Genomic DNA, 53,634 nt, shown 5'->3' on the forward strand with positions numbered 1-53,634 from the left:
ACCAGAACCTACGAACAGATTAGTCATTAGCTTCTGGGTCCCTTAGACCTCCCAAGGCCCTGGAAAGGGCACTAAGAGCTTTGTTACTTGTAATTTATATTTTGTTACTCGTAATTTATATTTTATTAGTTGTAATTTATATTTTTCTCAAAGAGATACCCCTAAATATCCAAAGTTGGATCCACTTGATAAAACAATGCATAAAGAAACAGTCTGGCTTTGAGATGTGAATTGAACAAATGAATGAGAGCATCTGTGCTTGAGAACAAAGTAGAGTTCAATACTTTTAAGTTTTAAATGGGAAGACTTTATTTTCTAATTCCTTATTCTTAGACAATAAAATAAAATATGGCTTTTGCATGTCACTAAACTTCTATTTTTAACCAATGGACAGTCTGAAACAGGTGCCTTAAACTGTTGAGGAGTTACAGACTTGGTGAGCATCTGATTAAAGAAAAAGACATAAAGATACAAACAATTCTGTGTAAATTTTAAGTATTCCAGATTAAAACATCTTTGATAGATCCACAGTGGGTAAAGAGAGTTAAGTAGCAGCCTGCTCTCCCAATTGGTAACATCCTAATGTCACAAGTGCTAATCCCAACTTGGGTCTACATTAGTTTTTGACTGTTTTTATCTAAAGAATGACTCTACACATGGACATCATCAGATGGTTACTACTGAAATCAGATTGATTATATTCTTTTCAGCTGAAGATGGAGAAGCTCTTTACAGTCAGCAAAAACAAGACTGGGAGCTGACTGTGGCTCAGATTGTGAACTCTTTATTGCAAAATTCAGGCTTAAATTGCAAAGGGAAAACCACTAGGCCATTCAGGTATAACCTAAATCAAATTCAAATCCTTTATGATTATACAGTGGAGGTGACCAATAGATTCAAGGGATTAGATCTGGTAGACAGAGTGCCTGAACAACTATGGACTAATTGTCATGGATCTGGTACCACCTCTATGAACTGGAGACAGGTTCATAATACTGTACAGGAGGTGGTGACCAAAACCATCCCCAAGAAAAATAAAGAAGGCAAAGTTTCTGGGGTTGTCTGAGGAGGCCTTACAAACAGCTGAGGAAAGAGAAGTGAAAGGCAAAAGAAAAAGGGAAAGATGGACCCAAATGAATGCAGAGTTAAGAGAACAGCAAGAAGAGAGAAAGCCTTAAGTGAACAATACAAAGAAATAGAGGAAAACAATAGAATGGAAATGAATAGAGATCTCTTCAAGAAAATTGGAGATACCAAGGGAACATTTCATGCAAAGATGGGCACAATAAAGGAGAGAAATGGCAAGGACCTAAGAGAAACAGATTAAGAAGAGGTGGCAAGAATACACAGCACTGTGCAAAAACAGTCTTAATGGCCCATGTAACAACAGTGGTGTGGTAATTGACCTAAAGCCAGACATCCTGGACCTTGGGAAGCATTACTATGAATGAAGCCAATGGAGGTGACAGAATTTCAGCTAAACTATTTAAAATCCTAAAAGATGATGCTGCACTCAATATGCCAACAAATTTGGAAAACTCTGCTGTGGCCAGAGAACTGGAAAAGATTAGTTTTCATTCCATTCCATTCCCTAAGAAAGAAAATGCCAAAGAATGTTCAAATTACTGTACAATTGCACTCATTTCACATGCTAGCAAGATTATTCTCAAAATCCTTCAAGCTAGGCTTCAGCAGTATGTGAACCAAGAACTTTCAGATGTACAAGCTAGATTCAGAAAAGGCAGAGGAACCAGAGATCAAATTGCCAACATCCACTGAATCATAGATAAAGCAAGGGAATTCAAAAAAATACCCACTTCATTGACTACACTAAAGCCTTTGACTGTGTGGATCACAACAAACTGGAAGATTCTTCAAGAGTTGGGAATACCAGACCACCTTACCTGTCCCCTGAGAAACCTGTATGCATGTCAAGAAGCAACAGTTAGAACCTGACATGGTTCTAACTAATAATGGACAGGTTCAAAACTGGGAAAGGAGTACGTCAAGACTGTATATTTTCACCCTGCTTATTTAACTTACATGAAGAGTACATCATGCAAAATGTGGGGCTGATTGACTCACAAGCTGGAATCAAGATTGCCTAGAGAAATAACCTCCAATATGCAGATGATACCACTTTAACGGCAGAAAGCAAAGAGACACTAAAGAGCCTCCTGATGGAGTTGAAAGAAAAGAGTGTAAAAGCTGGCTTCAAACTCAACATTCAGACAACTAAGATCATAGCATCCAGTCCCATCACTTCATGGCAAGTAGATGGGGGAAAAATGGAAACTGTAGCAGACATTTTCTTGGGCTCCAAAACTCTGGACGGTGACTGCAACCATGAAATTAAAGGGTGCTTGCTCCTTGGAAGAAAAGCTATGACAAACCTAGACAGGGTATGTTGGCAAAGGTCCATATTGTCGAGGCTATGGTTTTTCCAGTAGTCACATACAGATGTGAGAGTTGGACCATAAAGAAGGCTGAATGCTGAAGAATTGATGCTTTTGAACTGTGGTGCTGGGGAAGATTCTTGAGAGTCCCTTGGACAACAAGGAAATCAGACCAGTCAATCCTTAAGGAAATCAACCCTGAATATTCATTGGAAGGACTGACGCTGAAGTTCCAATACTTTGGCCACTTTATGCAAAGTGCCGACTCCTTGGAAAAGACTCTGATGCTGAGAAAGATTGAGAGCAAGAGAAGGGAGGAGGAGAGGTTGGATGGCATCACGGACTGAATGGACATGAATTTGAGCAAACTCTGGGAGATAGTGAAGGACAGGGAAGTCTGGCATACTGCAGTTCACGGGGTTGCAAAGAGTCAGACATGACTTAAAGATTAAACAACAACAATCTAAAAGAATGACAGGAAACTTCCCTGGGTGTACTGAGGTTTGCTATTTTCACTTAATGATAAATGAGTTTTGTGTGTGTGTGTGTGTGGTTGCTGAAACAGACTGATACTACTTACAAGTTTCTTCAACAGTGTTTGATGTTTGAAGGGTAGCAGTGGAAAGTAGGAAGGCAGAGAATAAAGAGCCAACTTTCAATGAGCCAGATTTGAAAATTAACACTCCTGGTTAAGAGACTGTAATTCTCGTAACTCTAAGAAAAGGTGGGGCATGGGACTATTTTTACAAGGCCTTTTCCTATGGCTGCTAAGTGTAATTATCCTTCCCCCTACTCTACCTTGGCTCAGTGGTAAAGAATCCGCCTGCAATGCAGGAGACACAGGTTTGATCCCTGCATTGGGAAGATCACCTGGAGAAGGAAATGGCATCCCGCTCCAATATTCTTATGAATATTGGGAGAATCCCATAGACAGAGGAGCTCAGCGGGCTGCAGTCCTTGGAGTCACTAAGAGTCAGACACGACTCAGCGACTGAGCGCACACACACACTCTACCTTACCTCCTCCGTTCTCAGCAGATGACTTTACTTTGAGAAAATAAGCAAAGAAAATAAGACTTTGAAACATGCACTTTCATAACCTGCTTCTCTGCCTCTAAACTTTACCTCTGGTAATGCACATCTTCATTGGCCTACCTATCTCAGAGGAAGGGCTGCCTCACTTCCTACTCAAGACCAACTGTTTTTATGCTTTCACTGAAGTGCTTCTGTGTTTTGCTCCAGGATACTTAACATTTCGTATATCTTCCAAACATCCTTCTATTGATTATTTCCTCCTTAGCCTACAACAGGGGTTCTCAAAGTTTTAGTCCACAGACCAACAGCGTTATCATCACTTAAGAACTTGTTGGAAAAGCGAAGTTCTTGAGTTCCACCCCAGACCAACCATTCAGTGTATGGGGGGCCAGGGAGCAATCTGAATTTTAATAAGCCTTCCAGGTGAGGCTGATGCACTAAAGTTTGTGAATCACTGGCTTACAAACATATTCAAGTATCCACCATTCTTAAAAAAAATTTCTCCCACCACCTTGGTCATGTTATGACCTTGTTTTACTCCCTTTATATTCTGCTAAACATCTTTAAAGAAGAGTACAGTCTGTCTCTATTTCTTCTACTTATTACTCATTGGCTTATGTCCCACTGGTCCTCTTGCCAAGGTCATCAGTGACCTCCTATTGCTTAATCAGAAGTTCATTTTCAATCTTCCTTTTACTTGATCTCCTTACAGCATTTGAACCTTGAACACTCCTGGTTGTTAATTTGTTTCTCAAAGATGCCATTCTCTCCTGGTCCCACATTTATCTCACTTAGCTTTCTCATTCTCTGGCTCTTCCTCTACCTGCACACCCCAGAATTTCATTTCCATTTCAACTCACTGAGCTACATGCTCTTCCTGTGTGATTTTATCTACCTCTGTGGCTTCAACCTCTGAATGTTGATGTGCCAGACTGTCTCAAATCGCTCCCAACTGATCAACATGTATTTCCAGCTATTTCTTAAACATCTCATCTTTTGTCACAGACTTGCTCCACTTAATAACTGTCTCCATCTCCCAGGTTAGCAACCATCATGCAACTGATTATTGCTTCCCTCCCTGTACCATATTATTGATTCTACTTGGGTAGTATCTCTAGAACCTGACCTTTGTTTGTGTTCACTTCTACTGTATTCACTGAATGAATAGGAACATTTCATAGTATGCGTATACCAGGCGAAGGAAGTCGGGACTAGCTGTTGGGTTGCTTCTTGGCCTATGTTTGGAAGTAGAATAAATGTTCAGAGTGGTAAGCAGTGGTCAGTAAGATTGTTTGCTTTCAATCCGTGGCATTTCTGGACCACTGGCCTATGTCAAATTTTTCTCTTGAGTTCATATCTCAATGGCTGAGGCCTAAGACACCAGCGGATATGAATTGAGTTATTCCTTTTAGCCTATGGCTGAGGAGCCACCCCAATCTAAAACATAAAAGATTTTCATAATTTAAAAAATTTCCCACATTTTTAGTGCAGTTCCTTGTTCAATGGGGACCCACTGCTTGTAAAATTGAAAGGCTTGGGAGCCACTGTTGAGCAGACCAAACCATCCTCAAAGGTGGAGGAACATGGAACAAGCTCAAAAGTCATTCTTGAGACAAGTAGGATTTCTGTCTTTAAATCACTAAGAATTTCCTAAAATATCTTTTGTATCTTTTTGTTCTAAATTCCAAGATAAATTATATAAAAGTTACTTCTAGGAACTCGCTACTATTCTGCATCTTCCTATTGTAATCATTTTCTTAACTCAAATACATGTCAAATGACAAAAATAAACAATAACAAGTTTGATATCCTTTATTCAAGAGAAAACATGCAGTTGCCATGGATTAGGGGAGTAGAGTGCCTCACAAGCAGTGGACCACTCTTGCTGAGGGATTTGGGGCAAGAGCAAGTTTTACAGAGCTTTAGAAGTGGCAACGTGGAAACCACATGATTGGCTTGGTGGTCAGAGATTTCCTTATAAGGCTATTAGGTCAATCAGGGAATAAGGAAAGAGTATTTGGCTTGAGTTTGTCTGAGGTTGCGTATCTGTTCTTACTTAGAAAAAAGTTATTAAAAATTCTTGCAATTGGGAATTTTCTGGCTTGATATACTCTATTTCTGGGCAAGTGGAGCATTTATAGGGACATGAATATTATATTATTTAAGTTTCAGTTTGCTGATTTGGCACCCAAGGCAGGAGTAGCTTCATACTGGGCTTAGAAAATTGTTTCAACGATGGAGTACAAACATTCCCAAAGGTCTGATGAAGCTTTTGACTCTGTCCTTCCCAGGATTTCACAAAATGTGGGTTATGGGTTATATAAATAAAAAAGATAAGGATTGGTTTTCTATGGCAGCCATAACTAAGTACCACAAACAGAGTGACTTAAAACAACAGAAATGTGTTTTTTCAGAGTTCTGGAGTCTGGAAGTCTGAAATCCAGGTGTTGGCAGAGTTGGCTCTTTCTGTAGGTTCTAAGGGAGAATCTATATTCCTTGCTTCTCTCCCAGCTTCTGGTGGTGGTTGGAACTCCTTGGTGTTTCATTTTTTGGAGGTGAATCACTCCAACCTGCCTCCTCCACATGGCTCTCTCATGTGTGTGTGCCCTCTCTTTTCATAAGGACATCAGTCATTGTATTTAGGACTATGACCTCATCTTTATTACATCTGCAGAAACCATATTTCTGAGTCAAGTCATTCACAGGCAGGATTTGTGGGGGACACTAGCCAACCTAGTACAATGAGTTATTCCAACAGACTAAGTATAATAGAAGTTATTGTTGGGCTGTGCTGGGTCTTCCTTCAGCATGCAGACTCACTTGTTGTGGTGCCTGGGGGCTCGAGAGCACGTGGGCTCAGTAGTGGTGATGCCTGGGCTTAGTTGCCGTATGTGGGATCTTAGTTCCCTGACTAGGGATCTGCACTGGGAGCGCAAAGTCTTAGCCACTGGGCAACTAGGAAAGTCCCAGAAGTTACTTGTTATAGAAGAATTTAATGAGAAGTGAAGAGCAAACCTCCTTGCATTTTGAATCTAACGCTCACATTTTTCTAAACTCTTACATTTTCGTTATTTTCCTCTTTGTTCCCTGCTATGCAACTATTGTTCTAATGTTTCTGAAACTAAATGATACTTCCACAAGAGCACCCTGGGTCTTATGACTATAGTTACGGGTGTTTGCAAAGAGGAAGAGGCCAAAACATTTATTTTATCAAGATTGATAGTATACTTTCCAAGACATAAGTCTCCACCTAACTTTTTGGCTAGGTTAACAACTGTAGTTAACTTAGAATCTAAGATGAGGTACATTTCAAAAGATGTTGCTCTTTATTAGTGACTCTGTGTCTGAACACTGTTATCTACTGTGACAGGAATAACTCAAAAGTTATAAATTCATATATGAAAAAAAAAGCTTTAATCCTCTTTAAACTGAACGTCATTGCTTTCTTTTTTAATTATCAAAAGCTTTATTTGTTGTAAAGCGATTATCCTTCAATAAAAATAAATTTTTTTAAAAAAGCTTTATTTGTGCAGTTAAGGGGTAATGCCCAATAAAAACAAGCCAGGGCCTTGACTCAAAACTGCAGAATGGAATGGATTCACATTGTGCAAGCTGTAGATCAGTCTGTGATTCAGAGGTTCTTACTGTGCCAAAGGCAGCATTGGCGTGAATAGTAACCTGTCCAAAGGTTATGGATCAAGACACAAAGAAAACCAAAGCCCCAGTCTTGAAAATTCTTGTCACTTGCCTTTCCATATTTTATTTTGGCTTCTTTGTTGTTATTTAGTTGCCAAGTCGTGCCCAGCTCTTTGTGATCCCATGGACTATAGAGGAGCCCACCAGGCTCCTCTGTCCATGGGATTTCCCAGGCAAGAATACTGGACTGGGTTGCCATTTCCTTCTCCATTGACTTAATTGTTTTTGTTTAAGCACTTCATTTCTATCTCATGGAAGAAATGTTAATCTAGTCATTTTCACTTAAACTCAGTCAAATTCAGTCATCTTTTAATACATCCTAGGTTAAAGGTTGCTTGGAAGATTGTTTGCTTCACGTCTTCTATCCTGGGTGTTATACCATCCCGGTCTGTCTCATATCCAGCATGGTAATGGCCCCAGACTTGTAGGGCCCAGTTTCCTGTAGTGGAGCCCCTTGAGGGTCACCAGCTCCAGTTCAGCTAACTTCTGTACTCTTCACAGCTATAACAGAAAAATCATCCATTTAGCTCTTTGAGGGGCTTTTGGTGTCCTGAGGACTTTCTGTAAGGCTACCTTAGGTTCCTCATATCCAAACACCCTAAACAACCACCTCAATCTTCCATTTAACCTTGAGTGCTCACGTGGGCTACTTTTTCAGATAAGCTGGTTTGAATCAGGGAACAGATCTTCTCTCCCTCATAATCCTGAATGTATCCTCTGTGTGTGTGTGTGTGTGTGTGTATGTGTGTGTAGAGGGGATGGTTCTGTCACATTCCCCTGTGGCTGGACTTTAGGAGGAGACAAGGATCATGGCCTTTTCTTGGGGATATTCATCAGTAGCTGATCCTCCCTCTGGCTTCCTCTCCAGCTCTAGCCTTTTTCTCCTGAATTCTACTTAACTAGTATTGGGTAGGGGTAGGAAAAATGGATTTTCAAATATTTCTTGTCTTCTACCTGAACTGTGACTTCAGAATTTTGGAATAAAAAATTTAGTATCCTGTGCTCGCTTCAGCAGCACATATACTAAAATTGGAACGATACAGAGAAGATTAGCATGGTCCCTGCGCAAGAATGACACGCAAATTCGTGAAGCGTTCCATAAAAAAAAAGAAAGAAAAATTAGCGTCCTGTTGTCTGTTTTCTTTGGATCTGTATCCCCTCAAGGCGGTTATTGCTTCACATCCAAGGTGTGAATGAGGAATTATCACAGGTGTGTAAAGAAGTGGAGGTGGAGAGTGCAGCATGGCTTAGCTCACAGAGTAATCTGGTTCTCTGACACCTTTCTTTTTATAATTCTTGCTCCATCTACTCTGATAAGTCCTTTTCCTCCACCTAAAAGTAGGTGTTCCCCAAGTTTTTTCTCTGTAGACTCTTTGGATAATTTCATCTACCTAATACCTTCAGTAATTACCTTTCTGCCCTAAGTCCCAATTTTATGCTTTAATCCTGAATTGGTTCCCAGTTAATTTTTTTTGATTAATGTAAATAAAGATCAGAATTAGATTTTATTTACTTAGGTTCTAAGTGTAAAGCACTCAAGTGCTTACACTTGCGTTGCAGTGATTTTCCCTATTTTCTTAAAAAAAATTTGACTTTTCAAAATTCTAGACTCTTAAATGAAATTGTTAACTACATTTTGGCCTTCTGCTCATATTTATGTTGAATATGCTCATATTTTGAAGTTTGAAGGAGTTATCTGCTGTAGTTCAGGAGCATATTTGCTATCCTTCTCTCCCAACTGCCCCTAAGTCTCTTTGAACTGCTCTAGAAGTCATCCTGTCCAACATAGAGGCAATATTTCCTGATAGTGCTTTTGATAACAGAATTGCCAAGTCAAAGTTGACCCCCTGTGCTTCTAAGGGAATTCTCCTAAGGCACAGCTAATTTAGAGATTAAGACCCTAGTCCTGGCAACCAGACAGTCTGGGTTCAGATTGTAGCTCTATCACTAATTACTTGCTCTGTGACCTTGGACAATTTATATAACTTATCTGTTTCTTTATAGAAATGTGAGCAATAAAACTCCCTAATTCATGGAATTTTTGTGAGGATTAAGTTAATTAACTAGTGAAAGAAATGCCCCATACTTAGAAATATGTAAGGAGCTATTAATACAACCAGTCATCTTTTGCTTTTTCCATGTCTAGTTATCAGCCTTGGCCTTTGTTTATTAGGCCAGACTAGCTGTTTAATTTTCTGAGTTCTTTAAAAATTCAACTTTTTCAGATAAAGATAGGATATATCTTGTACATTTCACACAAACACACAAACACAAAAATTAAAGAACTGGTACACATTGTAATGATTTCCTTTCCACAGCTATTATAGCAGTAGGTATGAAAATGTTTGTGCCTGGCCTAGAGTAGGGTCAGCAAGAGAGGAGATTTGAGTGTGACATTCAAAGGAAGGAAGCAGGATTTGATAGCCTATTGATATACAGAGGCATCACACCTCACTCTAAGGGACCAACCTTGGGTGACTAGGGAAGTTAGGAGTGCTGTATTTATCTATTACTATGTAAAAATGATCCCAAAATGTACTGGGTTAAAACAACAGCCATTTATTTTCTATCTTTGTTTCTGTGGATCATTAATTCAGACAGGGCAAAGGGAGGGATGGCTGGTCTCTGCTCCATGATGTCTAGGGTCTCAGCTGGGAAGGTTGGAGTCTGAGGACTGGAATCACTAGACAAACTTCTTTATCCATATTTCTGTCTAGACCTAGCCTGGGAGGACAGAACACAGACCCCCACCTCTACTTGGAGGAGTGAGCATAAGTCATATTGAAAGAACTTGTAGGGTGAACTAATTGTATGATTAGGCCACCCAAGATGGCTGTTCTCTTGCTGGCTGTACATCCCCTTCATAATCAGACCCTGCTTCAGCTACATCCTACTCACCTGACTTATCTTGCCTCTTAATCATAGAGCCTGATCAGTAAATGCCTACATAGTTGCCCCCACCCCAGCTACTGACTGTTGTAATCTTTAAATCAGAACAACTTCACAAAGATGGTTTATCAAAGGGGCAGTGAGGATTGTGCTCTTCTGCTGGTTTTCCTGGTAACCAATGAGCCATCCTGATACCAATTTTCTCTGTAACAATTCCCTCTTCTGACAGGGAAGACTCTTGCCACGGCCAACCTGCCATCTGTCACCCATAAGAGTGTGTCTCTGTAGAACCCTCTTGCTTCTGGTAAGATTCCCTATCCAATAAACCATTGATGTCTCTCTTGCTAACTCTGTGTTCCTTCCATCTTGAGGATGAGCAATTAAAAGGCTTTCAGCCCTGCCGGGTGCAGGTCAACCCTAACTTTAAGTGTGGTCAACTTTGAAAAATACAATCTCCCACTTGTTACAAAACCTAATGAAGGGTGGGGATTTTACTTTAGGAAAAACGTGGGTTTGCCTTGGGGTAAGTGAAGTCCTCGTGACAACCTTATCTTCTGTGTAAAATAAATATAGACAATTCCTTGGTCCGCCCGTGGTTAGGACTCTGTACTTTCCCTACTAAAGGTCTGGCTTCAATCCCTGGTTGGTGAACAAAGATCCCACAAGAGGCACAGACCACGCCCCCAACCCCCCCCCCCGCCCCCGGAAAAAACCCCAGACAACAACGACAACAAAAGAAATATAAAAAAATAAATAAAGAAAAATAATGTTACAAAGTAACAAAGTTTTGCTTTCTCCAGCTGAAGATCCAAAATTAAGCAATGGGTTCCCCAAATGTTAGTTAACAGTATTATCATTCTCTGGAAATATGTGTAAGAAAGCAATTCCACGTAATGATTCCAGTCCAGACCCCACCTCTACAACTTTCCACGCATGCACAAAAAAAATTAACTTCTTTGTACCTGAGCTATCTCATTAAAGAGTAGATGCTGCTGCTGCTAAGTCGCTTCAGTCGTGTCCGACTCTGTGCGACCCCACAGAGGGCAGCCCACCAGGCTCCCCCATCCCTGGGATTCTCCAAGCAGGAACACTGGAGTGGGTTGCCATTTCCTTCTCCAGTGCATGAAAGTGAAAAGTGAAAGTGAATTTGCTCAGTCGTGTCCGACTCTTAGAGACCCAATGGACTGCAGCCCACCAGGCTCCTCCGTCCAAGGAATTTTCCAGGCAAGAGTACTGGAGTGGGGTGCCATTGCCTTCTCCGAAAGAGTAGATAATAACATGTAATTTATGGAATTTTGATGAAGGTTAATATAATCTTGTTAATTGTTCAAAGTCATTAATGTTTTCTATTCCTCTTCGTCCTCCTACTTAAGAAGCAATTGAAAAATTATCATAAGTGAAAAGCTAGACTGGATTGCTTAAAAATATTTTCATAAATTTCCTTTGTGCTTTGCGTGTGTAAATGAGAAAAACAGGCTCAGTTTACACATAAACCAAAGGCCTCAGAACTAGTGGCTTCTGCACTGGCGCTGCGCCAGGCTCCGCCCGACCCCTCCTTGGCTGCTGGCCAATGGCCGCCGACCGTCGCGGTCCGAGGCTGCTATTGGAAGAGGCGGCGCAGCGGGAGGAGCTGAATCGGGGTCGCGCCGCGCCGCGCCGGCCAGCACTTCTATTTCGGAGAGAGAGGTCGGAGATCATGCCTGTGTTAGCGGCCCTTCTGCGGCGCGGCCCCCTGCTTCAGAGGCGGGTGCAGGTGAGAGGGGCTGGGACTCGCCTCGCGAGGCCTTGGCCGCGAGCGTGAGGCCGGAAGGAGCCCTCAATGAGGGCCTCGGGAAGACCCCCGCCCCCGCCCCGAACCCTGCGCTCGCATCCAGAAGCGCAGGCTTCTACGCAGCGTTTCCATTCGCCGCGGCCCTGTCGGAGTGTAGACATCGCTTTCTAGTCTCTAGCGGTCAGGTGTTTTGATGCGCAGAAAGTCCGGGGCTTGGTCTCGACCTTGCCTGACGGGTAGCGAAGTCCGCTAAAACTGCTTCCCAGCTTTTTTTCGAAACATATTTGTGAACGTTACTGTCAAGAGGTTTTAATTTCATGCCGTAGGTGATCATTTTGGGCTTACAGAGTGATAATAAATCGATGTGTCAACTCGGAGCAACTTCAGGCCTATTAGGGAAAATAAATGGCTCCTCGGTTTCTTGATGGCGTGCTGCGATTCATGGGGTCGCAAAGAGTCGGACACGACTGAGCGACTGAACTGAACTGAGCGCTTACGTACCAAGGGCGTCCAGAGCCTTGTTTCTGTTCTGGCTTCTTGTGCCAGAACAGAAACACAGGAGCGACAGCCTTGGAAGAATCTACAGTTTTCCATCCATCAGAGCAAGCTAGCTTGCACCACAGGTTTAGGGTCTGGCAAAAGCCGAGAAGTAGGTCTAGAATTTCAGGGTGTGGTTGTGAGGCGTGACTTTTCTAGTTTGGTTGGAGCAGTAAAGTTTGAAATCTAGTTCTATTGTTAAGAGTTTGAATTTGACTTAAGTCAGTGAGGACCGTTTATATTTTTGTTATTGTCATAGTTAGAGGTGTGGAACGATTTGAAGGGGGGTGGGAATCGCAAGAGGGAAAATCACAAGAGATTGTGAAAGAATAAATGTAGAACTTGTCAAATGCAGAGTGAGAATGGAGAACCAACGGAGAAGGAAAAGTCTAAAATTAATCCTGGGTGACTGAGATAATAGAAGTCAGCACATCCTGAGTTTCAAACTAGAGTTTACTAGGTGAATTAGGTGAAAACTAGGTACGTAAGTTAGTAAAAAACAAAACATAAACGAAATGCAGAACCTTCTTAATTTAGTTTAATTAACAGCTCAAAATCAAACACAAATGTTGCTGATGAGAAAAATGAAGATTATATAGTGTGTGATTTGTGGTGTTCATTTGTTACTTAAATTAAGTGGTCATTTACTGAGGCATGGAGATACAGTTTGTTTTAACAGGGTTTTCAGTATTCCGTGCCATTTTGTGGAATGAAACGTAATCTCTAACCTATTAACTGGCTTTTTCTCGTTTGCCTTCGAAAACACACAGGTCTCCCTTAATCGGCAACAAACTTTTATGGACTTAAACAGAGCTTTTTGCTTTCCAACTGGAATTGCTTTTTTCTTATGGTCAAAAGAGTAGTCCTCCTTGTCACCCTTCTTTACATCCATTTCCCTTTAAACCTCTGCAGTTTGATTTCTATGCTACTCAACTGAAGAATACCAGTGCTTTTCATTTCCTGTGTTTCTTCTTCTTGACCTTTATTTACACTGTATTTGACAGTGTTGATGGGGCCTCCCTGGTAACTCTGTGGGATTCTCTGGTAGTTCAGTCCGTAAAGAATCTGCCTGTAGTGCAGGAGACATGGTGTTCAATCCCTGGGTCAGGAAGATCCCCTGGAGAAGGAAATGGCAACCCACTCCAGTATTCTTGACATTGTTGATTATTCCCTCCTTTAAACTCCTGTCTTGCTGTTTTGAACCAAGTTCATTTTCTTTCTTTTTTTTTTTTTTTAACTTTGAGCTTTTTATTTTGTATTGAGGTATAGCCAGTTAACAATGTTGTGGTAGTTTCAGGTGAAGAGCGAAGGAACTCAGCATTGCATATAGGTGTATCCATTCTCCCCCAAAGCCCACTCCATCCAAGCTGGCACATTACATTGAGCAGAGTTCCATGTACTACACAATAGGTCTTTGTCGGTTATCCATTTTAAATATAGCAGTATGTACATGACCTTCCCAAAGTCCCTATCTTCTCCCGCCCACCCCCCGCAACTAAAAATTCATTTTCTAAGTCTCTGAGTCTTTCTGTTTTGTAAGTAACTTCATTTGTATAGTTTATTTTTAGATTCCATGTATAAGGGATGCCATATGATATTTCTCCTCCTCTGTCTGACTGAGTTTTAGGTCTGTCCATGTTGCTGCAAATGGCATTATTTCATTCTTTTTAATGGCTGAGTAATATTCCATTGTATATCTTTATCCATTTTATCATTTTATCGTATCCACGTCTTCTTTATCCATTCCTTTGTTGACAGACATTTAGGTTTCTTCCATGTCTTGGCTATTGTAAACAGTGCTTCAGTGAACACTGGGATATGTGTATCCTTTTGGATCATTAATTCCAGCAGTGGAATTGGAGGGGCATATGGTAGTTCTATCTTTAGTTGTTTAAGGAACCTCCATACTGTTCTCCATAGTGGCTGTACCAATTTACATTCCCACCAGCAGTGGAAGGAGGGGTGCCTTCTCTCCATACCTTTCCAACATTTGTTGTTTGTGGATTTTTTGACGATAGCCGTTTTGACTGGTGTGAAGTGATATCTCACTGTAGTATTGGTTTGCATTTCGCTAATAACTAGCAACATTAAACATCTTTTCATGTGCCTATTGGCCATCTTTTTGTCCTCTTTGGAGAAATGTTTATTCAGGTTGTCTCCCATTTTTTGAGTGGGTTGTTTTTTTGATGCTATTTTTAAGCATCCTAGGCTGTTTGTAAATTTTGGAGACTAATCCCTTAAAGGTCACATCACTTGCACATGTTTTCGCCCAGTCTGTGGGTTGTATTTTCATTTTGTTTATTGTTTCCTTTGCTGTGCAAAAGCTCTTGAGTTTAAGTAGGTCCTATTTGTTTATTTTTGCTTTTTTCCCCCATTATTATGGGAGATGGATCAAAAAAGATGTTGCTGTGAGTTATGTCAGACAGTGTTCTGCTTATGTTTTCCTCTAGGGGTTTTATAGTGTCCAGTCTCACATTTAGGTCTTTAATCCATTTTGAGCTTATTTTTGTGTATGAAGTTAAGGAATGATCTAATTTCATTTTTTTATATGTGACTGTCCAGTTTTCCCAGCACCCTTTGTTGAAGAGATTCTTTCCAACGTTGTGTAGAATCATCTTTGTCATAGATAAATTGACCATGGGCTTATTTCTGGGTTTTCTATCCTGTTCCATTGATCTATATTTCTATTTTATGCCAGTGCCATACTGTTTTGATGACTGTAGCTTTGTAGTATAGTCTGAAGTTAGGAGTCTGAGTCCTCCAGCTCCCTTTTTCTTTTTCAACATTGCTTTGACTATTTGGAGTCTTTATGTCTCCATACAAATTTTGAGATTTTTTTTTCTAGTTCTGTGAAAAATGTCATTGGTAATTTGTTAGGGATTTCATTGAATCTGTAGATTGCCTTGGGCATTAGTCATTTTGACAGTATTGATTTTTCCAACCCACTACAAGGGTATATATTTCCATCTGTGTATATCTTCTTTAATTTCTTTCATCAGCATCATATAGTTTTCAGAGTACAGGTCTTTTGTCTCCTTAAGTAGCTTTATTCCTAGGTATTTTATTCTTTTTGATGCAATGGTAAATGGAATTGCTTCTTGAGTTTCTCTTTCTGATCTTTTGTTATTAGTGTATAGAGATGCAACAGTTTTCTGTGTATTAATTTTGTAACCTGCAATTACCAAATTCATTGATGAGTTCTAGTAGTTTTCTGATGGCATCTTTAGGATCTTCTATGTATAGTATTCTGTCATCTGTGAGCAGTGACAGGTTAACTTCTTTTCCAGTTTGGATTCCCTTTACCTGTTTTTCTTCTCTGATTGCTTTAGCTAGGATGTCCAAAATTATGTTGAATAAAAGTGGTCCTTTGCCGGGGACCAGCACCGGCTGATCCAGGGTATTCGAAGGAGAGACGGCGTAGGCGAAGATCAGGAAACAGTTGCTTAATTAAATGTTAATTAAGGATATAAAGACTAATAGAATGAGGATAGCTCAGTGAAGAAATTCAGTGGAGAAAAGAGGCTGAGTAATTCAGCCAGAAGGTAAGAGAAAGAACGACATGGTGAGACCAAGTTTCGGTGAACAAGGCCCGCACTTTATTTTCCAAAGTAGTTTTTATACCTTAAGTTATGCATAGAGGATAATGGGGGAAGGGGTAGAGTCAGGCAGCAAGCCAGGCTTTCTTCCTGCAAACTTATCATATGCAAAAGCTTAGGTGATTTGCATCATCTTCTGGCCCGGAGGCCTGTTAACATTTTAAGACCTTCTCTTCAGAAAACTTATTTTTCTCTAAAGGTGATTGGTCAGGAGCCACCCTCCAAAAGCATTAGATAAAGTTGCATTCCTACAGAGCAAAGGTGTGGTGGGCTATAACAAGAAAAAGAATTAACTCAAGGGTCCCAGGTTACAAACATTAAAGCTACTATTTACACCAATTATATTAATCAATACACTGCCAGGGACACAGCAGGTAAGGGATATGGAAACTTAGCAGCAAACATTGGCCCAACAAGTGAAAATCCCTTCACCAATACAATTTCTAATCAATCTTTTAACTACTCAAAAGAATCTGTGTTTAGACAGTTTAGAAGATCTCCTGCCTCTCACAGTTGGGAGGCTCTGAACAATCACATGTGGCCGGAAAAACCTATTCAGGCAGGCTAGAGGATTTCCAAAGGAGTTTGTAGGTTAAACACTGTCACACCCAGGAATTATTAACTGGAGCTGTAAGCTAACTCTTTTTTCAGAGAGGTAGTGGGAGTCAGAGGTGTAGGTGAAAGCACAAAGCAGAAAGTAGGCAGACTCTGGTTTTGGGTGTAAATGCTCGAGAATTTCCAGGGGGACTCCTGAGGCTCGATCCCGCCTTTGCGTGTGCCGAGCCTCCTTCCTCATGACCTTTGTCATGGGCGGAGTTCCTCACGCTGGCTACCGGCAGTGATAGAATTCCAGTTGAGCTATTCCAGATCCTGAAAGATGATGCTGTGGAAAGTGCTGCACTCAATATGCAATATGCACTCAATATGCAATATGCACTCAATATGCAATATGCCGGCTCCCGGCAGTCCTTTTCATGTTTGTCTTGTTCTTGGTCTTAGAGGGAATGTGTTTAGCTTTTCACCACTGAGTTTGATGCTAGCTGTAGATTTGTCATATCTGGCCTGTTGAGGTATATAGCCTCTATGTCCACTTTCTGGAGAGTTTTTATCATAAATGGGTGATGAAATCAAAAACTTTTTCTGCATCTACTGAATGATCATATGGTTTTCATTCTTCAATTTGTTGATGTGGTGTATCACATTTATTGATTTGGGGATGTTGAAAAATCCTTACATCTCTCGGATGGATACCACAGATCATGATCTCTGATCGCAGTGTATGATCTTTTTAATGTATTTTTGGATATGAATTGTTAGTATTTTGTTGAGGATTTTGGAATCTATGTTCATCAGTGATCCTGTCCTGTAAATTTCTTTTTTGTGGTATCTTTGTCTGGTTTTGGTTTTGGGGTGATGGTGACCTCATAAAATGAGTTTGGAAGTTTTCCTTCCTCTGCAACTTTTTGGAACACTTTCAGAAGGGTAGGTGTTAACTCTTCTCTAAATATTTGATAAAAATTCAACTGTGAAGCTGTAGGGTCCTGAACTTTCGTTTGTTGGGAGGTTTTTAATCATCGTTTCAATTTTAGTGCTTCTGATTGGCCTGTTTATATTTTCTGTTTCTTCCTGGTTCATCTGAGGGAGACTGTACCTTTCTAAGAATGTGTCCCTTTCTTCCAAGTGTCTGTTTTATTGGCATACCGTATTTATAGTGGTCTCTTATGACCCTTAGTATTTCTGTGGAGTCAGCTGTAGCTTCATTTTCATTTTTAATTACTCTGATTTGAGTTCTCTCCCTTTTTTTTTTTTTTTTTTTTTGATGAGTCTGGCTAATGGTTTATAAATTTTCTTTACCTTTCCAAGAACCAGCTTTTAGTTTTATTGATCTCTGAGATTGTTTTCTTTGTCTCTATTTCATTTAATTCTGCTCTGATCTTTATGATTTCTTTCTTTCTACTAACTTTATGTTTGTTGTTCTTTCTCTAGCTGTTTTAAATATAAGGTTAGATTGTTTAGTTGAAATTTATCTTGTTTCTTGGGGTAAGATTTTATTGCTCTAAACTTCCCTCTTAGAACTGCTTTAGCTGTATCCCATAAGTTTTGGACCATTGTGCTTTCATTTTCATTTGTCTCTAGGTCTTTTTGTTTTTCTTCTTCTTTGATTTCCTCAGTGATCCAGTGGTTGTTTGGTAGCACACTGTTTAGCTGCCAAGTGTTTGTGTTTCTTTGAGTTTTTTTCCTTGTTTATTTTTAATCTCATAGTGTTGTGATCAGAAAGGATGCTTGATATGATTTCAGTTTTCTTAAATTTACTAAGGCTTGCCTTGTGGCCCAGCATGTGGTCAATCCTTGAGAATGTTCCTGGTGCACTTGAGAAGAATGAGTAGTCTGCTGCTTTTGCATGGAATGCTCTATAAATATCAATTAAGTCTGATTCATCTAAAGTGTCAATTAAGGCCTGAATTTCCTTATTGATTTTCTGTCTGGATCATCTGTCCATTGATGAAATTGGGGTATTAAAGTCCACCCCATTATCATGTTACTGTCAATTTGTGCCTTTATGTTTGTTTGTATTTGCCTTACATATTGAGGTGCCTATATATTTATAATTGTTATATCTTATTCTTAGATTGAACCCTTAATCATTATGTACTGTCCTTCTTTGTCTCTTATAACAGTCTTTGTTTGAAAGTCTGTTTTGTCGGATATGAATATTGCTGCTCTAGCTTTCTTATGATTTCCATTTGCATGAAATACCTTCTCCCATCCCCTTACTTTCAGTCTGAAAGTGTCCATATGTTTGAGGTGGGTCTCTTGTAGACAGCATAGATATGGGTTTTATTTTTTTTTATCCACCCAGCCAGTCTATGTCTTTTGGTTGGTGCATTTAATCCATTTACACTTAAGATAATTATTGATGTGTATGATCCTACATACATAGGACTTCGCAGGTGGCTCAGTAAGTAAAGAATCTGCCTGCAATATGGAAGACCTGGATTCGATCCATGGGTAGGGAAAATTGCCTGGAAGAGGGCATGGCAACGCACTCCAGTATTTTTGCCTGGAGAATCCCCATGGACAGAGGAGCCTGGCGGGCTGCAGCCCATAGGGTCACAGAGTGTCAGATGTGACTGAGCAACTAAGCACACACAGCACATGATCCTGTTCAGTTCAGTCCTGTCTGACTCTTTGCAACCCCATGGACTGCGTACGCCAGGCTTCCCTGTCCATCACCAACTCCCAGAGCCTGCTCAAACTCATGTCCATCGAGTCCGTGATGCCATCCAACCATCTCATCCTCTGCTGTCCCCTTCTCCTCCTGCCTTCAGTCTTTCCTGGAATCAGGGTCTTTTCCAATGAGTCAGTTCTTCACATTAGGTGTCCAGAGTATTGGAGCTTCAGTTTCAGCATCAGTCCTTCCAGTGAGTGTTCAGGACTGAATTCCTTTAGGATTGACAGGATTGATCTCCTTGCAGTTCAAGGGACTCTCAAAAGTCTTTTCAAATACTGCAATTCAAAAGCATCAGTTCTTTGGCGCTCAGCTTTCTTTATGGTCTAACTCTCACATCCATACATGACTACTGGAAAAACCATAGCTTTGACTATATGGACGTTTGTTGGCAAAGTAATGTCTCTGCTTTTTAATATGCTGGCTAGGTTGGTCATAGCTTTTCTTCTAAGGAGCATGTGTCTTTAATTAATTTCATGGCTGCAGTCACCATCTGCAGTGATTTTGCAGCTCAAGAAAATAAAGTCTGTCACTGTTTCCATTGTTTCCCCATCTATTTGCCATGAAGTGATGGGACAGATGCCATGATCTTAGTTTTTTGAATGTTGAGTTTTAAGCCAACTTTTTCACTCTTCTCTTTCACTTTCATCAAGAGGCTCTTTAGTTCTTCTTTGCTTTCTGCCATTACAGTGTTCTCATTTGCATATCTGAGGTTATTGATATTTCTCCTGGAAACCTTCATTCCAGCTTGTGCTTCATCCAGCTCGGCATTTCACACAATGGACTCTGCATATACATTAAAAAAACAGGGTGACAATATACAACCTTGACATAAACCTTTCCCAATTTGGAACCAGTCCATTGTTCCATGTCAAGTTCTAATTTTTGCTTCTTGACCTGCATACAGATTTCTCAGGAGGCAAGTAAGGTGGTCTGGTATTCCCATCTCTTGAAGAATTTTCCACAATTTGATGTGATCCACAAAGTCAAAGGCTTTAACCTCGTCAATAAAGGAGATGTAGTTGTGTTTCTGGAACTCCCTTGCTTTTTCTGTGATTCAGTGGATGTTGGCAATTTGATCTCTGGTTCTTCTGCCTTTTCTAAATCCAGCTTGAACATCTGGCATTTTTTGGATCATGTACTGTTGAAGTCTATCTTGGATAATTTTGAGCATGACTTTGCTATCATGTGAGATGAGTGCAATTGTGCTGTAGTTTTAACATTCTTTGGCATTCCCCTTCTTTGGGACTGGAATGAAAAGTGACTTTCCAGTCCTGTTGCCACTGCTGAGTTTTCCAAATTTACTGGCACATTGAGTGCAGCACTTTAACAGCATCATCTTTTAGGACTTGAAATAGCTCAGGTGGAATTCCATGACTTCCACTAGCTTTGTTCGTAGTGATGCTTCCTAAGGCCCACTTGACTTTGCACTCTAGCTTGACTAGCTCTTGGTGAGTGATCATACAATTGTGGTTATCTGGGTCATTAAGATCTTTCTTGTATAGTTCTTCTGTGTATTATTGCCACCTTTTTTTTTTTTATTATCTTCTCCTTCTGTTAGGTCTATATACCATTTCTATCTTCTATGTGCCCATCTTTGCATAAAATTTTTTCTTGGTGTCTCTAATTTTCTTGATGAGATCTCTGGTCTTTCCCATTCTATTGTTTCCCTCTATTTCTTTGCATTGTTCACTTAGGAATGCTTACTTGTCTCCCCTTGCTATTCTTTGGAACTCTGCAATCAGGTGGATATATCTTTACTTTTCTCCATTTCCTTTCACTTCTCTTTTTTTCTCAGCTATTTGTAAAGCCTCCTCAGACAACTATTTTGCCTTTTTGCATTTCTTTTTTTGGGGTGGGTTTTGATCACTGCCTCTTGTACAGTGTCGGGAGCCTTGTCCGTAGTTCTTCAGGCACTCTGTCTATCAGATCTAATCCCTTGAATCTCCCTTCTGCTGTATAATCATAAGGGATTTGATTTAGGTCAGACCTTAATGACCTAGTGGTTTTCCCTACTTTCTTCAATTTAAGTCTGAATTTTGCAATAAGGAATTCATGATCTAAGCCACAGTCAAGCTCCCAGTCTTGTTTTTGCTGACTGTATAGAGCTTCTCCATCTTTGACTACAAAAAATATAATCAATCTGAATTTGGTACTGGCCATCTGGTGATGTCCATGTATAGAGTCTGCTCTTGTGTTGTTGGAAGAGGGTGTTTGCTATGACCAGCACATTCTCTTGGCAACACTTTGTTAGCCTTTGCCCTACTTCATTTTGTACTCCAAGGCCAAATTTGCCTGTTACCTTAGATATCTTTTGACTTTGTACTTTTGTATCCAGTCCCTATGATGAAAAGGACATCTTTTTTTGCTGTTGTTATTTCTAGAAAACCTTGTAGGTTTTCATCAAAGACCTTCAGCTTCTTCAGCATTAGTGGTTGGGGCATAGACCTGGATTACTGTGATATTGAATGGTTTGCCTTGGAAATAAACAGAGATGGTTCTGTCATATTTGAGATTGCACCCAAATACTGCATTTATGACTCTTGTTGAGAGCTACTCCATTTCTTCTAATGGATTCTTGCCCACAGTAGTAGATATAATGGTCATCTAAATTAAATTCTCCCATTCTGGTCCATTTTAGTTCACTGATTGCTAAAATGCTGATGTTCAGTGTTGCCATCTCCTGTTTGACCACTTCCAATTTACACTGATTCATGGACCCAGCATTCCAGGTTCCTATGCAATATTGTTCTTATAGCATCACATTTTACTTTCACCATTAGACACATCCACAACTGGGTGTTGTTTCTGCTTTGGCTCAGCCTCTTCATTCTTTCTGGGGCTATTTCTCTGCTCTTTTCCAGTAGCATATTGGACACCTAGTGACCTGGGGAGTTCATCTTTCAGTGTCCTATCTTTTTGCCTTTTCATACTGTTCATGGGGTTCTCAAGGCAAGAATGCTGTGGTGGTTTGCCATTCCCTTTTGCAGTGGACCGTTATATCATATGTATGTATATGTAAACCATATATATCCATAATAGGGTGATACTGCTTGGGTTTGAAATCCCATGTCTGCACCTTGTTGGCTCTGTGACTCTAGGCAGGTTACTTGACCTGCCAGTGCTTACATTTCTTTACCTGTAAAATAAGAATAATGATACCCACCCATTAGCTTGTTCTGTATATAAAACATGCTCCATATCCATCTGTTTGTATCCACCCCACTTGTGACCTCCCTAGCGTTTGCCACGTGAGCTCTTGCCCAGTCTCCTTCCCCTTTTCACTCCTGCTCCTACAGTTATTCTGTACACTTCAGCCAGAGTGGTCTTTTTATAATAGTAAAGCCTTCAGTGGCTTCTTGTTATACAGACTAGAGTCCAGACTCCTTCTCAGGCCCTGTTTGGTCACTGCTTGCTTCTTTAGTCTCAGCCAGACTGTCTGTTCTCTTGAGTATGTGGCTCCCACTACACGAGTCCACTTTTTCTACTTATGCATGTGTCACGTTTGTTCCTAAGTCAAGGCCTTTGTCCTAGTTCTTCCTAATGCCTCAGATGCTCTTTCCCTAGACTTTTCCCAGGCCGATTCTCTTAATATTCATTTTCTCAGCTCCAGTGACACCTCCAGAGAGCCCTTTTCTGACCATCCTATGTAAAACAGGCCCTCATTCTGTAACTCATTATCCCATTTTGTTGACTTCAAAATGTACTTACCCTACCTGAAATGTTTTTCAGAGGTACTAGTAAGACCAGACTTTGTTTATTTGTTAAGTGTTTCTTGTCATCATTGGGATAAAAAAATAAAATTAGTCTCTTCTTGAAACTCACAGGCTGATAGGGAGACAGTCAGGCTAGTGAGGGAATTATATGTTCGGGAAAATAGAGCATGCTTATAGGTGTGCTGCAGAAGCTAAGATTGAAGTGCCTGCCTGCATTGTCAGGGGTGGTCTCTAGAGTGCTTGGAGCAGATGAGCTGTCCTTGAAAGATGATTGTGACATGCAAATAAAATTTAAGTGGCCATGTTCATTCATCATGTGTCTTGATCCTACTATAATTTTGCCATTCCTGGGATACTTAATGAGCTCTAGGCATTATGCCAAGTGACAAGGATATAACAGTGAGCCAGGAAGGTGGAAGAGAGGATTCTTGTATTATGTGCAGAGAAAATAAATATATACACCTTGTATTTACACAGTATGAGAAGTGCTTTAGAGGAAATAATCATGTTGAAATAGAAGCTGACTTAAAAGTAGTCAGGGAGAGGTACTGTGTGGTTGTGTTGTTTGAGCTGAATCTGAAGAACAAAAATGAACCAGGCAAGGCAAGCTGGAGAAGGATTGTTAAGTGGTAGAGACACACTGTAAAGAGCTTGAGGTGGAAATTTGTTCAGAACAAAGAGGAGCCTGGTGTGGCTGGCACAGAATAAGAGTGGTATGGATGGAAAGAAAGTCAGGAGCCAGATCATACCATCCAGGTCATTAGGAGCTCCAGTTCCAAGAGCCAGGAATTTGTAGAGTAAGGGATAAACTTTGGATATCATTCCAAGGGCAGTGGAAAGCCATCACAGGATTTTAACCAGGAGAATGATACAAACTGATTTATGTTTTGCATGCACGTGTGTGTGTGTGTGTATGTTGATTTTGCTTTTTGGTCCATACCATGCAGCTTATGGGATCTTAATTCCCTTGGGATCTCAATTCCCTGATCAAGGATTGAACCTGAGCCACAGCAGTGAAAGTGCCAAGTTCTAACCATTGGACCTCTAGGAAACTCCCTGATTTACGTTCTAAAAACTAGATGCACTGAAGAAGGGAAATCGGGGATGCAGGAAATGAAGTAGAGGCTGTAATAGTGGCAAGAAATGGAGGCTGTGTAGATGAAGTAAAGTGGAAGAATTTAGGTATATTTTAGACACAATATTGACAGTACCTGTGATAGAATATCTCTGACTATTAGGCTTAGATGGAGGGTGAGTCCTTAGATTTTTGGCTTAGCTCCTGGGCAGATTGTGATGTGATGTCCTCAGGTGGGAAATACTGGAAAGAAACTAGTGTTCTAGCGTGGCAATTGAGAGCCATGTGCTGGACAGTAAAATCAGGCTAATCAAGTTGGCACTTGGATATATGAGTCTGGAGGTCAATTGAGTGGTCAAGACTAGAGATAGAAATTTGGAAATCATCAGGACATAATTGCTGTTTAAAGCCGTGAGGCTAGATATGATTATGGAGACAGTTAAGTTTGAAAATGAAAAGGGGCCTGTAACAAAGCCCTGGGACATTCCAGCAGTTAAAGGTTGGAAAGGGAATGATAGGGAGGCTGAAGAAAATAACTAGAGAAATAAGAGGTGGACCACAAGATTGTGTTAAGATGGAAGCCAAGAAAAAGGGTTTGGGTAATGGTTTATACATATTACCTCATTTCATTCTCACAACTACTTGTGCAGAGTATTTTAGAAAACCAAGGTTAACACTAAAGAATACTCAGTTTCTCAGTCTGTCGAAGGATGGGATAAGGGGAGGGGAGGGAGACTCAAGGGAGGGAGCATCATTACAAACAAAGCTAATGGAAATGATAGAATTCCAGCTGAGCTATTTCAAATCCTAAAGGATGATGCTGTTAAAGTGCTGCACTCAATGTGGCAGCAAATTTGGAAAACTTAGCAGTGGCCACAGGACTGGAAAAGGTCAGTTTTCATTCCAGTCCCAAAGAAGGGGAATGCCAAAGAAAGTTAAAACTACAGCACAATTGCACTCATCTCACATGATAGCAAAGTCATGCTCAAAATTATCCAAGATAGACTTCAACAGTATGTGAACTGAAAAATTCCAGATGTTCAAGCTGGATTTAGAAAAGGAGAGGAACCAGAGATCAAATTGCCAACATCCATTGGATCATAGAAAAAGCAAGAGAATTCCAGAAACACATCTACTTCTGCTTTATTGATTATGCCAAAGCCTTTGATTGTGTAAATCACAACAAACTGCAGAAAATTCTTCAAGAGATGGAAATACCAGACCACCTTACCTGTCTCCTGAGAAATCTGTATGGAGGTCAAGAAGCAACAGTTATAACTGGACATGGAACAATGGACTGGTTCCAAATTGGGAAAGGAGTATGTCAAGGCTGTATATTGTCACCCTGCTCTTTTAACTTATATGTAGAGTACATCATGTGAAATGCCAGGCTGGATGAAGCACAAGTTGGAATCAAGATTGCCGGGAGAAATATCAGTAACCTCAAATACGCAGATGGCACCACCCTTGTGGCAGAAAGTGAAGAGGAACTGAAGAGCCTTTTGATGAAAGTGAAAGAGAAGAGTGAAAAAGCTAGCTTAAAACTCAACATTCAAAAAACTAAGATCATGGCATCCTGTCCCATCACTTCATGGCAAATAGATGGGGAAACAATGGAAACAGTCACAGACTTTATTTTTTGGGGCTCCAAAATCACTGCAGATGGTGACTGCAGCCATGAAACTAAAACACTCTTGCTCCTTGGAAGAAAAGCTATGACAAATCTAGCCAGCATATTAAAAAGCAGAGACATTACTTTGCTGACAAAGATCTGTCTAGTCAAAGCTACAGTTTTTCCAGTAGTCATGTATGGATATGAGAGTTGGAGTATAAAGATGGCTGAACATTGAATAATTGATGCTTTTGAGCTGTGATGTTGGAGAAGACTCTTGAGAGTCCCTTGGACTGCAAGGAGATCCAACCAGCCCATCCTAAAGGAGATCAGTCCTGAATATTCATTGGAAAGACTGATCCTGAAGCCAAAACTTCATTACTTTGGCCACCTGAAGCGAAGAACTAACTCATTGGAAAAGACCCTGACGCTGGAAAAGATTGAAGGTAGGAGGAGAAGGGGACGACAGAGGATGAGATGGTTGCATGGCATCACCGACTCGATGGACACGAGTTTGAGCAAGCTCCAGGAGTTAGTGATGGACAGGGAAGCCTGGTGTGCTATAGTCCGTGGGGTCTCAAAGAGTCAGACATAACTGAGTGACTGAAGTGAGGCAGACTCAAGAGACTCACTCATATATATGTAATTGTGACAGATTTGCATGGTTATATGACAGTAACCAACACATATCTTTAACTAATTTTCTACCAATTAGAAAAAAAAGAAAAGGGAAAACTTAGCTGGTAAACCCAGGCTCTTAACCACTGTGGGTGTTTCCCAAGAAAGAAAAGTGAGTCCCAGGTTGCCATGAGGATGAGATGAACATACCGAGGTCTTTATTGGATTTTGCTATCCAGATATTGTTAATCTTGCTCAAAGCCAACAGTAGGATAGATAAAAGCCAGACTGAGTGGACTGAATAGTAAATAGGAGGTGATGACAGGAGACATATTCTAGATAACTTGGAGGAGCTAAGAAATGGGGTGAACGCTCAGTGGAACTCTGGGTTAAGAGATGTTTGTTTGTCTTTAATTCTTTTAGTTGGGAGGAGCCAGAGACTATTACTGTGCTTGCAGAATAGTCGAGGAGTAAAGGGGATGAATGATGGAAGAGGGAATGGTTAACTGAAGATGTGGCACCTTTGAAAAAGCAACTGAAATGGGATCCTGGGCAAAGTGGAGAGGCCCAGGGAACTTAGTTAAAGAGAACCAGAAACTTTAAAGTGGTTTAGAAAAGGCTCTTTGATTGCAAGGAAAAATATCCACACTAGCTAAGTAGAAAGTGGTTTATTTGAAGATACACGCTAGGTAAGCTCTTGGACATCCAAAGTTAGGAAATAAAGTGAAGCTGGCCTTGGTGTGGAAGCCTATCTAGAAAATCATTAACTAGGTTACCTTGTTTTGTCTCTTGTAGTATGCCATGGTCTTTCCTTCCTTTCCGAGTGTATATGTTACATTCCCTTGCTTCTCTGGTTACTCATGGCTTTTCTCTTTACTGTAACCTCTGCTTTTACATGGCATTGGCCCTTTCACTTCCAGTGCCCATCCTCCAGATGATCAGGTTTCTCAGAGTGCTAGCTTAGTTCATTCCATTTGTGAAATGGGGCATAGTTCATTCCGTTTTTGGTCCATCAGCTCTGGCCAGTGGGAGGAGGATGGGAATCACCTTGTAGGTACTTAGGGCTGTCCCTCCCAGACTCTCTGAGTAAAGGGTGTAGTTGGAAAGACAATGACTGGCATGTTTACTACAAGTAGAAACTTAATTCAAAGTTTGGTCACAGATAATATGCTCAAATCTTTTAGTATAAGTAGGTTATATAAGCAGCAGCCCAATTTGGGCTTACTTAATTTAGAACTCAGATTTAATTTAAAATTACATTTTATAAAGTTTATACTTAAAGGATTAGAAACTTTAATATGATAAACTTATCAGAAGTTAAAACATACATTTCCAATGAATAGTTAATCAGGTAAGAGTATTGCAAAAGTAGTAATATTTAAATTTCAACAGTAATATATGCTAACTGGAAAATTTAGAAATAAAGGTATAATGCATAAAAAAGAAATTACCATAATCCCATTACTGAGTAATATAAAGTGATATAGATTAATACTTTTTACATCATAACAGATATTTATATTACAGGAAATAAGGTATGCGGAGCGAAGTTATGTATCAAAACCCACTTTGAATGTAAGTATAAATTTAAATGTGCTTTAAAGGAAATGTAGTCAATTAAAAACTGCATATTCTTACTGCATGTATAGGTGAGTGTCAACTTGATAGTTAATTACTGAAACATTAAGTCAAACTCCCTTATTACCATAAAATTTTTTAGATCTAGTGCCCTGCATAATTTCTGCTTCTTCCCCAATCACTGTCTACTGTAAACAGCCTTCTCTAAAATTAGGCAGTGTTCTTCCTTTACTCTCGGGGACCCCTGGTATATTGTACTGGTACATTGCAGAGGCCACATGGAAGATACTAGAAGAAAGATGCTGAATGAGCTGGAGATTAGACAAGAAGAACCATTACTTGGTCACCTAATGCTTTCTGAAGGGTTCTCTCTTTGTTTCATAGGGATTCCTAAAAAGACTTAGTAATAAGCTCCAACCAGAATGTAGAAAATGGTTCTCTTATTATCTATGATAAATTATGTATGTATGTATTTAAGAGAAAGTAGAAAGCAAGTGTAAGGAGAGAATTGTTAAAATAGTGTTTTGCAGTGTTTAAGAGAGTTTTTATCTATTTTTTCTTCAATTTTATGTTGTCTTATTAATAGTTTAAGAAGTTATGCCTGTGCGACTTCCCTGGTGGTCCACTGGTTAAGAATCCACCTGCCAATGCAGGGGACAAGGGTTTGATCCCTGGTCTGGGAAGATTCCACATGCCGTGGGGCAAGTCAGCCCCTGTGCCAGAACTACTGAAGCTCGCACGCACTAGAGTGCATGTTCTGCAACAAGAGAAGCCACTGCAGTGGGAAACCCAGCACTGCAACCCGAGGGTATCCCCCATTCACCACAATTAGAGCAAGCCTGTGTGCAGCAGCAGAGACCCAGTGCAGCCAAGTAACAGATAAAATACAAAGAAATTATGGCTCTGGCTGTGTCCCAGTTAAGCGGTGTTGCCCCTACTAGCATGCAGGTTCTTAATTCCTAGCCTAGAGTTTCCTTTCAGTGAGGAAGCCCATTAATTAGGATTGTTTATTACGCAGTTCACAAGGGTAAAGTATTCATTTCTTAAATTTTGACTAAGTAATAGAATTGAAACTTATGCTTATGGTCCATGCCTATTTTAGGACTGGTTTGTCTTAGTTTTCTATTAGGTTTTAAGTCATAAAGTGCTAGCATTATACTGGTTTTAGTGCTGTTCAAATGCTGAGATTATTTTCATCTTTGATGAATAATTAGACATTCATAAAAGTCTGTTTCTTGAATAATGTATCTATGAATCATGTTTATTTATGAAAGATGATTTTGATGAAATATTTAAATGTAATAATTTTTACCATCTTCTGTCTTGCCAGGAAGTGGTCATAGTAAGTGCTATAAGAACACCCATTGGATCCTTTCTAGGCAGTCTTTCCTCTCTGCCAGCCACTAAACTTGGTTCCATTGCAATTCAGGGAGCCATTGAAAAGGCAGGTCAGTAGTTGCTTTACTTTTTGTGTTGAGAGGATAGTGATTCATTGGAACAAATGTTTATTTTGCACTTACTATATACATAACACTTAGAAATGAATTAATGAATGCATTTTTGAATTCTCTTGAAAAGAAGTCCTTGGACTACAGTGTTAGTAATAAAACTCAAAATTGACAAAAACCATTCCTGCTATATAATGTCATGTACTTTACTAGGTAATTACTAATTATTGAGTTGAATAAAATATGGAAATGCTTCTTGCTTTTTTAAAAAAGGGATTCCAAAAGAAGAAGTGAAAGAAGCATACATGGGCAATGTTCTACAAGGAGGTGAAGGACAGGCCCCTACAAGGCAAGCAGTACTGGGAGCAGGTACTAGGAATACATTTTTGCGTTTATACTTGAATGTTTGACATGGCGAAATGGAGGTCATTTCAGCTTAAATAGACTGTAAATGCATAATAGACTTATATTCGCCAAAGAAATGTTTCAGATTACAGTTTAACATGCTCTATTTTTATCATAGTTGTATTTGAAAAGAATCTGTTTTTCAAAAGTATGATTTATATTGGTTTTAGGCTTACCTATTTCTACTCCATGTACCACTATAAACAAAGTTTGTGCCTCAGGAATGAAAGCCATCATGATGGCCTCTCAGAATCTTATGTGTGGACATCAGGTAAGAAATACCTTCTTTTCCACTTTATAATTAAAATAATATGCAGTGCTAAGAAAACACTAAAAACCTAAACATATTCGTACTTTAGAAGTGAAATGCTTTCTCGTAAGTGCAGTTCCTGTGTTGTTTCAGACACTGAGGAGTGTTTGGATTTCAGTTCCATTTGAAGTAGAGGTTAGATTGATAGCTGAAGTGTCTCGTATTAAAAGTAGTTTCCAGCTAGGATGTTTTAGTGCCCCCTTTCACTTAGAGATTCTGGGGGATTTAAGACATCATAAATGTTGTATTTGCTAGATTGAGAAGGGCTTTCATTATAAATGAGAATAAGGTGCTTACCCTGGGGATCAAATCATTGATTGAGCCCAGAATTGATGATTGATTTGTAGTGCCTCATGTCCAGGTTTGGCTGTAAAATTGTGCGGCTTTCTATTGGCCTTGATGATTTTGATTTTGTTTGAGACTGGGCAAGAGACAGGCTGCTCAGCAAATAATATGTTGCATCAGGAGACTAGACCTAGACTCAGAACTAAGAGTTTATCAGATCCAAGCCCTTTTTTCAGTTGAAGAAAGAGGTTGAGATGACTACAAACATAGTTACAGGGCTTACATTAGAAAACAGGTGTCCCTATCCCTGTGTAGTGCATTCTGGCCTATCAGGGCATAATACACCAAGGTAAAAACCAGTTGTGAGGTGTCTGCAGATTATTTCTTATATATATATAAGAATCACAGTTTTGCATACCCTTGCTATTACTCGTCCCTTGCTTTGTTTCCAGTTGTAAGGCAAGGCAGAGGGGGGAAAAAAGAGAGTGATACCTGATACGTATGCTAAAAACTGAAACGGTTTAGAAAATTATAAAATGAAAAATCTTTCTTCTTACCCTGCTCTAAGTGTCTAATTTATTCATCACTTTCTTGTATATTCTGCCACCTAAGAGCAGAGAAACTTTGGGCAAGTTGCTTAGATTCTGTGCCTCATGTAATATCTTGGAGATCCTTCTTTATCAGCACCTGAGATAGTATTCTACTGAACTGAACAAGTATGATATATTCTGGGGGTCCTTATTGAGTGGATATCTAGGTTGTCTCCAGTTCTTCTCTGTTTTAAATAATGCTCCAGAGTACCCCTATGCGTGTATCTTTGTGTACCTATAAATACTTAAATCAACTCTTAATTCACTATACTAAACATTATAATGTAGTGGTTAAGAACAGAAAGTCTGGAGCCAGACTAATTTCAAATCCTAGCATTGCCTGTCATCAGCTGAGGAATTACATGTGGACATTCACTGGAGACAGGTGAATAAAACATTTTAAAAAATCTTATCATGTGTAGGTCTTTCTTTTGGAAAAATTCGTAAGAGGAGAATTCCAGAGTCACAGATTTCAAAATTTGGATATTTGCAAATACTTTCCATAAAAAAAGTTATGCCAGTTACATATTGTCCAAAGGTTGTGAGAGCTTGTTTGCTTATACATAAGGTAACACTGACATCAGGTATTACCAAACCAAACCCTAGTCAAACCAGTGGGTGAAAATGCTCATGAGATTGTTAGGTGTTTGAAAACTGAATGACAAGGATAATTTTGTCTCAGTTGATTCTTTTGTGGTTCTCTAGCAAATGCTTTTAGTTAATATTCTTGATTCATATCTATATTTTTAAAATTATCTGACTTAGAGGAATATTAGGAATTGCCTTATTTTGAATATTATCTAATGATCAATTTTATTTAATACTGTAGAACTGATAACGATTTCCATCACTTATTTTCATCATCCCCAGGAAATACTCAGTATTTCAGGATAACAGAATAAAACTTATATGAGAACTATTTGAGACTCTCCATATTTAAAAATAGGCAAAATATTTAGGTTTCTTTGGTACGGAGTTTCTGTTTGTCTTTATTCCTAATTAAAGATTGTGAGAATATAACGTTAGTTTTAATTTTATGTTTACATTTATCTTTTATATTAAACTTTGTTTCAAATTAGCCTTTGTAATGCAAACGAATTTTCTCTTGTTGATCTGTAATTACAGGTTAGTTGATTAATATTTACTAAACTTCTATATATGCCAGGCACTAGTTATATAAAAATAGATATGACAAAGTTTCTGGCCTCAGAGGAGCCAGAAAGGCCTCACTAGTTTAGTGAAAAGGTTTGACATATAAATATAGCTACAATACTGTGTAATATTATTAATAAAAGGAATACACAATAATTGGGGAACACGAAAGAAGGAAGGGAGACTATTCCAAAAACGGATAGGGGGGAAAAAAAGGGATAGAAATAGGTAGTCAGGGAAAGTGGCTGACAACCGATTTGTTGGGTTGAAGGGGCTGTGTCTTCATTAGTTTTAAAGGAAATGACAGTGTTTTTCTTGTTGGTGAATAGGTCAGAAGTGCAGAGGTGTGTGAATTAGCATGGTATCTTTGAAGACCTTGATTTTTTTTTTTCCCCTTCTTGGCCTTACGGCATGTGAGATCTTATTTCCACAACCAGGGATTGAGCCCATTCTCCCTACCGTGGAAGTGCACAATCTTAACTGCTGGACCACCAGGGAAGTCTGTTTGAAGACCTTTAAACAATTCTGTACGACCTCCACTCGTGTAGGTCCAGGCATGAGACTGGAAAGGGAGTGAAAAGTCAGATTGTAAAGAGTCTTATATACTATGCTGGGGAGTCCTTTACAGAGTGGAATGACCAGATTTAGTCTAGCCAGAATGACTCAGATGAGTGTAGATGACACTTGGATGCAAGGAAAGGCTTTCTGTCAGATGACCAAGTTAGAAAGTTATTATAGCTGTTTGGAAAGAGTTGATGAGGAGGATCACAATCAAGGAAGTAGGATTATTTCTGAGAACTGAGATTATATTTTTGGCAGTGTCAGTGAAATGAAGGATTTAGAAGAATTTCAGAAGATGGTTTTACATTAAAGATTCTTATTACTGTCTGATTCTGATCTTAATTATTACACATTTCAGACCATTTCCTTTTACCAGAATCAAGAGGGTACTTCTTATATTGACTGTATAGCGATGTTTCATAAAGTTCATGTAGAATCCTTGTTGCTGTGTAAAGGGTATAATGGATTTGCAACTACAGTTGATCCATGAACGTAGATTTGAAGTGTCTGGGTCCACTTAACGCACAATTTTTTTTTCAATAAATACGTACTGCAGTTGAGTCTGTGGATCTAGAACTGTGGATAAGAAGGGCCAACTGTGAAGTTGCACCCAGATTATCAAGTGTGTGGAGGGTTGATGTTCCTAACTATGGTGTTCAAAAGTCAGTGGTACCATTTGAATTAACCCTGGGTTTTTATGTGTTGCTGAGCAGGATGTGATGGTGGCAGGTGGCATGGAGAGCATGTCCAATGTCCCCTATGTAATGAACAGAGGAGCAACACCATATGGTGGGGTAAAGCTTGAAGATTTGATTGTAAAAGATGGACTAACTGATGTCTACAATAAAATTCATATGGTAATTATTGCTTTTTAGTGGAGAAATGCCATCTATACATAATACTGCTTGGTTAAAAAATGTTTTTGTTTTTGTTTTCAGAAACTGAAGGATATAAATATGTTGATTTAGCCATTCATTTTAGGAAAATGTTTTTCTATGCTTATTATATCAGTTTGGCTCAATGTTTTAATAAATTGCCCCACACTGACATAGTGCATTTTCTGACTTCTAATAATGGATACCATAACTATTTAATTATTTCTCCTCAAAATAGCAACTTCTGGGCTAATTCAAGTAGCTGAGATGTGAGTGAGAGAGTTACTGCGTATAGAAAGAAGTATATTTTAAGAACTAAATTTAACTGCTAACCACTGTTTTATGTTATAAAAAGCAAATGTTTTATAAGTTTTGCAGAGTTACTTAGATTCTTTAAAAATTCCAACTTTATCAGGGCAACTGTGCTGAAAATACTGCAAAGAAGCTGAATATTACACGAGAGGAACAGGATACTTATGCTCTTAATTCCTATACCAGAAGTAAAGCAGCATGGGAAGCTGGAAGATTTGGAAATGAAGTTGTTCCTGTCACAATTACAGTAAAAGGTTGAAGGATTATGTTCCAAAATAGATTTTAATTTTTAATAGACTTTACATGTTGCTAAACTTTTTTTGTTGTTGTTGTTGTTGCTAAACTTTTTATGTTTAAGTTTTAAATTGGTACTTTTTAAATTTCAACTGAAAACACTGACACTGCTGCTGCTAAATTAGTAAAGGGAAATGTTGCTAGTTCAGAGATAATTAAACCCAATTTAATATCTGATTCCAACTCAATTGCAAATTCCACTATGCATATTTTTTTGAGAAATATATTTATTAGAACTCTTTCTAATATAACTGATAGACTGTTGAACACATGAAGTAAAAAGGGGGTATTTACTAGAAGGCTAGTTGGGTGTTTGTCCCAGAACTGAAAGATGTATGGCAGCAACCAGTCAGCACTGGGAACTTCAGGGATTGGAAGAGAATGGGCAGCACCATTAGGACATGCTGTCTTGGCTTCTCAGTGCTGCTTTTGTGCTCTCAGCTTCCTCCACTGCTGCCTCCATCTCCAGAGTCCATCTGTAGGGCTCTCAGTCACAGAGGAAAGATACTTTCTCACCAACTGCAGCAGAATAAATCCACAGTATAGACACATTAACTTGGTTTAGGTTACATTTCCATTCTAGACATAATTACTGTGATGAGAATGATGGAAGACCCAAACTTAACCAAACTTACCCAGCCTGCGTCTACATTGGACATCTTCCCGTGGGGTTAGAAGAATGTCTATGATAGAGAATGAGCTCAAGAGAGAAGACAGTGGGATGTGGCTGAATAGAAGATTTAAATTGCATCAAGCTACTTAATAAACTCTTCTTGAAGATACTAACAAATTACAGATGGTAGATTCTTGAGTGGAATTTACTTGGGATGGTATAAGGTATGTGGGCACACAAAGGGAAGCAGAGACTATCAGGCACCTTTTGCACCGTTTCTTACTGAGCAGGTAATTATTGTCTTTACTGCAAAGATGACTTAATTTAAAAGATTTTTGTTTTAGGTAAACCAGATGTAGTGGTGAAAGAAGATGAAGAATATAAACGTGTTGATTTTAGCAAAATTCCAAAGCTGAAGACAGTTTTCCAAAGAGAAAATGGTTAGTATTAAGAAATGAAGCATATGAAAAAAAAAGTGACAGTATACCATATCTAGTTGTAGAACTGCCTAAGGATTTTTTTTCTTTTTTCTTTTTTTTTTGCCTAAGGATTTTTAAAAAGTAATTCTAGAAAACACCTTGATGTTATTTAACATTTTCAGTGTATCAGGCTCAAATGAAATTAACAAAACATTTATTTATCCAAGGTATATTTTAAATTGTTTAATAATTAATACTTTGTTTTTGTGTATGTGTGTTTGAAGTTTTTAAAAATTATTTTTTATTGGAGTATAGTTGATTTACAGTGTCGTAGTAGTTTTTGCTGTACAACAAAGTGAATCAGTTTATATATATATATATATATATATATATTCATTTTTAGATTCTATTCCCATTTAAGTCATTACAGAGTATTAAGTAGAGTTTCTTGTGCTATACAGTAGGTTATTAGTTATCTATTTTATATACAGTTAATACTTTTAATATTTATATATAGCCTCTGGAACAGATTGTAGATGACTGTATAATTCAGTTTTTCATTTGCATTTCATCTTGAAAGTTTTTTTGTGATATGAAAGTCAAGTTTACATATTATGTTAAATGTCTATAAGCCTCTGGAGAACTAAGCTGATAGCTCTTTTTTTACTGTTGTTATCTCTAGTCCTCAATAAATAAATGTTGAATGTTTATCTAAATGGGGTCCCAGGGTTCTAAATCCTTCGAGGAGAAAAGGTCACTTCTGCTTTTAAAATTGGCTGTATATAGCTGTGATAATAATCTGAAGTAACTTTTTTCCCCTTTTCTGACTGAGTTTCTCAATGCAAGCTATAGGAGTGGATCAATGTTTTTTTTTTTTTTTTTTTAATATTGTAACGAATTTTCTTACAAGTTTATATTATAAGGAATTTTCTGTCAGTACAGTAGTTAGGACTCTGTGCTTCCACTGCTGGGGACATGGGTTCAATCCCTGGTCAGAAACTAAGATCCCACAAGTCTCATGGCTTGGCTAAAAAAAAAATTATATTGCCAAAGTATATTTTTATAATTTTGGCAGCAGTCTATAGTAGTATCTTCATTGGTATTTATAAGGAGACAGGTTAATTGACATATAATTTGTATACCATAAAATTCTCCTGTTTAAAATGTATAGCTTAGTGATTTTTAGTATTCATTTAACTTCAAGTGATTGTAGAGAAGAAGAAATATCTGATTTTGACACTGATTTGCAAAATGGGATGAGTGTCTGCTCTTTTGTGGATAAGGGAAGATGTAGAGTTAGGAAAAACATGAAGTGGTCCTTATCTTTGATGAATTATAAACCAGAATCAAGGCAATGGCACCCCACTCCAGTACTCTTGCCTGGAAAATCCCATGGATGGAGGAGCCTGGAAGGCTGCAGTCCATGGGGTTGCTCAGAGTCGGACACGACTGAGCGACTTCCCTTTCACTTTTCACTTTCATGCATTGGAGAAGGAAATGGCAACCCACTCCAGTGTTCTTGCCTGGAGAATCCCAGGGACGGGGGAGCCTGCTGAGCTGCCGTCCACTGGGTCGCGCAGAGTCAGACACGACTGAAGTGACTTAGCAGCAGCATCCAGTGCCGTTATGTATGCATTTTGAGCTAGCTTTGAATAAATACAAAAAACTAACATAAAAAGACATACTTACTTGCACTGTGTTATGTACACTTACACGTTTAGTTATGTATGTTTCCTGAGGGCAGGACTTATCTCCATCCATATCTTCATGCATCCAGCAACCCAGTCAGTATTCTGTAGGAATTTGTTAAATTGACCCAAGTGAATTCAGTGTGAAAGAATGTTCTGATGTCATGCTCATTGATACTTTCAGGTACAGTAACAGCTGCCAATGCCAGCACACTGAATGATGGAGCAGCTGCTGTGGTTCTGATGACTGCAGATGCAGCTAAGAGGCTCAATGTTAAACCACTGGCAAGAATAGCAGGTAGAAAATGTTCTGACCTTGTTTATTCTTAAACCCCTGTAAACTCTTCTTGATATTGAGATTCTTTCTCAGTAATACATAGAAGTTGGCTTACAGATTTTTATCTGTAAGTCTTACTTTTTGACATAATTTAGTACACATTTTAATTGAGATAGAATCTCCTTTAATATTTTTGTTATGATTTGATTTATATAAGAGAAAGTTTTCAAAAATCTTTTTCTTCTGGATGATGTGTGGGAGAGTACAAGGTACATGTTTTCCTCTGGCATTGTCAGTTAAAATAAAAAGAATATGAGCTTAGGAGTATGAAAAATGTAATAGTACTGGCATTTATTATTAACTATGTGGTCTCAGCATTTCCTCAGTCTCTTTAAGCATATTTGTAGCTGTGAAGTCTGCCTTGCCTTCTTCATAAGGAGTTAAACAGATACTGTTTTGTTTAGATCATGGTTTCTTAACCTCAGCAAAACAAATAATTGTGTTTTGGGCCTGTTCTATGCATTGTAGGATTTTTAACAGCATCTAGTTGGCAGCATCTTCTGCCCACTAGATACTACAATAAGTGGCATTCCACCTGTTGCAAGAACCAAAAGTATCTCTAGATAATGCCAGTGTCCTGGGAGGCAATTCCCTCTTAACTTCCCAATGGCTTAGATGATTGGTATAATTTTATAAAGTACAGAATCTTAGAAAAGGCACAAACAAATTTAAATATTTTAAAAGGTTAGGAAACTTGAATCTTTGCATTTATATAAGTTGTTAGATATAGCTTTGGGTACTTGTAAAAAAGATTTTAATGACCTTTTTTTGTATATATATAAAGCATTTGCTGATGCTGCTGTAGAACCTATTGATTTTCCACTTGCGCCTGCATATGCTGTTCCTAAGGTGAGAACAAAATAATAGATCATATCTCATTCTGCCAATTTCTGCTTTTGCTTATACCAAGGTTGCATGTTTTAGATTTTAAGTGTTATTCATCTGCCAAAGCATAGCAGTAGCTTAGTTTCAAATCTCACTTCTCCTGAAGAAAACAATGAAAGCAACAAGGATAACAACAAAAGTAAAAGAGCAACACACAAACTATGTCTTCAGTGGAGCAGATAAAACTATATAATTGAATTCCTTATGCTGAACTCACACACCAAGAATGGTAACCACAAAGTGGGAAGTTGGTGTGGCAGAGAAAGGGGAACGTTGAGAGTCCAGGGTTCTAGAATTCAAAGCAGATACTCATTATTTAGAAGGAGCAGTCTTCTAAGAGGGGAACTGCTGGTAGCTGGTGTTAGAGTAAAACTACAGATAGCAAGAACTCTACTCCAAATTGTCAGTTTGAGTCTTTGTGGCAAGTTGCTAAGGGGTCACATGAAAAGACAAGAGTGTTTTTTTGGTTTAGGGGTTAAGGGATTTCAGAAGACTGCAGCAAATATTCCTTTTCAGAAGTAGAAGGCCACACCCTGAGAGAGAACTTCTGGGGGTAACATCCAGATTTAAAGAGAAAAAAACACCAGAGGGGAATAGGATAGCAAAGGATAAGGAACAACAGGGAGTGATGACGCTCTGTCCAGAGGTGGCAGACCTCAGAAAACCACACAGTTACACAGCTTCTGAAAGTGAATGCATCACACTGGAAAGGAGGGGTGATAAATAGTTCTCAGCTAGATTCTGAGAGTGAAAAAAGTGGCTGCACTTAGGTACCTGTTTTATCTCATGTTGTTGAAACTAGGGGAAGCTGTTTGAGCTCTACAGCTTTGAAAACTACCTGAGCCTGCTGTTAGAATAAAGCAAGGAGGAGGGAAAGTTTCATGTTAATTTTTTTGTTGCTCAGAACAAAAAAGTTCTAAAGATAAAGGGCTCTAGCAATATTTTATAAAGATAAAAGCATAAAGATAACATCTGCAATAGCTGAGGAACTATCAGAACAAGAAATCATAATAAGATTTTAAATAAATCATTCACAATGAAGACACAATAGCTCTGAATAACTGTGCCCCACATAACCCAATGGAACCTTTTATAAGGCAGAAACTCTAGGGGATGCAATGAAAAATTATTAGAGATTAATGGAACTCTTTTGACAGGTAAGGGCTTCACAGGTGGTACAGTGGTAAAAAATCCTCCTGCCAGTTCAGGAGACACAAGAGTCATAGGTTTGGTCCCTGGGTTGGGAAGATCCCCTGGAGTAGGAAATGGCAACACACTCCAGCTTTCCTGCCTGGAGAATCCCATGGACAGAGGAGTCTGGTGGGCTACAGTCCATGGGTTCGCAGAGTTGGACACGACTGAGTGACTGAGCATACACACACACACACACACACACACACACACACACACACACACAATACACCTCTCTCTTTGACAGATAAAGAACCTAGAACTAAGGAGCATATAATCAGTAAAGTAGATCTTAAGAGTACATGTCAAGTATGTACCCCCAAATAAAGACTATGTGTTCTTTTCCATGGAATGTTCAAGATCGATGGAATGGTTAAGAAAATTGTTTTCTCTTTTCAAAATAGAAATATGACAATGCAAATAAAGATGAGAAATTAAGGAATTTCCTGGTGATCCAGTGGTCAGATTCCACACTTCTACTGCTGGGAGCAAGGGAGACACAAACAAAAATTGCAGAATTTTGAGAAGATAAAGTAGGTTTTGACTTAATTATCTGAACATAATCTTTATTTTTTTCAAATTCAGGTTCTTAAAGATGCAGGTTTGAAAAAAGAAGATATTACTATGTGGGAAGTAAATGAAGCCTTTAGTGTGGTCGTACTAGCAAACATTAAAATGCTAGAGATGGATCCCCAAAAAGTGAATATCAACGGAGGAGCTGTTTCTCTTGGACATCCAATTGGGTAGGTAAAATCATAAAGAAAAAGAAAGCTAGGTTAATGGCTATCTTTGTGTTTCTCTCTAAATTTAAACTGCTTCGTGATAATGCCTGTTGCTCTTGGTTTACCGTTTTTTCTTCCTTCTCATCCTTCATAAGCCAAATACCATTTCTGATAGGATCCCCTCTGAACACAGAGATCTGTCACACCTGTTGCTTGAAAACTAATGTTGTTTTATGCTGAAGAAGATAATTTAAGATTGAAGATTATGTTTGGGCTTTTGTGGGGCTTCCCTGGCTGTCCACTGTTTAAGACTCTGCACTTCCACTGCCATGGGTAGGGCTCAATCCCTGATTGGGAAACCAAGCTCCCACATGCTGCTCAGAGTGGCAAAAAAAAAAAAAAGCTGTAACCATTCTTGAAACAAGTCTCCCAAGTTAAAGTAGTTAAATTCAGCTATAAGTCATGGCTAATTTGGTTATTCACACAGTCTATAAACCATTAAAGTACCAAAATGCTTTCTTAATCCTAGGATGTCTGGAGCCAGAATTGTCGTCCATTTGGCTCATGCACTGAAGCAAGGAGAATATGGTCTTGCCAGTATTTGCAACGGAGGAGGAGGTGCTTCTGCCATGCTGATCCAAAAGCTGTAGACGACTTCTGTTGTCTAAGGCGACAACCCTATGTAGCTAGAAAGGCCTGCTATAATCAGGGTGACTTCTGTCAGAATAATCGAGTCTGCCTGTATCGAAACAATTTATTTAAATTTTGATTATTTTCAACTCTTTTTAAAAAATAAGGTAAAAAGATCAAATCCCAAAACCTTTTGAGATTATAGAAGTTTTTTCTTCTTCTTTACATTTTTGATAATGTTGAACAGATTTTTGTTATAAAGCTATATTGTTTGAAATACCATTGTGCATGATTGATTATGTTAGTGACTTATAAGTAGAAGCTTCCATGTTAGAGAATAAATCTTAATTTATATTTCTGAAGATTGTTAAAGATTAAGTGAATATTACCTGTCACTAATTTAGATTTAATAGACTCTTCAAAGTGAGAGTAATTATTCTGTGCAAACTAGGGATGTCTTATGTTATTAGTCAAGAAGCCAAAGACATTGTGTGTAGTGTTGCTAGAAATAAGAGGAACCCATGCACTCAGGTCTGAAGTGGGTGCAATTTCTCATAAGCTCATCATTCAGAATTTGTTGGGGGTGAGGTTAGGGATTTTGTTTTCATTACTACAGCAGCACAGAGAGTGGGAAAGAAGGTGGAAACTAAATTGCTCAACGGAATGGATTTATGAAGAGAAGAGATTGTCATATTCAGGGTGCTACAATGCCTGTTCTTAAGCAGAAAAAAAAATGCAGCATAAGTATCCTGTGTTGCATCTTATCTAGAAAAAAAAAAAAAACACATTGTAGGCAGGGTCTATGCACACCGACCTCAGCTGTAGTTCAGAGAAGGGAAAGCTTCTGTCCAAGTTCATACTGACAATAGTGGATGATTGAGGGGACAGAAATGTGGTATTACAGATCTCTCATGGCAAGTAATTCACAGTGACTCCTTATCTTTGAAGGAACAAAAAGATAACATATGGAAAAAAATTGTTCCTAGGACTATGACAGGCTGCTTTCAAAAATTTCTTTGTAGTCGTTACAGCTAGCTCCCTTTTGTACATCATTGTGTGCTAAGTACTGACCTAGAGGCCTTATTTGTATTCACTCCCTTAATCTTTACAAAAATTCAATAGGGTAGGTACCATTGTTATCCCTCCTATATAAATAATGAAATTGAGGCATGAGTGGTAAAATGGAATTCCTCAGGTCAACTACCTGGTAAGCAGCTGAGATGGATTCAGTTCCAAGCAGTCTTACTCCAGAGCTCAAGTTCTTAATTCACTATGTTTGTCTCCTCAGTACTTTCAAATAAGTATCTGTCCTAACTATAACAGGAACTAGGTAAAATACATGGGGGAAAAAAACAAATATAGAATACTTCACTGAAGATAATCATAATTAACATTGAATCCAAAAGTCAGTCATCTGGAAAACACCTGCAAAACTCTCTTAAATCTGGGGGAAAGGAAAATGAAAGAAAAATAAAAATAAAGGACCAACAAGTAAATGGTATTTATTAAAAAGAAAAATAAATGGCACTCTAAAGCAGTAATTAATATAAGATAAAAACTTAAGATTTTTACTAATTGGGCAGATTTAAAAGGCTTTGTTCCATTAAGGTGTCTTCACTAAAGAGATCAAACCAGTCAATCCTAAAGGAAATCAACCTGAATGTTCATTGGAAGGGCTGATGTTGAGGCTGAAGCTGTAATACTTTGGCCACTTGATGCAAAGAGCCGACTCTTTGGAAAAGACCCTGATGATTGGAAAGATTGAAGGCCAAAGGAGAAGGGATTGGCAGAGGAAGAGATAGTTAGATAGCATCACTGACTCAGTGGATATGAATCTGGGCAAACTCTGGGAGACAGTGAAGGACAGGGGAGCCTGGTGTGCTGCAGTCATTGGGGTAACAAAGAGTCAAATATGACTTAGTGACTGAACAACAAGAACAACTTCATTAACAAAATTAACAGAAATGTTAATGTTCTGGGGAAACGTAGTAAAAAAATTCTTCGGACATCTAGGTAGAAAAATTGGAAGGCTTACTCCTTGTTTCTATAATATTAACTATCAGAAGACAAGTGAACAACGTCTACATATTTTTAATGGAATAAGAGTGATGAAGATGCTAGAAGGAGTATCAAGGCATGCAGCAGCTTAGAAAATATAGTACTCTGCTGTTGCCTTCAAAAATGCCAGTTTTATACCAGCACGTGGAGAGAGTAATCATGAATTTTGGAATATGAAAGTTAAATTTTTAAAAAATGATTAAGGACTGAGTAAAGAGCAAGGGAAGGTAGGGGTAAAAAACATAAATATGCTAAATCCAAATGCCAGTGGAATGAAAAAAGGAGTTCCACATTTTAAATTACTATGGAAGATAAAAGCTGAAAAACCCAGTAAGTAAGAGAAGACTGGCATATATCATAAATTATTAGACATCAATGCAGAAAGTGTTAAAATAGGACAAGAACTATTCTGTATAAGGACAATTACTCAAAATGAAGTTATGGAGAAACCGAAGATGGTCACAGAAGAATTGGCTCTTATGAAGGATGACACGAGAATTTAGCATGCATTTAGGAGCTGATTGGGACCCTCCCTGGAGACTGGGGAAGCCAGCAGATACCATCTATACCTTCTCACTTAAGCCCACTCAAGTTACTGTTACTCAATTGTGTCCAACTCTTTGTGACCCCCATGGACTGTAGCCCACTGTGTTCTTCTGTTATTGGAATTCTCCAGGCAATAATACTGGAGTGGGTAGCCATTCCCTGATCCAGGGATTGACCCTGAGTCTCCTGCATTGCAGGCAGATTCTTCACCATCTGAGCCATCAGGGAAGCCCTTTAGCCCACTTGTTGTTCAGTCACCCAGTGGTGCCTGACTCTTCGCGACCCCATGGTCTGCAGCACGCCAGGCCTCCCTGTCCCTCACTATCTCCTGGTGTTTACCCAAGTTCATGTTCATTGGTGATGCCGTCCAGCCAGCTCATCCTCTGATGCCCTCTTCTTCTGTCCTCAGTCTTTCCCAGTGTCAGGGACTGTTCCAGTGAGTTGTCTACCCACTGCACATTGCCAGTATCTCACTAAAAGGAGCTTATACACATGTCTGCTGCCTCAACTTCTGTAGCTGCTATGGAAGGGAGAGGCCCCTGGATCACCTGGCTCAAATAGCCAGCAGGTTTTATGCTTATAGATGCCATGGAACTGTAGCAAAGAATCAGTTATTAATGGGTATAGCAGCCCTGCCCACACCTCACAAGGGTATATACCTGGGCTCAGTGTAGAGGGAACATGCAAGAAAGCCCATCACCCTGATTTCTCTGTAGGAGAGCCCTTACTACTTCCGCTGTTGCTGCCTACCAGTACAGCTTTCAGTCAGCTTGCATCCAAAGACTAACTGCAGTCTTCCTCTTTAGGATGACGACAGGTCTTACACATTCTGAACTACTGCGAGCCACTAAGAACAAAGAGGGCAGCATTGAAAATCACAAAAGTTTAAGACATGAAGAAGATCTGGCCAAGCTGATGTATAAGATTCCCTTATACAAGATCACTCTGTCAAGACTGAGAGAGTAGCTCTTTTATCTAAGATACCGAAGCCAACATAAAGAGTCAATGAAAATGAAAAATGAGGATATGTTTCAAACAAAAGAATGAGATAAAACTCCAGAAACAGACCTTAATGAAACAGAGATAAGTGATTTATTTAATAAATAATTAAAAATAATGGTCATAAAGATGCTTACTGAGATCAGGAGAACAATGTTTAAACAATGTGAGAATTTTTTTTAAAAGGTAGAAACTATAAGAAAGTACCAAACAGGAATCACAGAGCTGAAGAATACAATAACTGAAATGGAAAACTCAGGAGAGGAATTCAGCAGCAGACAAGTAGAGGAAAGGATCAGTGAACTCAAGGCAATGAAAATTCATCCAATCAGAAGAACAAAAGAAAAAAAATGAGTAAAAACACCTTAAAGGACTTATGTGACACCATCAAGTGAACAAATATATGCATTATAGGGGGTTCCAGAAGTAGAAGAAAAAGAGAAGGGCGCAGAAAGCTTAGTCAAAGAAATATCACTGACAGTTTTCCTAACCTGATGAAAGAAACAGATACCAAAATTTAGGAAGCACAGAGAAATCCCCAAAAGATAAATCTAAACAGCTCCACATTGAAACACATTATAATTGTGAAATATTAAAGGAGAGAACCTTAAAAGCAGCACGAAAATACTTGTTATGTTCAAAGGAGCCCCCATAAGACTATCAGCAGAAATGTTATAGTCCAGAGGGGTGTGATTTGATACATTCAAAAGGACGGAAAGATTAAAAAAAATAAATAAATAACTGGCAATCAAGAATACTTTACCTAGCAAAGCTGTCCTTCAGAATTGAAGGAGATAATTTCCCAGACAAGCAACAGCTGGAGGAGTTCATTACCACTGGAGTAGCTTTACAAAAATGTTAAAAGGGACTTCATCCACCTGAATCAAAGGATGCTAATTAGTAACAAAGAAACCTTTGAAAGTATGTCTCACTGATAAATATATAGTTAAATTCTGAATACACTACTGTTGTAATGGTGGCAGCTAAGTCCTTATAACTCTAGTATGAAGGCTAAAGACAAAAGGATATTAAAAATAACCATAGCTTAGATTTTTTAATGTTATACACAGGGTTAAAATATGTAAATTGTGACATCAAAAACATAAAATGGAGGGAGGAGTGTAGAAATTAAGTATTTGAAGTTGTTATAGCTTAAAATATACTGTTATAAATATGAGATGGTTTATATAAGCCTTCTGGTAACCACAAAGCAAACACCTATACTAGATACACAAAAGATAAAGGAATCTAAGCACACCCCTACCAAAAAAAAAAAAAAACATCAAAAAGGAAGAGAGCAAGACATGAAGGAACAAAGGAATTACAATGCAGCCAGAGAATAATGAACAAAATGGCAATAATAAGTCTCTATCTATCCATCCATGAACTTTAAATGAACTACATTCTCAAAAGACAGACTGGGGAAAAAAAAAGAAGAACTGGACTGGCTTGATGGTGCAGTGGATAGGAGTCTGCCTGCCAATGCAGAGGACATGAGTTTGGTCCCTGGTCTGGGAAGATTTCCACACGCAACTAAGGCCATGTGTCACAACTACTGAGCTCAGGGCCCACATGCTGCAACTACTGAAGCCCACATGCCTAGAGCCCAGGCTCCACAACAGACACCCCCACGGTGAGGAGCCCATGCACTGCAACCAAGAGGAATCCTGCTTGCCATAACTAGAGAAAGCCTGCACAAGGCAACTAAGACTGAGCACAGCCAAAAATAAGACCTAATTATATGCTGCCTACACGAGACTCACTTAGGCTTTAAAGACATACACAGACTGAAAGTTGAAGGAATGGAAAAAGAGATCTCACGAATGGAAACCAAAAGAAAGCAAGGTAGCTATATTTATATTGGACAAAATAAGACACAGAATGTAATAATCTATAAAGGTCACGATTAAGGAGTCAGGCCAACAAGAAAAAAAACAATTGTAAATATTTATTCATCTAACATGCTGCTACTGCTGCTGCTAAGTCACTTCAGTCGTGTCCGACTCTGTGCGACCCCATAGATGGCAGCCCACTAGGCTCCCCCGTCCCTGGGATTCTCCAGGCAAGAACACTGGAGTGGGTTCATCTAACATAGGAGCACCTAAATCTATAAAGCATATATTAACAGACCAAAGGGAATTCCTTGGTGGTCTAGTGGTTAGAAACACTCGGTGCTTTAAAAAAAAAAAAAAAACTTGGTGCTTTTTAAAAAGTTTTAGTTATTTGGTTGCCTGGACTCTTATTTGTGGCATGCAGGATGTTCTGTTGAGTGCATGGGCTCTCTAGCTGTGGTGCACAGGCTTAGTTGCTCTGTGGCATGTGGGATTTAGTTCCCTGGCCAGGGGTTGAACTTGCATCCCCTGCATTGCAAGGCAGATTCTTAACCAGTGGACCTCCAGGGAAATCCCAAGCCTTGGTGCTTCACTGCTGGGGCCTGAGTTCAATCTCTGGTTGAAGAACTGAGATCCTGCGAGCTGTGTGGTGCTGGTGGGAGAAAAAAACAAAAAAACAGACCTAAGGAAGGAATAGATGGTAATGCAATAATAGAGGACCTCAACATCCCACTCAATAATGGATATTTCATCCAGATTGAAAAATCAATAAGGAAAGACTGAATTTAAATGATAGACCAGGCGGACTTAGATACATTAGAACATTCTATCCAAGGGCAGCAGAATACATGTTCTTCTCAAGTGCCTATGGATCACTCTCCAGGACAGAGCGTATGTTACACCACAAAAGTGCCCTTAATAAATTTAAGGAGACTGAAATTGCATCAGACATCTCTTCTGACCACAAAGGTATGAAACTAGAAATCAATTATAAGAAAAGTGGAAAATCCACAAATATGTGGAGATTAAAAACCATGCTACTGAACAACCAATGGGTCAAAGAAAACTGAACAAATAAATATTCTGACACAAATGAAAACAAATGCAACACACAAAAATATACAATGCAGCAAAGCAGTTCTGATAGGGAAGTTCATACTGCATTAAGAATCAAGAAAGATCTCACACACTGGGGAGTGGGGAGGAGGGAAGTTGGGCTGGATAACAGCTCTGCCTAAGGAGGAGCTAAGCAGGCCCTGCGGTTAGAGGAAGACCAGAGGAACAGCTTTGTCCTCTGGTTCCCCTCAGGGAATAGCAGAGAGCAATTGGCCCTCTCTGCTGCTTGTATTTGTTAATATTAAAAAACGAAACCAAAAAAAAAAAGATCTCACACAAACAACCTAAATTCACAGTAAAAGAACAAACTAAGCCCAAAGTTAGGAGAAGGAAGGGAATGATAATGATCAGATGAGAAAGAAATGAAACACAGATTAAAAAGATAATAGAAAAGAGAAGAGCTGTTTTTTTTTTTTTAAAGAAAACACAAATTATTAGCTAGACCTAACAATGAAAAAGCCTCAAAATTACAAATGAGATATTACAACTATTAATAGTACCACACAATGAATTATAGGAGCGTATGCTGACCAGTTATACACTAAAAGACTGCACAAACTAGGAGACAGAAAAATTTCTAGAACCATATAGCCTACCAAGACTGAAGCATGAAACAAAAGCAAATCTGAATATGCTAATTACTACTGAGGAGATTGAATCTGTCATCAAAAACCTTCCAATTAAGAAAAGTCTGGGACCAGATAGCTTCAGATGGATTCAACCAAGCATTTAAAGAATTAATACTGCTGCTGCTGCTGCTAAATTGTTTCAGTCGTGTCTGACTCTGTGACCCCAGAGATGGCAGCCCACCAAGCTCCCCCTTCCCTGGGATTCTCCAGGCAAGAACACTGGAGTGGGTTGCTTTTTCCTTCTCCAGTGCATAAAAGTGAAATGTGAAAGGGAAGTCGCTCAGTCGTGTCCAACTCTTAGCGACCCCATGGACTGCAGCCTACCAGGCTCCTCCGTCCATGGGATTTTCAAGGCAAGAATACTGGAGTGGCATGCCATTGCCTTCTCCGGAATTAATACTAATTCTCCTCAAATTCTTCCAACAAATAAAAGAGGTAGGAATCCTTCCAAACAATTTTATAGAACATCATTACCCTGATAACCACAAGCAAAAAATCCACTAAAAGAACAGAAAACTACATGCCAGTATCTCTGATGAATATAGATACAAATATCCTGAGCAACATATTCAGTTCAGTTCAGTCACTCAGTCGTGTCCGACTCTTTGTGACCCCATGAATCGTGGCATGCCAGGCCTCCCTGTCCATCGCCAGCTCCCGGAGTTCACTCAGACTCACGTCCATTGAGTTGGTGATGCCATCCAGCCGTCTCATCCTCTGTCGTCCCCTTCTCCTCCTGCCCCCAATCCATCCCAGCATCAGAGTCTTTTCCAGTGAGTCAACTGTTCCCGTGAGGTGGACAAAGTACTGGAGTTTCAGCTTTAGCAGCAATCCTTCCAAAGAAATCCCAGGGCTGATCTCCTTCAGAATGGACTGGTTGGATCTCCTTGCAGTCCCAGGGACTCTCAAGAGTCCTCTCCAACACCACAGTTCAAAAGCATCAATTCTTCGGTGCTCAGCTTTCTTCCCAGTCCAACTCTCACATCCATACATGACCACTAGAAAAACCATAGCCTTGCCTAGACGAACCTTTGTTGGCAAAGTAATGTCTCTGCTTTTGAATATGCTATCTAGGTTGGTCATAACATTCCTTCCAAGGAGTAAGTGTCTTAATTTCATGGCTGCAGTCACCATCTGCAGTGATTTTGGAGCCCCCCCCCCCCCCCGCCCCAAAAAGTCTGCCACTGTTTCCACTGTTTCCCCATCTATGTCCCATGAAGTGATGGGACCGGATGCCATGATCTTCGTTTTCTGAATGTTGAGCTTTAAGCCAACTTTTTCACTCTCCACTTTCACTTTCATCAAGAGGCTTCTGAGTTCCTCTTCACTTTCTGCCATAAGGGTGGTGTCATCTGCATATCTGAGGTTATTGATATTTCTCCTGGCAGTGTTGATTCCAGCTTGGGCTTCTTCCAGTCCAACGTTTCTCATGATGTACTCTACATAGAAGTTAAATAAGTAGGGTGACAATATACAGCCTTGACGTACTCCTTTTCCTATTTGGAACCAGTCTGTTCTATGTCCAGTTCTAACTGTTGCTTCCTGACCTGCATATAGGTTTCTCAAGAGGCAGATCAGGTGGTCTGGTATTCCCATCTCTTTCAGAATTTTCCACAGTTTATTGTGATCCACACAGTCAAAGGCTTTGGCATAATCAATAAAGCAGAAATAGATGTTTTTATTGAATTCTCTTGCTTTTTTGATGACCCAGCGTATGTTGGCAATTTGATATCTGGTTCCTCTGCCTTTTCTAAAACCAGCTTGTACATCTGGAAGTTCACGGTTCATGTATTGCTGAAGCCTGGCTTGGAGAATTTTGAGCATGACTTTACTAGCATGTGAGATGACTGCAATTGTGTGGTAGTTTGAGCATTCTTTGGCATTGCCTTTCTTTGGGATTGGAATGAAAACTGACCTTTTCCAGTCCTGTGGCCACTGCTGAGTTTTCCAAATTTGCTGGCATATTGAGTGCAGCACTTTCACAGCATCATCTTTCAGGATTTGAAATAGCTCAACTGGAATTCCATCACCTCCACTAGCTTTGTTCGTAGTGATGCTTTCTAAGGCCCACTTGACTTCACATTCCAGTATGTCTGGCTCTAGGTGAGTCATCACACCATTGTGATTATCTTGGTCGTGAAGATCTTTTTTGTACAGTTCTTCTGTGTATTCCTGCCACCTCTTCTTAATATCTTCTGCTTCTGTTAGGTCCATACCATTTCTGTCCTTTATTGAGCCCATCTTTGCATGAAATGTTCCCTTGGTATCTCTAATTTTCTTGAAGAGATGTCTAGTTTTTCCCATTCTGTTTTCCTCTATTTCTTTGCATTGATTGCTGAGGAAGGCTTGCTTATCTCTTCCTGCTATTCTTTGGAACTCTGCATTCAGATGCTTATATCTTTCCTTTTCTCCTTTGCTTTTCACTTCTCTTCTTTTCACAGCTGTTTGTAAGGCCTCCCCAGACAGCCATTTTGCTTTTTCACATTTCTTTTCCACGGGGATGGTCTTGATCCATGTCTCCTGTACAGTGCCATGAAGCTCCGTCCATAGTTCATCAGGCACTCTTATCAGATCTAGGCCCTTAAATCTATTTCTCACTTCCACTGTATAATCATAAGGGATTTGATTTAGGTCATACCTGAATGGTCTAGTGGTTTTCCCTACTTTCTTCAATTTAAGTCTGAATTTGGCAATAAGGAGTTCATGATCTGAGCCACAGTCAGCTCCTGGTCTTGTTTTCGCTGACTGTATAGAGCTTCTCCATCTTTGGCTGCAAAGAATATAATCCATCTGATTTCAGTGTTGACCATCTGGTGATGTCCATGTGTAGAGTCTTCTCTTGTGTTGTTGGAAGAGGGTGTTTGCTATAACCAGTGCATTTTCTTGGCAAAACTCTATTAGCCTTTGCCCTGCTTCATTCCGTATTCCAAGGCCAAATTTGCCTGTTACTCCAGGTGTTTCTTGACTTCCTACTTTGCATTCCAGTCCCCTATAATGAAAAGGACATCTTTTTTGGGTGTTAGTTCTAAAAGGTCTTGTAGGTCTTCATAGAACTGTTCAACTTCAGCTTCTTTAGCCTTACTGGTTGGGGCATAGACTTGGATTACTGTGATACTGAATGGTTTGCCTTGGAAACGAACAGAGATCATTCTGTCGTTTTTGAGATTGCATCCAAGTACTGCATTTCAGAGTCTTTTGTTGACCATGATGGCTACTCCATTTCTTCGAAGGGATTCCTGTCCTACAGTAGTAGATATAATGGTCATCTGAGTTAAATTCACCCATTCCAGTCCATTTTAGTTCACTGATTCCTAGACTGTCGACGTTCACTCTTGCCATCTCCTGTTTGACCACTTCCAATTTGCCTTGATTCATGGACCTGACATTCCAGGTTACCATGCAATATTGCTCTTTACAGCATCGGACCTTGCTTTTATCACCAGTCACATCCACAACTGGGTATTGTTTTTGCTTTGGCTCCATCCCTCCATTCTTTCTGGAGTTATTTCTCCACTAATCTTCAGTAGCATAAAGGACACCTACTGACCTGGGGAGTTCCTCTTTCAGTATCCTATCATTTTGCCTTTTCATACTGTTCATGGGGTTCTCAAGAATACTGAAGTGGTTTGCCATTGCCTTCTCCAGTGGACCACATTCTGTCAGCCCTCTCCACCATGACCCACCCGTCTTGCATGGCCCCACGGGCATGGCTTCGTTTCATTGAGCAATGTATTAGCAAACCAAAATCTACAGCACATTAAAAGAATTATGCACCATAATTAAGTGGAACTTATTCCAGGGATGCAATGATGTCTCAATATCCATAAATCAATGTTATTCCAGTTAACAAAATGAAGGATAAAAATTGTAAGATCTCTCAAGATGCAGAAAAAGCATTTGAGCATTTGATAAAATTCAACATTCATTCATAGTAAAAGAAGAAAAACTTCCAATATATGAAGTGTAGAAAGAATGAGATTCAACATAAGATATGTATGACAAGCCCACAGCTAACATCATACTGATGAAAAGCAAAAAGGTTTTCCTCTTAAGATCAGGAATATGTACTAGGAAACAAATATACGTGTAGTGGTTTGCTTTATTGCAGTGTCTGGAACTGAACCTTCCATATCTCTGATATATGCCTGTATTGAGATTTTCTGTTCTGTTTTTTAACAAATTGAAGCTTTATGGTAATACTGTACTGAACATTTCATAAGCACGTCTACCCGCATCATTTTTCCACAGTGTTCACTGTGTGTCTCTGTAGCACATTTTTAATTCTCATGATGTTTTAAACTTTTCATTATTGTTATATTTGTTATAGTGATCTGTGACCAGTGATCTCTGACGTTATTATTGTAGTTGTTCTGGGGCACTACAAACCTCACTGATAGGAAGATCAGTGTGTGCGCTCAGTCGTGTCCAACTTTTTGGGACCCAATGAACTGTAGCCCGCCAGGCTCCTCTGTCCATGGGATTCTCCAGGCAGTAATACTGGAGTGGGTTGCTGTGCCCTCATCCAGGGGATCTTTCCAACCCAGGAACTGAACTCACATCTCTTGTCTCCTGCATTGGCAGGCTGGTTCTTTATCACTAGCACTACCTGGGGACCCCTCTGATTGCTCCACCAACCAGCAAGTCTCTCATCTCTCTTCTCCCGGAAGGGAGAGAATATGCCTTCTTACTCCCTGAAACAATAATATTGAAAGGAAGCCAATTAATAACCCCACATGACCTCTAAGTGTTAGAGTGAAAGGAAGTCACATGTCTCACTTTAAATCAAAAGCTTGAAACAGTTAATCTTGGTGAGGAAGTCATGTAGAAAGCCAAGACAGTCTGACAGCAAGGCTTTTTGTGCCAGTTACCAAGCGCTGCTCCAGTGAACACAGGCATGTGAAGGGTGAAATAGCCTCGTTGCTAACAAGGGGCAAGTTTTAGTAGTCTGGGTAGAAGATCAAACTAGCCACAACATTCCGTTAAGCCAACTGCCAATCCAGAGCAAGGCCCTAGCTCTCTCAAGTTCTACGAAGGATGAGACAGGTCAGGAAGCTGCAGAAGAAAAGTTTGAAGCTACCAGAGATTGATTCATGAGGTTTAAGGTAAGAAGCCATCTCTATAACATCAAAGTGCAAGGTGAACCAGTAAGTGCTGATGTAGAAGCTGCAGCAAGTTATCCAAAAGATAATTCATGAAGGTGGCCCCATTAAATAACAGATTTGCAATCTAGATCAAACAGGATTCTATTTAAAGAAGATCCCATCCAGGACTTTTATAGCTTGAATGGAGAAGTCAATGCCTGGATTCAAAGCCTCAAAGGACAGGCTGACTGTCTTGTTAGGGGCCAGTGCAGCTGGTGACTTTAACTTGAAGTCAGTGCTCATTTTTCTGAAAATTTAAGACCTTTAAGAATTATGTTAAATCTATCCTGCCTATGCTTTGCATATGGAACGACCAAGTCTAGATGACAGCACATCTGTTTACAATATGATTAGCCAAATATTTTAAGCCCAGTATTGAGAAATGCTCGAAAACAAAATTCCTTTCAAAATATTACTGCTCATTGACAATTCGCTTGGTCACCCCAAAACTCTGATGGAGATGTACATTGAGATTAATATGGTTTTAAAGTCTGCTGACAGCATCCATTCTGCAGCCCATGGATCAAAGAGTAATTTCAACTTTTAAGTCTTATTTAAAAAGCATATTTTGTAAAGCTATAGCTGTCATTGTGATTCCTCTAATGAATCAGGAAGAAGTCAGTTGAAAATCTTTTGAAAAGCATTCTCTAGTCTAGATACCATTAAGAGCATTCTTGATTCATGCCAACATTAACAGAAATTTGGAAGTTGATTTTAACTCTCATGGATGACTTGAGTTCAAGATGTCAGTGGAGGAAGTAACTGCAGACATGGTAGAAATAGCAAGGCAACTAAAAGTGAGGCCTTAAGATGTGACTGAATTGCTGCAATCTCAAGATGAGACTTGGG

General features: G+C 39.3%; 1 protein-coding gene and 1 non-coding gene across 2 annotated transcripts; both read left to right on the forward strand.

The window, feature by feature from the left end:
- Positions 1–8,125: 8,125 nt before the first annotated feature.
- LOC112441692 (U6 spliceosomal RNA) lies at positions 8,126–8,232 on the forward strand. The gene has a single exon (XR_003029553.1). It is a non-coding gene; the product is annotated as a U6 spliceosomal RNA (small nuclear RNA).
- Positions 8,233–11,688: 3,456 nt separating this feature from the next.
- On the forward strand, positions 11,689–40,741 carry ACAT1 (acetyl-CoA acetyltransferase 1). The gene is made up of 12 exons (NM_001046075.1): positions 11,689–11,768; positions 27,697–27,744; positions 29,078–29,195; positions 29,469–29,564; positions 29,771–29,871; positions 33,212–33,355; positions 33,789–33,939; positions 34,937–35,032; positions 36,884–36,997; positions 37,821–37,885; positions 39,698–39,855; positions 40,364–40,741. Exons 1-12 carry the CDS (start codon positions 11,712–11,714, stop codon positions 40,482–40,484), a joined length of 1,269 nt encoding a protein of 422 aa, NP_001039540.1. The 5' UTR covers positions 11,689–11,711; the 3' UTR covers positions 40,485–40,741.
- Positions 40,742–53,634: the final 12,893 nt, after the last annotated feature.

This window comes from Bos taurus, chromosome 15 (assembly GCF_002263795.3).
Source record: "Bos taurus isolate L1 Dominette 01449 registration number 42190680 breed Hereford chromosome 15, ARS-UCD2.0, whole genome shotgun sequence".
NCBI lineage: Eukaryota > Metazoa > Chordata > Mammalia > Artiodactyla > Bovidae > Bos > Bos taurus.

Bases quoted from the DNA above. Each gene is read 5' to 3' on its own strand.
- ACAT1 (NM_001046075.1), top strand. From the start codon at position 11,712: ATGCCTGTGTTAGCGGCCCTTCTGCGGCGCGGCCCCCTGCTTCAGAGG. The intron at 33,940-34,936 runs GTTGAAGGATTA...TTTTTGTTTTAG, and splicing joins TGTCACAATTACAGTAAAAG to GTAAACCAGATGTAGTGGTG. The intron at 37,886-39,697 runs GTGAGAACAAAA...TTTCAAATTCAG, and splicing joins CTGCATATGCTGTTCCTAAG to GTTCTTAAAGATGCAGGTTT.